This window comes from Lissotriton helveticus, chromosome 3_1 (genome assembly GCF_964261635.1).
Source record: "Lissotriton helveticus chromosome 3_1, aLisHel1.1, whole genome shotgun sequence".
NCBI classification, from domain to species: Eukaryota; Metazoa; Chordata; class Amphibia; order Caudata; family Salamandridae; genus Lissotriton; species Lissotriton helveticus.
In genome coordinates this window covers 916,155,043-916,227,131 of record NC_136061.1, presented here as the reverse complement: position 1 = coordinate 916,227,131, position 72,089 = coordinate 916,155,043, and the positions used below count along the sequence as shown (strand labels likewise).

General features: G+C 45.0%; 1 protein-coding gene across 1 annotated transcript; it reads left to right on the top strand.

Annotated features, from left to right (window-relative positions):
- Window positions 1-41,581: 41,581 nt before the first annotated feature.
- Window positions 41,582-61,025, top strand: LOC144823080 (fatty acid-binding protein 2, liver). The gene is made up of 4 exons (XM_078681252.1): window positions 41,582-41,738; window positions 51,579-51,751; window positions 58,452-58,541; window positions 60,876-61,025. Exons 1-4 carry the CDS (start codon window positions 41,672-41,674, stop codon window positions 60,924-60,926), a joined length of 381 nt encoding a protein of 126 aa, XP_078537378.1. The 5' UTR covers window positions 41,582-41,671; the 3' UTR covers window positions 60,927-61,025.
- Window positions 61,026-72,089: the final 11,064 nt, after the last annotated feature.

Genomic DNA, 72,089 nt, shown 5'->3' with positions numbered 1-72,089 from the left:
ATTTTTCACATTTTTGATAGGTCAAGACATTACTGCACATATTTAAACATCCCACCAGTTGGCAACCCTACTTGTAATGGGTCGGATTTTCCACACCCCAGAGTACCCCGATTACTTGTAACTCTGGGGTTGGGGAAAAGCTGGAACATTCCCTGGGCCACTTATCTTGAGGGCTTAAATGGATAAAAATAGGATTTAGTGGCCTGGATTGGAAGCTGGTAGAAGGGCTGGCAAATGTTTTCATGTTCTAAACTAATGATGGGTAGCAAGAATGCACAACTGTCACTTGGGTGAGTTAGGGTAGGCGGCCTTCTAAAATATTTTTTTTAATGGGGCCAGACAGTTTATTTTATAGCACAATCATCCAAATATATTGGCTTAAATGTGGTGGGTTTTAAAGGCATTTGGAAGAATAAGGTAGTGACCCACTCAAGTCTCCAGCCTAAGGAGGATCATTTTTCTACAGAAGCAAATCAAATATTGTACCATATTGTACCATAGTTTATATGTGTTCATTTTGTAAACAATGCTTAATAAAGCAGTTACATTTTTAAAATATCCACAATGCTCCTAGAAGTGCACGTGAAGCACTCTGACATGAAGGAGGGATGAGGGACCAAAAAGTAGATATTGGCTCTACTGAGAACGTTTATAGTTTTGGTGAGTACATTTCCAAATATCCATCAGGCCACTTGCCCCAGAGCTTTCAGAACCCATCAGGCTAAAAGTATCCTGTGAGCATGGCAGTGAAGCATAGTCTGCATATTGAAATGCCATAGTCGGCTTATTTGTACAGATTATCGCCAATGCATTCAAGATATAGGGAAGATGAAAACCGTGTTTCGGTCGAGTTGATGGAGAACCCAGGTGACAGAGGGTATGCTGAGTGGTCCCAATCTACCTCATAATTTGCTTCATGAATCATATACCAGGATGAACATTCCATTAAGGGGCATCTCACTGGCTCTAATCTATCAGGGATGTGTTTGATGGTGTTGCAACAGATTGTGTATTTGCAGTAGCAATGGGTTTTTACAATTTGAATTGAGTGAGTGAGTATTGCAACAGAGTTGGGATGATCAAATTTCTCTAGGACTACATATGGAAACTTAAAAGCATGGGTACTCACAAACATTGTTCCTTGGATCAAAAGTTTTAAACTGTGGTCTGTCCTATGGCCTCATTGATGCCAGCAATCCTAGGGGGACTATGTCTGATAAATGTAGAGATGAGAGCATGCCAGTGGTATCTCTGTACCTTAGAGGGGATCTCTTTCATGAAGGTTTGCATTTAAAGTTCATAAAGTTTGGTTTTGACAGCTGTCCACCAAATTTTTAATTTTTGGGTTTTTCAAAAAATTCAAAAGGAATGATCCCCCTACCCTGGGAGTGTTCTCGCATTGTGTCGATGTAATTATTTATTTTTCTGTCCTTCAGCACCAGGTTTTTCCTGGGGGTGACCGATAAGAAACAAAAGGGCTTTAGACTATGCACCCTAAACAAAGCAGTGGTTTAATGCCCTTCCTCTGACGTCCCCTATTCTGGTGGGCTGCAGGAGAAAGTTTTGTGCCAATAGTCAATAGTCGACAGAAAACTTAAGGTACGCCTGTCTCTAAGCGGGGCGGGCAAACCGAGGTTTACAGTACTCTGTCACATTTGCGATGGAGTACCATGTCTGCCAAACTCTAAATCAAGCCCTTTGTCTTAAATTCTGTCTACATTTTTTTACTTAAATGACTGAAAATCGTGTGGAAATAGGAAACCTTTAACACATCCTTACTAATGGAAAAAAGATGAAAGCAGTTATAAAATTGTGTTTTCTTTATAACAGACAATACAATTGTTCAAATTATTTCTGTTACAAGTCCCAAAGTGTCAATAACTCAGTTTGCCTAATGCTGAGGTTTATTGCAACTTAAAGATGGTTTAGTGTTTTCAGACTTCTTTACTGTAGGTGTTTACATTACTCCTTATTGGCATCTCTAAACATATTCCTAACGTTAAGCAGTAAGGGACACCTTCTGTGCTTTAGATTTTTAATCATTTTTATTGATTTCAAGAATAACACACTCTATTATACTGCTGTATTGTAGGTGTCCCCTCCCCCACAAAGCGTAATGAAATACGTTTGGATTTAGCATTGATTTTTAAGGGTGCGCATACATATATGTGACTATATATGTGAACACATCTAGGATGGCTGTATTGTTATAAATCTTTTGTTTCACAAACTATCCAATTGATAAAGTACTTAGAGATACAAGTATGTAATGGTATGAGTTATATTTTTAATAAATGATAGATTATTGCACCCTACTGTAACATAGTTGGGGCTCTGTTTTATATATAGACTGTTAGGGTTGCCAAATCTGGTGGTAATAAGGTGGTATGTGAATAAACATAACTAAATGAAAGACAATAACATGTTTGAGAGTATAGTGAGAGTTTGGGGGATCTTTTGGAGGATCTTGAAGTGAAGATTTGAGCCTCAGAAAGGGATAAGAATGAAATTGGGGCTTATTCAAGACTCGTTAATCCCAGATTGTGTTATTTTCTTTATTCTGAAGAGAGGTGTTCAGCTTGTTCCACACTTTTCCATCTCGAATGTTGAAGCACTACAGTGGTCTTACTGTGCAGGAGGTTTGCGCACCAGGTACTTCATGGGACTCACCATGAAAACAAATGCTTGGCCCTTCCCGTCGATGGCCATGCAAACTACAGTCCAGAATTACTGTATACCAGGGAACCCCATTAAAAGTCAGATGAATTCTACAATGAGTATCCCTCATGAAATGAGTCCTCCCCTATATAAATGAAGGGATGTGGAGGAAAGATTTACCATCTGTCAGGAAGGCGCCAAACTACAAGGAGACTTCTACACTTAGGCCAATACTCGTAATGTAGGCTAAAGTGACCTGAGGTGTGCTAGGCAGCTGGTATGCAACAGATACTTCCTCTATTTTAAGTGTTATGGTCCTTAAAAGCTGAATGGAGACACAACTGTTGTCATCATTAAAACTAAGACTTCTGCTTGTACAAAGACCCTTCTCTAAATCTTAATGAGTCCCAAAGAGCACATTCCTGGGACGAGCTGGACCAATCATTTCAAATGAGTGAACCTTCGAGTGGGATCAGGGTGCTATGAATTACACAATTACATGTTTGGTCTCATCCAAATTATTAATATTTTATTTTTACAATGTTAAGGTTGGAGACTGATCGTTTGTGCTCCTTGAACAAAAATTCATTTTTAAAGAGACCTTTTCTGAAGGAACTTTCTCCAGGAACGGCTTTCCGCAACATTTTTGAAAATGAGCAGCTTACCCATGATATGGAATCCGTCCAGGTGGTCTTCATGATGAGAACATTTCCTGTTGTCCTTTACGTTATAACCACAAATTGTTTGTTTCACTTTATCTGCGGCCGAACAACTTACTCAACTCTTCCCCGCCACTTCCTGTCTATGTCTTCATTGTAGTGTTTCTGGGGGTGGGGTAGCATCTCCACACTACTCCTTTCTCTTTTCATCTGTCTTCCTATACCCTGACTCGTTCATCCCCACCTTGTCTCTTAAGTAAATGTTTCTTTACTCCTGTCATCTACTCTGCCTATATTTAATGCAGGTAATATAGGTAATATGTAAATGTTGTTATGTTGTAAAGCACTCTAATACTACTTGGTGTAGCAGTGCTCTGTAGAAAGGGCAGAAGAAAATAGATAAATAAATAAATACTCCTTAACATACCTTAATGCACCCTTGCCTTTCTATACTGTTGTTTATCTGCTTCTATGTGAACCGTAGTGCCTTTATACCTACCTATAGCCTAGAATATCTTCCCCTACCAATATCCTAGTCCGTCTACATGTACCCGGATACACTGCCCCGATCCTGCTATCTAATACCTCTTCCTCCTTCACTCTCTCCATTACCCTTTCTTCCTTGTTTTCATCTGCAGTTGTGTAATCCTGTATCCCTTGTAAAAAAAACATATTCCTAAAGGTTTTCAAGGAAGATGTTTTTTCTTGTATTGATAATTCATCAAAATTAATGTTCACGATGGGGGGCGTGGCTTGCAGCCGATCAAGATGGCCACACTCTAGAGGAGCTCCGGGGAGTGCAGTGAAATCCCCGTAAAATCCGGCATGAATCCGTAACCAAAGTTAACCTCAGGAACACCCAAGGTAACCGGAACCCGAGGGGCACCGAATGCGCCGTTTGTCTATCCGGCAGGAGCTCCAGCCGGGCCCGTGATACAGAGGCCTGCATCCTAGAGTGAAGCTGGGGTCTGGCGTGGTACAAGTGCGGCCAGTGAAGAGGCGAGAAGAGCGGTAGATGCCTGAGCAGCACTCGGGGGCGGGACGCTTACCGCGCCTCCCGGACACCGTGGGACCCCCGCTGGGCTGAGAGTGCGCCGTGGAGGAGAGGAGGTGAGAGAACCACGCAGGACTCGGCGGGGAAGAAATTGGGGCCCCCTAATTACTGGCGCGGCGTGCACAGCTCATCCAACAGAAGTTCAAATGAAAGCAGAACGCTGAAGAAAAATTTAAAGGGCACCTGCAGGGCTACGGACCTCAGGGGCAATAATTGCACTGGAGACTACTCGGCAGGAGCTCAGGCGGGCCCAAAGCACAGCGGCCTTCACGTCAGTGTGAAACCAGGGACAGGCGTGGCACCGTGGCCGCTGGAGGCAAGTGCGGTCAGCGAGGAGGCGCGGCCTGAGGCAGGCACTTGAGCGGCATTCGGGGACGGGACACGTGTAGCGGCCCACTGACGCCGCGAGGGCCCCGGTGTGATGACCGGGCGCCTCCGAGGAGCTAAGGAGAGAGGCCTTGCGGGGCCCGGGCGGTGAAAGTACAGACCACTGGATGCTGAAGCGGCGCAACGGAACAGTAAAATGGCGGCAAGGGTGAGTGGGCACTGACATGTCAGTCGCCGACCGGGGTGGCTTAACGCTGCTCATTACTACTAAACAGTGCCCACTATTGACTGTTACGTGCAACCCACACCACGGCCAGCATAGCTATCGATTTGAACAGCTGGGAGACAGGGTCAGTGAATTGGGCCCTGGGCACAGGCGCACTGACACTGACGAATGGCCGTGTGTCCCCTGAAGGTGGTGGCCGGGTGGCGGTGTCCAGTTGGAGACACTGCAGCGCATTGGCCATTCTCAACAGTGACCAATTGGTGATGCGTTCAAGTCATACTGCTACCCATATTAAACACGACGACCCCATACCCAAGGGATTGCACTACGGTTACCAGCGGCTCCGGTGGCTGGTGGTCCCCGAGGGCTTAAAGAAGATACGCTGAGCAAAGACGATATTGCACTGCTGCGAGCGCATAAACTGCGGTCTGAGGCCTCAAAGGTCAGGAGGGAACAGCGCGGCGGGGAAACCGACAGGCTGCGCTTGGAGTGGGGTCCTGTGACAGGCGGCGGCGACGACCGACCGGAGCGGCGCTCCACTGTCAACGATGGGGAGCAGGGGCCCTCGCATTCAACCACAAGTCAAGTTAGACAAATACGCTTACAATAAAGACTTTCCTGTGCTACCCGAGCGCACAGGCACACCTGAACAAGACCCTGGACAGGAGGGGGCAGTGAAAGTGACGCTTGAAGATACTATGTCAGCCCTCAAGAAGGTGCAGTCGACGGTGGGGACCATCTCAACTGATGTATTATTCTTACGTGCGGATTTTTAAAAAATGACAGCTAGAGTCACGGAGGTTGAGCAAGTGACAAAATACTTGTCAAAAGACACCACCATGTTACTAAACAAGGTCAGCCGTCTAGAGGCCAAAAATAAACTCATAGCTGAAAAGCTGGATGACCAGGAAGGGCGGTCACGTCGGAACAACGTGAGAATCACAGGCAATCCTGAGAGTGAAGGGAACCCCGCCATGGACCTCTATGTTGAGGAACTTATTAAATCCAGACTTCAGCCCAGAAGTCTCTCTACCTTCTTCTCTGTGGAAAGAGCACACAGGGTCCCCGGGGGTAAGCTTAAACCAGGGGTGCCCCCCAGACCAGTCCTGGCCCGTATTTGTAACTTCCGCGACAGAGATGTTATATTGCAAACAGCAAGGGTGGCCCCACCACTCCGTATCCGCAACTCGTTGGTGTCCTTCTTTCCGGACTATACAGCAGCAGTATCTAAACGTCGCAAAAGTTTCCTTGAAGTTAAAAAAGAGCTTAGACGCAAGGAGCTTCCATACTCCATGACAGGAAGACCTGGTTTTTCGAGTCGCCGGAAGAAGCACACTACTGGCTCGAGGGTTGAGGCGAGTCGGAGGGTCAAAGAGGACGGAAGGAGGGAAGCCACAGCGACGAGAAACGGAAGTCTCCACGGACAGCAGACAGAGTCGTGAGGAGGCCGGCACACAGCAGGCGGACGACGAGGACTGACAAGTAGCATTACTATAACGAGGAGGTAATCTGTAGCCAAAAGGTGGCTATTTGGTTTGATCACATCAACGAGGAGCATTATGACAATGGTGGAGACCTGTGCGATGTACTCTTTGACCTTAGCGAGGGAATGCCCTGGAACAGAGCAATGAGACGGGACACTGAGTTACAGCGTATCATAGTTAATAGTTTGTTCCTGAGGAGGGGATAGCCTGCAGAGCTCTACGGACTTTCTCTTTTCCCCCGTACACGCAAGTACTGTTGATGGGGTTGAAGCACTCTAAGTTTGGGTGGCGGATGGTTGGGGATCCATCTGGCAGGGAGGGGGGAGGCAAGGGGGGTATTTTTGCTTTGTTAGTTTGTTGGGGTTTCATCTGTGCTTCCTGGTCTGCACACAGTGAGAAGTCAGATCGGACACTAACGGAGTGGTCGAGTATCGCCCCCTGTCTGCAATTAGATGTGTTACTCCGATGGCATCTGCCTCACGTAGACGGGGCCTGCTCTAAAACACACCAACAGCAACATCATGCTGAATCATACAGGAAACCAGGAAACAGATTCCACTACCGACTGAACCGGTCTTCTCCTGGTACCGCGGATTTTAATCAATGAAGCGCAGCCCACCTCAATAGCGCCCGATTCTGGGCTGCTTCCCCAGGCTATCAATTTCTTAGCCCTTGCCCGTGCCGATTGGGGTAACCTTTTTCCTTTCCACCCCCCCCGGCATTAGAGGCTTATAATGTTAAAGGCAAATATAAATGTCCTGATGATGGTCCCCATGACTAAGTAGTGGGACCGAAACGCCGTCAACTCATTGTACACCATATACAAATGCTTGATTTATATGTTATATGTAATGGTGTTTAACTGATATTTCTGTACACTCAATACAGAAACCGCTGCTTTTGCCTTGAAAAGGCCTGCTCTTTTCCTCTGTTTACCTTTTGTACTGAACTGACTGTGTTTGGGTACAGGCTTGTGCCCCACACTGGTGATTTGTTGAAGGTATTCCTGTGTATGAAATATTTCAATTGAGTAAAAAATTGAAGACCTCTGTCCGGCTGGACATGTCGCCCCAAATATAGAACTGATTCAGTCTATATTCATTGCTTTGCATATAATTCTTTTGCATGGACCATTGTTGTTTCACGAATCATACATAGAGGCACGACTCTACGGTCTGGAAGTTCTAGGTTGGGGAGGGTGGGTGGGTAGATGGGGAGGGTGGAATTGCTACTTTTCTATAGTGAAGGGGGTGCAGGTATGGGACGAAACGGAAGTTCTGTTTTTTCAACGATGTTCGCTCTTTGTATTATTATTCAGCAAAGTTTTTAGATGCGAGGCCTTATTCTTCTATTTCCAGCAATTGAGGTACACATTGTATTCCGTACTTTATCACACACGTATCATCCACCATGGCAGCACAGGTTCCAGCTACCCCTGATCCCGCAGGGCACCCTACAACTCAAGTGACTCCGATGTCTATGCTTATATGGAATGTTCACGGTCTGGGGGACAAAATAAAGAGGGGTTTAGTTCTGCAATGCCTGAAACTATATTCACCAACGGTGGCCCTGTTGCAGGAAACGCACCTTACTGGCGCAGCATGCAAGGCTATGGACAGATGGGGATTTAAAAAGGTAGTACACTCGGAGTTCTCATCTGGCTCAGTGGGAGTGGGTAATCTAATCAAAAAGCAATCCCCGTTGATAGTGCTTAACGCAAAAAGGATGATCCCGGCCGCTCTGCAGCCGTTATAGGTCAGTGGGAAGGACGGTCCCTAAACATAGTCTCTGTATACATTTCCCCGCCCTTCATGCAGTGACACTCCCAGCATTCAGTAGATTCCTGCTTGACCTTCCAGAAGGGGAGCTGCTGATCTGGGGGGACCTCAACGCAATTATGGACAACACCCTGGATCGCCACCCAGCAAAATCACATGCCCCTGGCGGGGCTCGTCTTGGGAGTTTCATGGAGGCAATAGGGCTCACGGATGTGTGGAGATGGCACCACCTCACGAAGCGGCAATTCACCTTTCACTCAGGGGCACATAACAGCCTATCCCGCATCGATTACTTTTTAGCTACAGCGGACTGCCTGCAAAACGTTGACAGTATAGAGATAAAACCCAGGGGTATCTCCGATCACTCCCCAGTGCTATTGACATACACACACTGTCGCAAGGCTAGGCGACGCATTTATCCCATTTACCCGGGCTACTTACAGGTCCCTAAAATTAAAAAGCGATTCTTGAGGCGACAAAGCATTATTTTCAGGAGAATGAGGCATCGGTTGATTCCCCAACTATTCTGTGGGAAGCATACAAAACGGTCCTTAGAGGGCAAGCCATTGTCTCAGTCACAGGGCATAGACGGGAGCAGCAGCACGACCTACGTGACCTGGAGCTGGAGCTGGCGCTGGTAGAAGCGGAGGCTCAACACACCAGTGACCCCACGCCGGCAACAACTCAGAAATTACGGCTTGCACAACAGCAGCATAGGAAATACTTAGAAGTGTGGACAAGGTTGCGTCTGATGGCTACTCAGCATAAGATTTACGAGATTGGGGATAAAGGCGGGAAGCTTCTGGCATGGCTAAACAAAAGGGAACAAAGGACCAAATGGATAGCGAGGATTGGGACGGTAGATGGGAAAATTACAACAGACCCGCAGATCATAGTGCAGACCCTAGCACATCATTTTCAGCAGGTATATACCTCGACCTCTGAGATGTCTGTAGAAGAAGCATTAACCTACATTCAGGATATTGACATGCCCGGGCTACCTCCGGAAGCGGCTCTAGCACTTGAGGCGGATCTTACGGTGGAGGAAATACAGGGGGCGATAGGCGCAATGCTGTCCGGCAAAGCGGCAGGCCCTAATGGCATCCCCATCGAACTCTATAAGAAAACGGCAGGAACTGTACCCCCTATCTGCAACATATGTACAATGACTGTTTTAAGAAGGGAGAGTTACCATTGGTTCAAAATACGGCCACAATAGTGGCAATACCCAAACCGGGCAAACCTGCAGATGAATGTACCTCATATCGCCCCATCTCACTGATTAATGCGGAGGCTAAAATCCTCGCAAAACTGTTGGCGATTAGACTAATGCCGTACCTAAAAACTCTGATACACCCAGACCAATCTGGCTTCATGCCGGGCAGAAGTACGGCACTAAATCTGAGACGTCTACAGGGTGTGATGGCACGTGTGCCCTATCTTCAGGAGCCGGCGGTCATACTCTCCCTGGACATGAGGATGGCGTTCAATTTGGTGGAGTGGCCATTCCTGTTTGCGGTGCTTCGTCACTTAGGCTTTGGTCCTAAATTCTGTACATGGGTCCATCTGCTTTACATCAAACCTATAGCTCATGTAATGGTAAATGGGCACATATCTGACGACTTCCCTTTGACACAGGGCACCTGCCAGGGTTGTCCCTTGTCCCCACTACTTTTCTAGCTGGTGACGAGCCCTTGGTGGCGTGGATTCGTTGGGAACCAATGATAAAGGGAATCAGATGGACAGAAGAGTGGGAAGACCGCATTTCATTATACGCAGACGACTTCCTATTATATCTGACCCTTCCAGGCGTTCCATACTGGTCCTCCTGAATGTCTGTGAACTCTTCGGGCAGGCATCGGGTTACACCATAAATTGGTCCAAATCTATACTATACGTGCTGCACGGCCCACCGCCGCAGCTCCCCCAAGACTGCCCGCTCATGATCGCAGATGGTATTTGGGGATCAATGTTACAGCCGACTCCGCAGACTTTTATAAACATAATCTGCAGCCCCCATTGGAGCACCTTAGACGTGACACATCACACAGGGGGGCGTTGACCTTACGCTGTTAGGGAAGGCGGCGCTCTTTAAAATGATGGCGCTTCCTTGTTTCTTGTATGTGCTGGAAAACACGCCATTCCCGGTGCACCCAAGCTACTTTAAGGCAATAGAGGCCCAGGTCTCCAACCTGCTCTGGGGACACAAGCCAGCGCGCATAGCACAGACTAAGTTAGTTCATAGCTGGTTCGATGGGGGGGTGCTCCTGAATATACAGTTGTATTACTGGGCGGCACAACTGAAAATAATCAATCAATGGATACATGCCCCTCTGGAGGACCTGGCGTTTAGGGCAGACAGGGTGGCTTTGGGTGGGGGTAATATACTGTCCCCTCTTTATGACAAAAAGCGCACCAAATCCCTCATTGGACCCACACAGCAGACAGTCACCATATGTCATGAGGCGCAGAAGAAACTGGGTTGGCAGGGGACTATAACCCAACTCACCGCTCTTTGGGACACGCCGCAGCTTGCTCAGCTCAGGAATAGCAAGCGTTTTGCCTAGTGGGATGCTATTGGAATCTCCACGGTGGGGGACATTTGGCGCAAGGGAAAGGTTGTGACATTTGAGCACCTTCAGCAGCAGTATGAGTTGGCGCCAGCTGAACTTTTTAGGTACACACAGATAAAACATGCTCTGTTGACGACCCTACCTCCAGATACTGAGGTCCAGGAAGCCTCGCCTCTGGAGGACAGACTAATAACGGACTATATGCAGAAGCGGCCTACTTCATTCACATACCGGAAGCTAGTTAACAATCTGCCAGACCCCGCGATAGGGCTCAGAGGGAAGTGGTCCCGCGATATAGGTGACTTTGATGACTCGGACTGGCAGGAGGCACTTGCCTCCCCGAAGGAGGTGGGCATACCCTCCCGACTTAGGCTGGTACAACTCAAGATATTGCACCGAGTCTACTTCCCTAGACTCACCCTACATAAAATATGTAGAACGTCACATCCATACTGTCTACGGGGATGTGGGGAGGAGGGAACTTTCTACCATACCAGACGGAAATGCCCGAAGATTATGGATTACTGGGTACAAATAATGAGAACAATATCACAGGTGGGGGGGTGTCACTTTTGCCCGAGCCCAGAAGATGTTTGTTGAATGTCTAGGAGCCAAATGACCTTAATCACCCTATGCAGGATTGGGCCTTCCTCGGGTTAATGGTTGCAAAGCATAATATTGCACAGAGATGGGGGGCGGTGAAGGTACCGAAGTTAACCGTATGGTGCATGGACATGGATATGGCAATAATTATAGAACGGACGGTGTTTGTTAATCGTGGTTGCCCGGGGAAATGGAACAAGATCTCGGGGGCTTGGAATGTGTTCAGGGGAAATATATGTGAAGCACCGAGGGTTTGGGTAGATGAGAGTTCGGATTAAGAGTTCTAGGAGGGAGGAGGCGTGGGATGGACGGGATGTTGGACACGATCGCGGTGCACTGCATACTGTTATACTATTGTACTGGAAATGTGTAGTGCTGGAATTTTTGATGATGTACGAGTATTGTCTGGAAGAAATGTACCTTCATAATGCTGATTATAATAAAAAGAGTTAAAAAAAAATAATGTTCACTAGCATGTTTATCAAGCTGGTATTGTCCATTATTGTTTTTCTCCAAAATGAGGTAGCATTGTAGTGGTTGATCATATCAGGGGTGGATCCTCCGTAATGGCAGAGAAGCATTGCCCCACTGAGTCAGTCAGCGAAAAATAAAATGATAATAAAACAATAGTATCCTTTTTTTTCTGCTAACTGACTGAGCCATGGAGTCTTGGGCAGAGCGGGGCCGGGCCGGCTCATGACAGGGAGGAGGAGTGGTAGGTGCATTGTAAAGTGCTTGTGTCCGTTTGGCTGGGCGTCTTAGGCCGGCCAAACAGGCATGCATACTTAGGTTTCTCCAACCCAGCTGAGTGGCACAGCTAGGTTAGAGAAACAGCACAGAATCCCAGGCAATGTCTAAGTGGCAAACTATGCCTCTCAGACCAATCCTGGCGCTGCTCTCATGCTATTGAGAGCAGCGTCGGTAATGGGTGGGGAGCCTGCACTCATGTCCCAGGAACTGCTGCCAATGTGGAATGCAGGGGGGAACAAAAGCATGACAGAGAGAGCAATGTGTAGCTGGGGATGAGAAGAACATAAATGAGAAAGCAACACAGCATTGAGCAAAGTACCTGAGAGAGCATCATTGTGAGGAGCAGGGGAGAAGTACAAGGGCCAGAGAGAGCAACTCAGTGAAGGAGGACGGAGGTCACACACTCTCTCTGTTTTTCCTTCAGGCACATTAACAGTCTATGGTGTCTTGCTTATATGCAGGTTACACACAAACACACAGTGGTCTTTATACCTGCCCCCTTCCGCCCAGCCCTGAGAAGGTCCTCTGCTCATGGGAGAAGGTTAGGCTACTCCCTCCTCTGCTCACCAGCCCCTGGACACTCTGAGGGGTTTTCCTTGCACTCACAATGATCCCATACATGCACTCCCTGCAAGCTGAACTGGTTGTGGTGGGTTGTACGCATGGCTCCTCTTGGCACCAAGCCTATGGTGATGTTGAAGAGGAGCTGCAGCATCCCAAGAGGGTGTACACGTATCCAAGAGCCACGTACACGGCAGCACAAAGTGGGTCTCTGCTGATGGAGCAAGGTTTCATACATAAAGAAACTTGCTTGGATTCAGTCCTCTAGAAATAACATATAACTTATTAACCAACATGTTTTGTAAGTACTAATAATTGCACCACATGACATTTCAGTATCTAGGGGAAGCTTTCCAATGTGCTTTACTAACAAGTGACCCGAGTGTCTTAATATGGCTGCCGAAAACGCGGGAACTCTTCTGCGCATGCGTCTACTGCATCTACGTAGTGTGACGTTCTTTGCTTTTGGTGGGAATTCTTTGCAGCTGCGCAGTAATGCTTAAAATGGCCACTTCGGACCTCACATGCTAATGCATATGCTCTTGCCTGAACTAAACCTTGTGTGTCTTGCTAATCTGCTAATGAAATAGTTAAAATAAAATAATGGGGTTACTGAGGTAATAAGTGGTATACAGTGCATTCATTTATTTTTGTATTCTAACGTGTCTTTCTTTGACTTTATTAATAGCTCGTATTTGGGCCGAAGGGTGTCTGTATTAACCCTGAGCGGACAACTACGCTACGCTCGTGTAGTTTGCGAAGTTTGCGCTACTTCGCACTACGTGAATTGCGCGTAGCACAGTGCGAACACGCATATCGGTCATTTTTTGCTTGCTTGCGGTCCTCGACGTCAAGTTGGCGACCGCTAGCGAGCAAAATGACAACCCAACGAGACTTTTTCCTCGTTCGCGATCAGCAACATCAAGTTGGCGATCGCGAGCATGGAAAATAAGGCTCCCGGTGAAATTTTCAATGAGGGTAGGTCAGATCTCTCATTGCGAGTGGTCGCGTATGCTTGCCACCGCTCGTGATGAGAAACTACCAGTCCACGTTGAGAAAGCTGCCGCTCGAGTAAAAATCTACTCGAGTGGCAGTAAAAGACAGCTTGCACTGTGCAAGATGCCGTTTTCAATGATTATACAGTGAGGAATAGCATCTGGCACTGTGCAATCATCGCAAACAGCGCACTACGTAGTTCGCGTAGCGCTAAGCGTAGTTCAAAGTGCACATTGCGTAGCTACACGTAGTGCTTCTTCTCGAACTACGCCCAGGGTTAGTCTGTAGTCTCCATCTTGGATTTGCAGTGCATGCACACTTGAACTTTAAGATCCTTGAATTCATGGCATTGACCTGTCACTGACCCAATGTATGCTGAAGAAGAATCGTGGGTGCCACAGACCTCAGAGGGCTGGTTGAGCACTCTGAAAGAAGAATCGGGAGAATGCTGAGGGAGAAGACTCTGTCATCTACAAGGGAACGAGGGTAGCTGCAGAGAGGGGTGTGACGCTGGTGTTGCACTTAGCGGAGGTTACCTGTCCTGTCTCGCACCTGTACTCTTGGCTCCTGATTTGTCAGGAGCCCTTTTTCCAAGCCCTTGGCCAGGGTTTGGTCCTTGTACCATTGTAGGTAAATTCAAATCTGTGTGGTATGTCTTTGTACCGTTTTCCTTTTCTCACCCTTCCCAAGTACCAATGTCTAAATGTTTTGCTAAGTCTCTAAAGATTTTTTCATTGATCATTATTTTTCTACTTGAAAAGTTATTACCAGATATGTACTGGTATATGACTCACAAAATATTGCACAGATAAAGTGTTTAAAACGTTCCAGAGTCTGTGGTTATTCCATGAGAAAAGTAAAATTGTTATTCCATACCTATTATTCTAACTTCCTGATCCATTAGACCTAAAGAATTAGAATATAAAAGTGACAATGAATTGGTAAGTTATGGTGTACATGTATTAAATTATAAACTCCTGATCGGCAGGAAAATAGATTACCGGTTTAAAGTGTGTATGTCATGGGCCCAGGTGAGTATGGTGTTTTAGAAATATCCTAAACTGGTAATCTCGCGCCATCACTGCCGAGCATCACACAGTGAGTGCAGCGTCATTCACTCAGGGGATTAGCATGTACCACAGACCCAATTCTAGCAGGAGGGCTACGTGGGTCTGGCCCACTGAAACATGGCCTTTGGCAAACACAAGGAGATATCGGAATGAGCACTGAACCTTTTCAGACACTCGCCCCCAGTCACAGATCTGGGTTGCATCCATCATCGTTCTTTAGCTCACTTTGCCACCCCAGTTCAGACCCAGCCATATGCCAATCTGTCTTTGCTCACTCTAAGTTGGCAGGGTATGCCCAGACGTGGGTCTCTTGCTCACTTTGCCACTGGATTCAAGCTAGCCTGCATGATGAGGGGTGTTACCCCAAAACCGGTCCAAGGCGCAGAATTGCGGCTCCCCCTCTATCTGCCTGAGTTCCAGTGGTAGGGAGTTCCATAATTTGTGGGGCAAGTGGGAAAAAGATCTTCCTCCCCATTTTCTGGATTGCCTGGATTGATCTTATCCCAGCGTCTTTTCATTACCACATTCTTCAATGTAATGTTTCTGTGCTCATTTCCTGACTTTCGTACCTTGAAAAGAATTAAATAATGGTCCGACCAAGGCACTGAAACAGGGGAGGCAACAGTGAGATCGGGGTCATTGAAGATTACCACATCCAGGGTGTGGCCTTTATTGTGTGTAGCTGTTTCTACCAGCTGAACCAGTTGTAGACTTTCTAGGTCTGATAGTAGTCTCTTTATACTTGGATTGTTTTTATCCTCAATGTGAAGATTCAGGACTCCAAGTATTGTAATGTGAGCTTTTTTGAGTACCAAATTGGCCATTGTGTTAGGTAGCTCTTCTAGGAACTCCCCATAAGGACTTGTTGGTCGATAGATTAATAGGCCTGATAGCGTAAAGGTTGGAGATAGATGTATTGAGAATAGGAGGCATTCACAGCCTTTCAGAGCAAACTGTTCTGGTGTACATTTGTGCTCCTTTTTCACAATAATGGCTAGTCCTCCTCCTATCTGGTCCATCCTATCCAGTCTGTGTAACTTATAGCCTGGTGGCACCGCCATTACTATATCAGTAGAGTAGTGCTCTTTGAGCCAGCTTTCTATTACAAAGAGGACAGCTTGTTTTGTGCCCCCTAGTAATATGCGTAATTCAATTGTGTGTTTAGGCATGGATCTGCTATTAATTAATCCACAGTCCCAGTTCTAATTTATTTCTGACCTCCTTGGTACCTTGTTTGTCTTCTCTATATTGTGAGGGGTAATCCATCTCAGTTTGCAACACTTGCAATAACTGGCTATGGGCATGCCTGTTGAAAAATCCCATCTAATTTCACGGTTATTTCCTTTGAGTACATTGTGTATATACAAATCTTCTGTAGAGTATCTAATCCTCGCAATTTTACAGGGGTCCTGGCCCCTGGTCCCGGATGGGCGCAGACGGGCGCAGACGGGCGCAGACGGGCGCGGACAGGCGCAGACGGGCTTGCCTTAGGAGCGCCTTTGGTGCGACAGGTGCGCATCCGGGCCATCATTGCGTAATATGGGGAAAGTAAAACAGATTTTTAAAACTTGAGACGACTTGTGCAAAATACGTGCTGGCGGCTGTGCAAATTAGCAATTTCAGTAGCAGCAATGTTTCCCTGCAACTCTCACAGGTTTCCAGGATTACTTTTGGAATAGTGTGTCAAATTCTGATATTCATAAATCTTCACCAAACTTTAAGTGCAGATTTACAAATGTCTTTATGAAGCAACCGATGAGGTTTTTTTATCCATCAAATTGGACTTTAGTGGACAAGGTCAATTGGATTACTGGGCCAAGGTCCTTTGGTGCTTTGAAATTGTCAATGCCTGTCACTCTCAGGCCTGAGTTCAAGGAACCATCTTGGTGCTTTCAGTGATTTCAGTGGCTGCAGACAGTGTCTGTTTGCAGTTATCATTTGACAAACACCTTCCTTGTGACTTTTATCATGCCAGTTCAGGGGAGCCATAGGGGCAAAGAGGGGCTACTAGGCCTCAGCCACTGGGGCTGGAGTCATTTGTCTTTGATGTCCTGGATTCTTCTCTACTATGGATCTGCAAACTGGGCCAAGCAGAACCCCTTTAGCACTTAACTCTCCGTAGGGATGTAATGTGAGAGTGCACAATCTTAGAACTCAATACCCACCCAGCAGCACAATAACTGATTATCCAACCCAGTACTTTCTTTAGAGAACTACACATGGAATACTAACTAGCACAACTAAAGGAACGGGTGCTATGGCTACTGCGCCTTATAATGTCACTCGTCCCTTCCCTTTACATGGGAGTTCCTCCCCTGGTAAGGATGAGCATGAACCCCCTAGGGTTAGAGTGTCCATGAAGCATAAAACAAGGCTCAGGTGCAGATTACCCATGTTCAGTGCAAGCAGTCCTCAGTTCAATACAGTCTCCTTTTAAGTCTCAGCAACTGCAGGTCTCCCATGTTGAAATCACAGCCGGTGGGGAACCAGCAACACATTTCATCACTAACTCCTGTTTTTGGGAGGAGACACCCTAATTTCAGAACAACCGGTGTCACTGTCAGTGAGGCCAAAATGGGAGAAGACAGCATGTGCCATCATTGTCATTGAAGCAAGCCACGGGTAACACTACCCCGCAACTCTAGAACTTGCATAGTCCTTACACACACCTGTGTCTTTCCCTTGCCATCCTATTTTACGTGGAATGGATGCGAGCCATAGGAACTAGTTGTGCTACTCTTAAATAAATCGTTGACTACTAGACACACACCCGTGACCCCATCCGTGGCTTTCATTGTGTTTTTAAAACACCACTGAACAAGATCAAATATACACTTGGTTGCATTCCTACTTACCTTGCGGTTCAGACCTGCCGGCTTGGAATTATCTTATGAATCAGTTGTGAGGGGGGGAGGGATCACTTGTCCTGCTAACCTGGATTTTACAGGTAGGTAGTATGTCCCTTGGTAAAAAACCCTCATGCACGTGAGTAGATGTTATGCTGGTAGCAGTATATCTTGGTTCTCCGCTTTTTTACTCTCGTGTCTCCATAATCATAGGGTTAGTGGGTATGCAGCCTCCACCAGGAGGTAGTAATCCAAGGTTAAGAGCAGTAGTGTCCAGTGATAAATGGTGATGGTGAGATTAAAAATAACTCGGACAGCCAGATTCTAATCTTTATTGTTCTGGATTCGAGTTAATGAGTTAATGAAAATATAAAGGATATCCGTGATGAGAATTGTTAAGATTCTCACGCTATCAATTTTCGTGATTAACACACTGTTTGATGATATCCCCACGTACCTCTGCACTGTTATTACGTGCTTCCTCAGGTACCAGGGAGTCTCTAGGAGGGGGGCCCTTTTCTAAAAACAAGGGTAATGTGTTAGTAAAAGAATTGGGTACTTATCTTTTAAGGCGCCGGTCTTTATTCCGACATCGCAAGTACTTGGAACTCCTCGCCTCCCGCGCTGCTTGTGCTGACTCTGTACCTGAGGAGAGGATTACATAAAATTATCAATGGAATTACTCAACAACAAATGATTTTATCCACACAGTTTAATTCACAGTGGGATAAAGTATATTTGATATACATCATGTCAAAAACAATCAACTGTATTGAACGTCATACAGTGCCCCAAGGAGGGAAAAGGGAACGTGGTAGTGAGGAGATCGTGCAGTGGTGGGATTAAGTGACAGTAAAATCAATCTTTAAAGCACTTATTCATGCTATCAACAAAGTAGCAACAACTTGCATGCCGCATAGTATTGTTATTCAAAGGAAGGCATACGACAAAAAGTACAGTGTATATACAATTTTTGGCGTGAAGTTGCCACAGTAAAAACAAACAGTCGACGTTTCGACCCTCTAGTGGTTGCAGGATCGATTAACCTTGCTGTAGGGTCTTCATCAGGACCATAGGGGGAAGGGTGGGGCAAAGGACCTATTGAGAATATAAATTGCGAATTAGAGGGTACTAAATAAGCCTCAGATTTAACATATAGGTAGAGACAAACTAGATTGAATCACAACATGAATAATTTTCATTTCAGCGTTACTGCCTGGTGCGAGTACTGACAATTACAATTACATTAAATGCCCATTGATGGGGACAATAGCCTTGAACAGGTGCCTTAGAGAACAGGGACTAGTACGCATGGCCCGGCAAGGACCTGCTGACGGCGGTACCAAAAAGAACGAAATAAAGCTTGGTGCGCTGCCAAAAAGATCATTGGGAGGAAGAGAAACTAAATTGGAGGAGACGCTAATGGCGAGGGCGTGCATCATGTTTACAACATCCGACCAAAAATAAATACAGTGCTACTACATTGAGGAAATTCGACTGGACACTGAGTGTGCTTAGGAAAGCTAAGGCTGTGCGCGCGGTCGTGGTTAATCAGGAAAAACAACATTGAGACTCGGGGTACTCGCGGTGTGCGCTGACGTGTACCAGTGGGTAACACGTCGGCCCTTAATTGAAACGGGTGCTACTACATTGGGGATCTACCAGGTGGTGAGCACAGTATAAGGATTAAAGAATTCCAGCAAATCACAACTTTGAGACTCGGGGTACTTGCGGGTTGCGCTGGCGTGTACCAGTGGGTACCTCGTCGGCCCTTAATAGAAAAGGGGCGCTACTACATTGGGGATCTACCGGATGGTGAGCACAGTATAAGGATTAAAGATTAATAAATGGTAATACATGGTAATACCGGACAATGAACCGGCAGGGCGGGCACACTGGGATCTCTTACCAAAAGTCCACGTGTAGTAGTTCTCTGGTCAGACCGGTGAATCAGGTAGAATCAGATAGCGTGGTGCTGTATCTGCGGGAATTAGCAGGCCACGAAACTCAGTGTTATGGAATTGAAGAATTACATTATGTCAAACATGGGGCGGGGGCCGCGTGGCTTACCGACTAATAGCATCGAGATGAACGATCAGTGCTTTCGACGGTTCATGACTTCTGGCATATTCCGGAATCGAGATGAGTCTGGCGGGATATAGCAATAGTAAGTTAAAAAATCAATGGGAGAGAATGCCGGTAAAATGAGTAACTGGCCGAGATATACTTACTCGATCCGAGTGACTCTCTAAACTCCGAGCGCGGGTTGCGATGTCAAAAGACGCGCTTCCTCGTTACAAGTGGTAGTCATGGTGATGGGACACGTGATTATCCCGAATGGTAATGGAGCTAGCAGAAAGACTGAGCGGTCAGGCAATTGCAATGGGACATGAGGGAGTAAGAGGAAATACTAAAACCTGAAATCATGGTTCTCACAAGACAATAGTAGGCATCTTTGGATAATACAATTATCATAATATTGTACAGTTGTAATTCTTTTAAAGAAAACCCTTATTAGAAGTGGAGATAAGAAATGTGCATATAATAAGAGCGTACCTCTTCAAACATGAGGGTAAAGGCTCAACAAGTATTGAATGACCAGCATAACCATAATGAGAACAACATGCTGGAACTAGGCATAATTATATATTTATCAGAAATACTGGAGCGTACCTCTCAAGCATGAAGGTAAAAGCTCCGCCAATTTGTACACAAGCAATTGTTCCAGGGAAGGCCACCCTAGGAGTGGGAACATCATGGAAAGGTTAAGGGGAGACCAACTGACAGATCAATTAGGGTAATATGGCCAGCTGAGAAAAAGAACTATCAGATTCATTAAGGCCGGTTTCAATTGAGTTGAAGAAATACATCCATTTTAGTTCTCGTATATTGAGAATATCCGAGATGTTACCGCCCCTTGGTCCAAGTGTTGCTCTTTCTATGACCAGCCAACGCAAGCTTTCCGGTGAGTGATTGTTCAGCTTGAAATGTTCTACAAGTGGTGCACCTTCCACATCACAGCGAATCCTGCTCATATGTTGCAGTATCCGTGCTTTGATTTTTTGCTGGGTCTGTCCAATGTAGATCTTGTGGCACGGGCATACAATGGCATAGATGACGTTGTTGGAGTTGCAGTTACTGAAAGGTTTGAGTTTGACAGTTAGATTGTGGTGTACGAAATCCTTAGTCTGTATGGCTGAGTCGCAAGCCTTGCACCGGCCACACTTTGAATGACCAGTGATGGGTGGTAGATTCCATAAGGTGTTGATCGTAAGCTGACATTCAGAGGATAAGAAAGAGTTGACCACATGGTCCCTAATACATTTGGCTTTCTTGAATGCGTGAAGTGGAGTCATGGGTTGTTTAATGTCATCTGATACCAAGTGCCAGTGTTTGTTAATGATTTTCTTGATGCTGTTGCTTTTGGTGTTAAAGGTCGTTACACACACTATGCGGCTCTGCTCCAGATCAGTTCTGTTTTTGGGCACCAATAGTTCTTCCCGGGGATAGAACCATGCCCGTTTGCGGGCCTTTTTGACCAAACGTCTTGGATAGCCACGGTTCAGCAAGCGATTAGACAGGTCCTGAGATTCAGAGAAATAGTCATCTTTGGTCGAACAATTACGCCGTATCCTGAGAAATTGCCCGAAGGGCAAATTATCTCGGAGGGCACGAGGATGATGGCTGTTGTAGGCCAATAAAGAATTTCTCTCAGCCGCTTTCCTGAATAGTTTGGTCTGGAGTCTCCCAGAATCATGATATATGGTGACATCCAAAAAGTCAATAGAATTGGTATCCGATGTGATAGTGAATTTGACCTGTTGGGATTGCTGGTTGAGCCAAGTGAAGAAGTTGTTAAGCTGATCTTGGTTGCCATTCCAGATCAAGAGAATGTCATCGATATACCTCATCCAGAGGCCAACTTGGTCTCTGAATGGGTTGAGTTGACTGAAAACCGTATCTTCTTCGAATGCTGCCATATACAAAATGGCTACGTCAGGAGCAAATGGAGCCCCCATCGCAACTCCAGACGTTTGTAAGTAGAAGTTGTTGTCAAATAAGAAGAAATTACTGGTCATTGCGATTTTCAGCAGGGCTACAATGAATTCAGTTGGTACTTGGACTGGTGCAGGACGTTTCTGAAGGCACCGAGCTATCACTGTTAATGCTTCATGTTGAGGGATACAGGTGTAAAGAGAAACAACGTCACAGGTAGCTAATATTTGGGTTGAAGGATCGTAGGGTATGCTTTCAGTTATGTTGATGGTGTGCATGGTATCTCGGAGGTAGGATGGGGTAGACTCTGCCAGAGGTTTAATGAAGAAGTCGATGTACTTTCCAAGCGGTTCCAAAATAGACCCACACCCAGAAACAATGGGATGTCCAGGTGGGTTTGTCATGCTCTTGTGGAGCTTGGGGAGGGTGTAGAGTGTTGCCAGCCGTGGGTGCTTGTTATTGAGAAAATGGAATTCATTCTCCGAGAGGAAACCTAAATCCAATCCCTCCTGTGTTATTTGAAGGATCTCTGTGGCAATGGATCTGGTGGGGTCAGATCTTAATAGTTGGTAGCAATTAGTATCCTGTAGTTGTCGTAGAATTTTGCATTTGTAAGCTGATTGATCCTGGATGACAATGGCACCACCTTTGTCAGCAGGTTTGATCACGACTTGGGTATTTTTTGCCAGTGATTGTAAGGCTGTTTTTTGGAGTTTGCTGATGTTGTACCGAACAAAAGTTTTGTCTAAAAGGACCCGTTGTACATCACGCCAGACAACCGCTTCATATGCTAAAATTTGGTTGGACATGCTGCTGGCATATGGAACAAATGTCGATGGTGGTCGTAGGCCTGTGACAGATGTTTTCAGCTGTGTGTCAGAGTTGCGGAAGAAATACTTTAGTCGGATTTTCCTGAAGAATTTGTATAGTTCAGTTCGTACCATGAAATTGTCTGGATTGTATGTGGGGACATATGATAGTCCCTTACTGAGTACTTGGATTTCAGTATTATTGAGTGGTTGACTGGAAATGTTAACAATAGGATTTAGGATTTCGACCGGTTCAGTTGGTTCTACCAACGGTAAGTCTTGTTGCGAGTCACCCTCTCGCCATGTGGTTCTGGTTGGAATTGAACTTGTTTGGGAGGTTGGCCTCGTCCTCCATTCCAGTTGGATTGATTCTGTTGGGGGCCACGTTGATTCTGCCCGCGGGGCCATGAATTGCCTCTTCCTCGTGGAGGTCGCCAAGATCCACGGCCTTGTCCTAAAAAAGGTGAAAATTGCTGGGGTGGATAGTTGTAGTCAAAATATTGATATTGATAGTTTTGGCCTGTTGAGTCCTGTTCTCCTTCCGAGCTGTACGACAAGTCGGAGAAGGTGGAATAATTACGTGCACACCATCAACATAACTGAAAGCATACCCTACGATCCTTCAACCCAAATATTAGCTACCTGTGACGTTGTTTCTCTTTACACCTGTATCCCTCAACATGAAGCATTAACAGTGATAGCTCGGTGCCTTCAGAAACGTCCTGCACCAGTCCAAGTACCAACTGAATTCATTGTAGCCCTGCTGAAAATCTCAATGACCAGTAATTTCTTCTTATTTGACAACAACTTCTACTTACAAACGTCTGGAGTTGCGATGGGGGCTCCATTTGCTCCTGACGTAGCCATTTTGTATATGGCAGCATTCGAAGAAGATACGGTTTTCAGTCAACTCAACCCATTCAGAGACCAAGTTGGCCTCTGGATGAGGTATATCGATGACATTCTCTTGATCTGGAATGGCAACCAAGATCAGCTTAACAACTTCTTCACTTGGCTCAACCAGCAATCCCAACAGGTCAAATTCACTATCACATCGGATACCAATTCTATTGACTTTTTGGATGTCACCATATATCATGATTCTGGGAGACTCCAGACCAAACTATTCAGGAAAGCGGCTGAGAGAAATTCTTTATTGGCCTACAACAGCCATCATCCTCGTGCCCTCCGAGATAATTTGCCCTTCGGGCAATTTCTCAGGATACGGCGTAATTGTTCGACCAAAGATGACTATTTCTCTGAATCTCAGGACCTGTCTAATCGCTTGCTGAACCGTGGCTATCCAAGACGTTTGGTCAAAAAGGCCCGCAAACGGGCATGGTTCTATCCCCGGGAAGAACTATTGGTGCCCAAAAACAGAACTGATCTGGAGCAGAGCCGCATAGTGTGTGTAACGACCTTTAACACCAAAAGCAACAGCATCAAGAAAATCATTAACAAACACTGGCACTTGGTATCAGATGACATTAAACAACCCATGACTCCACTTCACCCATTCAAGAAAGCCAAATGTATTAGGGACCATGTGGTCAACTCTTTCTTATCCTCTGAATGTCAGCCTACGATCAACACCTTATGGAATCTACCACCCATCACTGGTCATTCAAAGTGTGGCCGGTGCAAGGCTTGCGACTCAGCCATACAGACTAAGGATTTCGTACACCACAATCTAACTGTCAAACTCAAATCTTTCAGTAACTGCAACTCCAACAACGTCATCTATGCCATTGTATGCCCGTGCCACAAGATCTACATTGGACAGACCCAGCAAAAAATCAAAGCACGGATACTGCAACATATGAGCAGGATTCGCTGTGATGTGGAAGGTGCACCACTTGTAGAACATTTCAAGCTGAACAATCACTCACCGGAAAGCTTGCATTGGCTGGTCATAGAAAGAGCAACACTTGGACCAAGGGGCGGTAACATCTCGGATATTCTCAATATACGAGAACTAAAATGGATGTATTTCTTCAACTCAATTGAAACCGGCCTTAATGAATCTGATAGTTCTTTTTCTCAGCTGGCCATATTACCCTAATTGATCTGTCAGTTGGTCTCCCCTTAACCTTTCCATGATGTTCCCACTCCTAGGGTGGCCTTCCCTGGAACAATTGCTTGTGTACAAATTGGCGGAGCTTTTACCTTCATGCTTGAGAGGTACGCTCCAGTATTTCTGATAAATATATAATTATGCCTAGTTCCAGCATGTTGTTCTCATTATGGTTATGCTGGTCATTCAATACTTGTTGAGCCTTTACCCTCATGTTTGAAGAGGTACGCTCTTATTATATGCACATTTCTTATCTCCACTTCTAATAAGGGTTTTCTTTAAAAGAATTACAACTGTACAATATTATGATAATTGTATTATCCAAAGATGCCTACTATTGTCTTGTGAGAACCATGATTTCAGGTTTTAGTATTTCCTCTTACTCCCTCATGTCCCATTGCAATTGCCTGACCGCTCAGTCTTTCTGCTAGCTCCATTACCATTCGGGATAATCACGTGTCCCATCACCATGACTACCACTTGTAACGAGGAAGCGCGTCTTTTGACATCGCAACCCGCGCTCGGAGTTTAGAGAGTCACTCGGATCGAGTAAGTATATCTCGGCCAGTTACTCATTTTACCGGCATTCTCTCCCATTGATTTTTTAACTTACTATTGCTATATCCCGCCAGACTCATCTCGATTCCGGAATATGCCAGAAGTCATGAACCGTCGAAAGCACTGATCGTTCATCTCGATGCTATTAGTCGGTAAGCCACGCGGCCCCCGCCCCATGTTTGACATAATGTAATTCTTCAATTCCATAACACTGAGTTTCGTGGCCTGCTAATTCCCGCAGATACAGCACCACGCTATCTGATTCTACCTGATTCACCGGTCTGACCAGAGAACTACTACACGTGGACTTTTGGTAAGAGATCCCAGTGTGCCCGCCCTGCCGGTTCATTGTCCGGTATTACCATGTATTACCATTTATTAATCTTTAATCCTTATACTGTGCTCACCATCCGGTAGATCCCCAATGTAGTAGCGCCCCTTTTCTATTAAGGGCCGACGAGGTACCCACTGGTACACGCCAGCGCAACCCGCAAGTACCCCGAGTCTCAAAGTTGTGATTTGCTGGAATTCTTTAATCCTTATACTGTGCTCACCATCCGGTAGATCCCCAATGTAGTAGCGCCCCTTTTCTATTAAGGGCCGACGTGTTACCCACTGGTACACGTCAGCGCACACCGCGAGTACCCCGAGTCTCAATGTTGTTTTTCCTGATTAACCACGACCGCGCGCACAGCCTTAGCTTTCCTAAGCACACTCAGTGTCCAGTCGAATTTCCTCAATGTAGTAGCACTGTATTTATTTTTGGTCGGATGTTGTAAACATGATGCACGCCCTCGCCATTAGCGTCTCCTCCAATTTAGTTTCTCTTCCTCCCAATGATCTTTTTGGCAGCGCACCAAGCTTTATTTCGTTCTTTTTGGTACCGCCGTCAGCAGGTCCTTGCCGGGCCATGCGTACTAGTCCCTGTTCTCTAAGGCACCTGTTCAAGGCTATTGTCCCCATCAATGTGCATTTAATGTAATTGTAATTGTCAGTACTCGCACCAGGCAGTAACGCTGAAATGAAAATTATTCATGTTGTGATTCAATCTAGTTTGTCTCTACCTATGTGTTAAATCTGAGGCTTATTTAGTACCCTCTAATTCGCAATTTATATTCTCAATAGGTCCTTTGCCCCACCCTTCCCCCTATGGTCCTGATGAAGACCCTACAGCAAGGTTAATCGATCCTGCAACCACTAGAGGGTCGAAACGTCGACTGTTTGTTTTTACTGTGGCAACTTCACGCCAAAAATTGTATATACACTGTACTTTTTGTCGTATGCCTTCCTTTGAATAACAATACTATGCGGCATGCAAGTTGTTGCTACTTTGTTGATAGCATGAATAAGTGCTTTAAAGATTGATTTTACTGTCACTTAATCCCACCACTGCACGATCTCCTCACTACCACGTTCCCTTTTCCCTCCTTGGGGCACTGTATGACGTTCAATACAGTTGATTGTTTTTGACATGATGTATATCAAATATACTTTATCCCACTGTGAATTAAACTGTGTGGATAAAATCATTTGTTGTTGAGTAATTCCATTGATAATTTTATGTAATCATTCCCTCAACACACTGGGACCCTCTCCTCTCAGTATCTATTCAACCCAGGTCCCAGTGACATATATGGGTCAACCCCCCTTGTTCATATACTCTGTACCTGAGGAAGCACGTAATACAGTGCAGAGGTACGTTGGGATATCGTCAAACAGTGTGTTAATTTCCGTGGCATGCGTGTTTTTTTGCACTTTGGTTGGGGCCAATATACCTTTCTCCTTAGCAAACGCTTTCCATATTAAACTGTAAATCCTCCGTATAGCCATTTACGGTTTCTATGGAGTTCCTGGTCTGCATCAAAAGTGAAGCTTGGAACGCATACTGAGGTCAGAAGCGTTTATGGAAGGACGTAACGTGGCGGCCATATTTGTGAAGTTCCAAAGCGCTTCAGATGATTTACGAACTACCTGAAATTGATTTAAAAATGTAAGCGCATCACTTATCTTCTGTAAACTGCGGATACATTGATCCGCACACTTTAAGTTTCGTTATCTAATCCTGTTAATGGTGTAATACACACTTCTTCAGAGTTTGACTTTGCTAAGCGATTTACACAGTGCCCCAGCTGTTTTGTGCTTAAATTTAAAGGGCGATACACACGAGAGTGGTGTTTTAAAAGCAATTTATGAAGCATTGTCAGTACCGTATTTTCCGGTGTATAAGACGACTTTTTAACCCCTTAAAATGTTCTGGAAAGTCGGGGTCGTCTTATACGCCGGGTGCAAAATTTGAAGGTATGTTTTCATGCGTTTTATTGGCCACACTGGCTGGCGAGGGGCTGATCTTGTGTTCATCTTGTGTTTAAGCTGCACCATTTCCCGCCCACGCTTCGGACCCAGCCAGGGGCTCTAATCTGCCGTCCGTGCCCAGTGCCGGAGCTCCCCCTCCCCTCGCACCGCGGGGGCTGTGGGGGATATTGGTACGTCACTAGCGCAGGGGTCAATCATGCACTAAAAGGTTTATGCGATTTTATATAGCGCGGACTTTACCCGAAGGTGTCAGAGCGCTTTACAGTAGGAACAGTATTGATACAAGAGGAACAATTACAAATGAACAAATTACAAAAGCAAACGTTAAGTTACATGGATCAAAAGTGACAATAGTGAGCAACCAAAATACATGAGGTTGCAATCGGTACATTCCTGGAGAAAAAAGTGATAAGTGTGCAGGTTACAAAAGCGTACAAAGTACGAGCCAAAATAAAATAAAATAAATTCTCAAAATGGCTATGCAGGACTGTGTTGGACTGCGCTGGAAGTGGGGGTAGTCTTATACGGCGAGTATAGCACGAAACCTACATTTTATCAAGCAAAGTAGGGGGTCGTCTTATACGCCGGGTCGTCCTATACGCCGGAAAATACGGTACTCTGTTGCAAGGAAGTTTCAGCAAGAAGTCACTCAGTTGGTGCGTGTATAAAGTGCATGTTATTTAATACTACCTGCTGCAGTGATATTCACACTTGCTTATTTTTAAGTGCACATTACATCTTCTCTACAACTGTGATTTGCACACATAAAAAAAAAAGTAATTAATATATAAGATTGTTTGTTACAGTGATATGCACACTTTATTATATTAAGTGCATGTCACATCTAAATTACAGCTGTGATTTGCACACAAACAAGTTTATTTGATTTGTTTTTTCCTGCTACAGTGATATGCACACTTAATTGTCTTCTGCAATTGATAAGTTCCTACAACTAGTAGTTTTTGATTTATTTAAAGTTATTTTACTATGGCTTCTTCTCAAATTTGCAATCAACCTTCTATATTTCTTGAAATTCCTGGAAAACCTAAATTGCATTGGAATAAATGGCTGGAAACGTTTGAGAATTACATTGTTGCTATTGGTGCTAAAAAGTTTTCAGCGGAAAGGAAAAAAGCTATTCTTTTCAGTTTTCTGGGAACAGCTGCAAAAGAAATTTTTAAGGACCTTGTGCCTATAGCGCCACCAAGTGATGAGGGTGATGGATGGAATGTATTTAAAGAAGCTGTAGCTAGACTGGAAAAACAATTTGAAGATGAGCCAAATGTCATGATTGAAAGTCATGCCTTTCATAAGAGGAAACAGGCAGCTGATGAATCTGTTGAAGACTATGTGGCAGCTTTAAGAGTATTAGCTGCCAATTGTGAGTTTGGAGCTTATGTTGATCTTTCCATCAGGGATCAATTTGTATTTAATTGCGTATCTAAAGAAATTCAAGAAAGACTTTTAGCATGTCGTAATCCTACTTTAACAGAGGTAATAGATATTGCTAAAGGTATAGAGAGGTCAATTGAGTCTTCAAAAACTATTGCTGCTGAGGATGTTAAAGGTTCAAATAATTCTTCTATTTGTGCTGTTCAATCTCGCAGTAAGAATAGTTTTAAAACAGGTAAAGAGAGTAGTTTAAGTTGCTTTAGATGTGGTTCTAAATCACATTTGGCAAATTCTTTTGATTGCCCTGCTCTTAAAAAAAGATGTACCAAATGTGGAAAAATTGGTCATTTTTCTTCTGCCTGCAGACCTCCAAAGAAAAGTTTTAACACTCATTCTACTGTTAGTAGTGGGTCAAATGTTGAAAATGATATGCAAAAATTAATTATCACTATTTATGATGATGCATTTAATGATCATATTAACTGTGTCACTCTTCCTTTTAAAGCTCCTATAGGGACTGTCCATATTGGGAATGTTGCCTTTGAGGCTATGGCTGATTCTGGTTCACCAGTGACCATCTTATCGGATGTCTTCTCTTATCAAAAATGGGAGGGTGTCAAACTTACGGTTTCTGATATTAATCCTAAAGCTGTTGGCAACTTTGACATCAAAATGTTAGGTTTTTTTTAAGATTATTTGAAGTTTGAAACTTGCAAGATATTTACTAAAATGTATGTGGCTGTTGATGGGAAAAATATTGTGGGATGGTTTGATTTAGGTAAATTAGGAGTGAATTTGTGTCCAGGTTCTGACCATCCAATTCAGTTGAAAGATATTCCCATTAATAATGTTTCTTGGAGAATCCTTTGTCTTCCATTCTTCACAAGTATAAGAAAGTTTTTGAAGATGTAGTGGGAGAAGTCAAAGGATTTTCACATAGAATAAAACTCAAAAAGGGAGCTTTACCTGTACAGCATAAAGTTCGGATGTTACCTTTGGGAGTGAGAGATAAACTTAAATTACATCTGGATTACCTGTGCTCCAAGGTATCATAGAGCCTACTGACAGCTCTGAGTGGGTTTCGGCGATTGTTATCGCTCTTAAAAAGAACCAAGATATCAGATTATGTGTGGATCTTCGATCTCGTAACAAAAATATTGTAGTTGAAACCTATCTCTTGCCTAGAATCCAAGAAATGCTGGCGGCTGTCAATGGTGCAAAAAATGTTTCAGTTATCGATCTAAAATCTGCCTATCATCAGGTAACTCCTGAGGAAAATTCAAAAGATCTTACGGCGTTTATTACTCTGTTTGGTTTGTATAGATTTTTGAGGATGCCTTTTGGCCTGGCATCGGCTGCCAGTGTTTTTCAGAAGTTGATTGAGAGTTTATTTCATGGTTTCAAAGGTGTTCAGTCTTTTCAAGATGATATTTTGATCTTTGCTAAAACCATTGATGAGCATAATTCCATTTTGGAAAGAGTTTTGAACACTTTAAACAACAAAGGCATGACTGTTAGGAAAGAGCAGTGTAAATTCTTGGTCAATGAAATTAACTATTTAGGTCATAAAATCACCCCTGAAGGTATTTTTCCTAAAGACGATATCATTAGCAAACCTGGAAAGTGCTAGTAAGTCACAAGATAAGGATGCAGTACGCTCATTTCTTCGTTTAAGTGAGCATTATGCCAAGTTTGTCAAGGATTATGCTTTAGTTGTTGAGCCACTCAGACAACTACTCAAGAAAGGATCAAGGTTTGTGAGGACGGATGTTCATGATGAAGCTTTTGGAAATGTGATTAAACTCATTGCTAAGGCACCTGGGCTTAATACTTTTGATCTTGAAGGGAAATCATTTGTTACTGTAGACGCAAGTACTATTGGATTGGGTGCAGTTTTCACGCAAATAGTTGATGGAAAAGAAAGGGTAATTTATTTTATCTCTAGAGGTATTAGAAGGGCTGAAATTCACTATAGCACAATTGAGAAGGAGGCTCTGGCCTGTGTGTGGGCTGTAGAAAAGTTGAAGATTTTTTTTGGAGAAGACCTTTTGTCTTGGTGACGGACCATAAACCTCTTGTTTATATGATGAATGGTGTGAGAAGTGGTAAGGCCTCACCTAGATTGGTTAGGCTAATTGCTAGACTGCAGGAGTTTAATGGGGGAAACATTTTTACTGCAGACTGTTTGTCTAGATTACCTCCAGTCAATGATTCTTTTTTTTCTTTTTTTTATAAACATTTTTATTTGCATTTTTTCATAGTGCCGCGAAACAGACATGTCATCATTTGGCAATCTTCCCCGGCCCTCCTCCCTCCATCTCCCCAACCTCATCCAGAACAACAATACATCATGGCATTCCTCACCCCCTGTCACCAACTCCGTCAGTATCTCGATCTGTTGTGTCCCATCTAAGTGTCCCCTGAGCCCTCCTATCTCTGAATGTGTCTTCTTCCCATCTCCCTCACAGACCCCCATCCATGCCTCGATATTTCCTCCACTTACTCCAGACCCTGCCAAATTTCTTCGGGCAGCCCCGTGCTTTGTATGTGACCCTGTCAGCTGCCATATAGAGGTCTAGGCCTCACCGCCATTCCTCTATCTGCGGTGGCTCGGCTTCCCCCCAGTATTTAGCCACGTCTCTCTTAGCGACCACCAGGGCCAAGACCAGGAAGATCAATAACGGACGGGCGAGATCTACATCATTCGTCATGCCCGGAAGGACTAATTTGGGGTCTGTCGGCAAGGGGGCTTCCAGTACTTCGCCTAATTCTGTCAGAATTCCCACCCAGTATTCCTGAATCCTCGGACAGAGCCAGACTGTATGGTAGAAGTCCCCCCCTTCTTGGCCGCATCTTAGGCATTTTGTGTCTCCTATTTTCCCTATTCTATGTAGGCGCACCCTATCAAAATAAGTCCTGTGGAGGATGTTGAACTGTATAAGCCTCAGCCGAGATTTTATTGCTACCTCCCTTGGATGCATGAGAACAGTGTCCCAGTCTACTTCATCCATTTCCCCCACGTCATTCTCCCATTTAGCGCACAGGGTACCGATCCCGTCAGGCATGTTGTTCATAAGGGTCCTATACGTAAGGGACACTGCTCTCTCTGGGATTTGTTCCTGGAGGAGGCAGCCCTCCAGGGGTGAGTATTCAGGCAGCTCGTCTGCTGCGATCTCCTCCGCCATCCATGCATGTCTCAGTTGAACGTATCTGAAGTGTTGTGTGGGGAGGAGTGCAAGCTCCGCTCTCAGGGTTGGGAATGGCTTCAGCACCCCGTTCGCAATCACATCTCCCAGAGTCGAGATACCTATGTCGTCCCACTATTTGAACCCCTTCAATTTGTTCAGTTCGGTCAGCCATGTGCAGTTCCATATGGGCGTTTGCCTGGAAGTCTTTTTTTCCCACCCAATGGCCTTATTCGCACTATTCCAGAGCCCCAGCGTAAGCCTTGTAGCTGGCAGCAGCCGTCCTTTCCCTACACCCCCGTATAGATAATAGTTATATGGGCGGGTACCCATAGCGTACCGCTCCAATGCGTATGTGGGGTGGTTGGCCAGGGCATGAAACCAGTCATTGATAACCACCAGGTGTTCTGCCCAGTAGTAGGCCTCTGGGCTGGGAAGTGAGATCCCCCACTATATTGGTGTCGCTGTAGGGTCGTCAGTGCCACTCTAGGTTGTTTGCCGAGCCAAAGGTAAGTACGGATGTCCGAGTTTATTTCCTGAAACACCCTCTATGGGAGGGGGTAATATTCATTTTGGAATGCGTATAATAGCTTGGGCAGCGTCATCATTTTGAACAGAGCCGCACGACCTAGGAGCGTGAGGGGAAGGAGTCGCCACCTGTTCGCATCTTCTATAAAATTACATATAATTCGTCTGACATTCTTGTCGTACGAGATGGATCTATCTAGCGTCATAAAGATGCCGAGGTAGGTGAAGCCCACCGCTGTCGTTTGCAATCTTCCTGGAAGGGCCGTCCACTCGTCCCGTCCTCTGGGGTCATACAACACTGATTTATGCCAATTGATCCTGTAACCTGCATGTGCTCCATAGCGCTCTAATTCTGCGAAAAGCACCGGGATTGTCGTGTCTGGATGGGTAATGTATAGAGAACATCGTCCGCATAAAGGGATATCTTCTCCTCTGCGGCGTCCAATGGGCCCCTCCGAAAACCCCGCATATCCTGATGTTGCCGGACGGCCGCTGCCAGCACCTCTATCATTAGCGTGAAGAGCAGGGGGGACAGGGGGCATCCCTGCCTGGTACTTCGTCTAATTGGGAAGTCCCAGGACAGGATCCCGTTTACTTTGACCCTGGCTCTGGGATCTGTATACAGCAACTTCACCCACTTCCTGAAATTCGGTCCGAAGCCCAGCCTTACCATAACCCCCTCCAGAAAGGGGCAATGAACTGCGTCGAACGCCTTCTCGGCATCAAGCGACAGGAACCAGTGGGGGTCCCGTCTCCTGTACACCTCCTGTAGCCAGTTGTGCGACCGTCGAAGATTAAATCTAGTCGCCCTACCGGGGAGGAACCCCATCTGGTCCAGTTGGACCAGGTCTGGGATCACCTTCCGTAATCTGAGCGCCAGTACCGTCGCCAGGATTTTCACTTCAATGTTTAGTAGGGAGATTGGGCGGTAAGAGGAGCACTCCTCCGGTGGTTTACCTTCCTTAAAGATTGGAATGATCGTGGCCATGCGTAGGTCCGGAGGAAGTTCCCCGTCCTCCAATGCCCCTTCAAAGAGCCCCAGCAGGTGCCTGGCTAAGAGGTCTGCCGTCTTCTTAAAGAATTCTGCGGGGAACCCATTCGGGCCGGGGGACCTCCCTGCACGTAGCTTAGTCAGGATCTTCCTAAGTTCCTCCAGCGTTAGGGGCGCCTCCAGGTCTTTTATATCGATGTCCGTCAATAACGGGAGATCTAGATGCTCCATATACTGCATGGCCTCCGCTTGTGTACCCAGATCCCGTGCTTCATAGAACGCCTGATAGTGCTGAGCAAAGACGTCCACAATCCGTGCGTCCGAACTCGTTAAGTACCCTTGGGCATCACGCACTCGCTCCACCCACCTGGCGTCTCTCTCCCTCCTGCTTAGCCATGCAAGCAATTTGCCTGACTTGTCTCCTACATCATATAGCCGATGTAAAGTCGCCAGTGCCTGCGTTTTAGCCTCTCCCATTACTAATTCCCTGTATTGACTCTGAGTATCTAACAGGTTCCGTAGAGTCCCTGCCTCTTTAGTACCTTGGTATGCCTTTTCTAGCTCTGGTATCCGTACCTCCAGTAGCTCCACCTCTCTCCTGACAGCTCGGGTCGCCTCGGCCTGTCTATTTTGAGCCCTATCTCTCATGACAGCTTTGAAGGCCTCCCAAAGGACCACTTTGGACCTTACCGAGCCCTCGTTTTCTGCTATGCAGATTTTGACATCTGCCCTAATGCCTTTCACAATGCGGGAGGTCCTGTAAGTCCCACGCCGACAGGCTCCAGGTCCCTTGTCTGCGAGTACGTTTTCCTACCTTGACCATAAGCAGGGAGTGGTTTGATATCCCCCTTGCTCTATACTCTGCCGTGTCCTCCCTTGAGATGATGTGTCTGGCAAGGAATATATAGTCTATCCTTGAGTGGGCTCTATGCGCGTTTGAGAAGAAGGAATAGGCTCCGTCTTCTGGGTGCAGTCACCTCCAAATATCTAGTAGTCCTATGGCATTGATCGCGTTGGCTAGGGGTGTCGGGGTCGTATCTCTAGACCTATCACCTGTTCTGTCTAGGGTCGGTGTCATCACATCATTAAGGTCCCCCCAGTATCTGTACTGTGTCAGCTGTGCCAAGAAGGACCTCCATTACCCCTGACAGTGTAGCTGTTTGCAGTTTCGGGGGTGCATATACCGTATATTCCTTCCTTTTCCAGGTGCCCCTCACTCCCACGTATGTCCCCATTGTATCTACCCACGTCCGCGCCACCTTAAATGGTTGGTTCCGTCTAATCAGAATCGCCACCCCTCTTGAGCCTTTAGTAAAACCCGCGTGTGCCAGAACTTTATACTGCCCTCTCGCTAGGAAATTGCAGTTACTACCCATGAGATGTGTTTCTTGTAGCAGGACGATGTCTGGACCCACCCTTTTGATGTACGCGTTCACTAGACCCCTTTTAATCTTGCTACCTAGGCCATTTGCATTCCAAAATAATATCGAGAGCTCCTCTATGCCCTTAGTCTGTTCCCTGTGTCTATCTGTGGTCGTGCCATACTCTGCTGTGGTGTTGCTCTGTTCCCTCCCTGATGAGTTGTCTTGCGCCGCTGCAAATGTGTCCATTCTGACATGCCTGATCTCCCCCCTGCCCTAAACAGCCCCCCTCCCCAACTTAGTACCCAAAAACTCAACCCCATGAAACTGCAAGAAGCCCTCTCTCCTCCCCCCACCCCACCTCTCCCTCCCTCCAGCCCCTTATCTGTTGCCAACATTGTCCGGGACTCTCGGGTAGAGAAGGTCTATTGCCCACCCCAACAATCCTTTAACCCCTTCTCACCCGGACAGTAGTCCGAGAGCAAACAAATTGCCCTTTCACCCTGAAGAGCATATAAATGCACAACACAACATACAATTTGAACCAAAAAGTTTTGTAAAGGGGGGTGTAGTAACTTGCGTGTTTTCCATCTGAGCCAGAAACTGTATGTCCAAAAATGTCCCACAGTCATGAATGTGAGTCTTGGGTAACATCTGGTGAGGTCCCGTTCCCTCCAGCCGGATCCTGTTCCATCTCTCGAATCTCTGCAACTAACCGCTGTATAGACTGCTGGTCATTGTCTTCTTCCTCCGAGGTGTGTCCAACAGCGCCCTCTTCACCATCTGAGCGGGTAGATTTTTCCAGGCAGCGAAATCTGGAGCCATCATTCCCCCTGTCCTCTGGAGAAGGCGAGTGTCTCCGTAGGCAGGTGTCTTTAGTCAACTGCATATACGGGGTCGCCGGTATCTTCTTGCGTCTCCTCATTCCCTTCGGCCTCTGTGATTTTGGTAGTTCCCATGCGGTCTCCGCGGGTCTTGGTTTACCCGGCACCTCCCACCTTTCTGCCATCTGTCCTTGCCGCAAGGGCCGCTCCTCTAACCACTGCCACGCCTCATCAGGGTGCGTGAAGAACTACAATTTTTCTTTGTAGATGACCTTGAGCTTCGCAGGGAAGAGCAACATATATTGCATATTTAAGTCCCTCATTTTAGCCTTCACCATGTCGAAAGAGCGTCTCTGTTTCTGGACTTCTTGACTGTAGTCCGGGAAGATCATAATTGTTGCGTTCTCACACCATATTTCACCCATCTTCCGAGCTTCTCTTAGGATAATATCGCGATCTGCAAAGTTCAGGAATCGGGCTATGACCGGTCGAGGTCTCGCTCCCTCCGGGGGCTTCGCCAGTAGGTCCCTGTGCACCCTTCCCACAATAAAACAGTTGGAGAAGCGTGCTGTTGGGAGAGTCTCTTGTAGCCACTTGTGTAGGAAGGCCGGCATGTTGTTCCCGTCAATTCCTTCCCTAAATCCTACGAAGCATAGGTTGTTGCGGTGCGCCCTGTTTTCTGCGTCATCCACCTTCCACTGGAGCTGCTTGTGGGATACCTGAAGATCCGCCATGTCTCTCTTCAGTGTAGTGAGTGTATCTTCCGCCTCCCCCAGCCGTGTCTCTGCCATTGTCACCCTCTACGTTAAATTACGGAAGTCCTGTCTCAGGAGGGTAACTTCCGAACCAACTTCACCGATTTTTACTTCAAGGGCAGCCCTGGATGCCTGTATATCGTTTTGCGATGCCTGGATGGCACTCATCAGGAGCTCCGTATCCAAGCATTGTCCCTGAACCTCAGCCTCCGCAGCCGGAGGGGCCGTAGCATAGCGGTCTAGTGTACCTTGTCTCGGGGTTCGAGCGTCCGTCTCCTTCTTCCCCATGGTGGGGGGGAGAGGGGGACTCTTCAGAAGGCGCTTTGTGGGCCTGATGACGTTACTGTAACCCCCACCACCTGTTATGCTTGATACGAAGGGTCTCACCGGTCTCTGAGTCTTTGGTCTTGGGTCCCACTTCCATCGGGCTGGCTGATCTTCCCACGTCGCCTGACTGGGTAACCCCTCCGGTTCCCACGGACCCTCCTTCAGCGCGTTCCAACTATTAAGGTGCCCCGATGTGCACCGCAATCCCTTAGCGGCAGTTCCGGGGGCCATACACAGGGGGGGGGCACCCTACAGGCCCAGCGTGGTAGTCCCAGTCTCCCACCTCCATCGTCGTAGGAGCAGGCAGTCTCCTCATCAAGCTGTGCCTCCACACACCCACCCCCGGGTCTCAATTGCTCACTTTATATGATGCAACTTTAAGGGTGACTCTCCCGTAAGGCAAAAACTTATGGTTGAAAATGCTTGAGATAACTTTAGTTAATCACGGTTGCTCTGGGGATAGGATATTCCATCAGTAGTACACGCCTAGCTTTCAATGCCATTTAGCCTTGCAATTAGGTACACCTACTGATACTTTCTCCAATCTCATTTACTGAAGCGGATCACAAAAGAGATGTCAAGCCCACTATATTGTTGGGGATATTGACTGCATCACTTAACAGATGTGTATGGTATTTAAATTTGAAACAAGTACTGCTGGTCAACTGTGGAGCGGCACAGTGGAGCAGGGCTCCGTGGGTCTTCCGGCCGCGCCTTGGCTTACGCGGCGTGGTCCAGCCCCCTCCGACGGCCTCCGGTACCCAGGGTCTGCAGCGCGGGTCGGGGTAAGCAGCTTCACCCAGGTATCCCCGCAGTCCAGTGGCTTTCCTCCACCGCTCCTCTGTCTTTCACTCAGCCCCGAGGGGGGGCGGGGTCCTCCGGTACCGGCATCGGTCTTAGTTACCCCTCTCGGGGGATTGCGAGATGTGTCGGGGGGCGGATATCCTCGACGCCTCCTCACTCACCAGCTCTCCTCTCAGCGATCGCCCCCAGCGCCCCGATTCCTCCCGGCTCTCTCTCGGCGTCCGGCCTCAGGGCGCTGCCATCTTGCATCGCGGGTCTCAGGCAGTGTCTCCCAGGGCCGAGTTCAGGATCTTTGCAATCAGCGCCTCCGTTCCGATCCCAGCTTGTCACGATCGGTGCTCGGGGTGTTTAGGGACCCTAGAGATGTCCCTGACTTCCAAGTTCAGGGCTAGTAGCGGACTATTTCTTCGGATTTTGACTGGCTCAGCGGAGCTCCGGAGAAACACAACCTAGTCGGCCATTTGCTGGCCACACCCCCCCTCCAGTCAATGATTCTTATGAAGAAGTTGTGGATCAACATGAATGTGTGGTAGCTTCGATTGATGCAGTAGAGTCTTGCAATGTTGGTATTGATGAGAAAGAATGGAATGATCATGCCACCAAAGACAGTGTGTTGGCCAAAGTTACATTTTATGTTATCAATGGATGGCCTTCAGTAAAAAATTTAGAATTACCTCTGAGAAGTTTTGCACAGGGGGCTGAGGAACTTTCTATTGAAAATGAAATTTTATTAAGACAAGACTTGTTTGTTCCACCGGCCAGTCTTAGAGATAGGATCATTCGCTTGGCACATTCAGGATATCCAGGTGTATCTGGAACTAAGAAATTACTCGTGTCATTATTGGTGGCCTGGTTTGGACGCATCTGTCGAAAAGTTTGGTGATAATTGTTCGGTGTGTGTTAATTCAGATAAACACTGGAAAGTTTCTACTGAACCGTTGTGTATTGGAGATGGCCCTGCAGGTCCTTGGGAAAAGCTTTCTATTGATATTTTCAGGACCTTACGAGTGTCTTGGCAGAAAAAAAGATTTTTAATTGTTCTTATTGATGATTTTTCTAAGTGGTCATACTATTCTTTTGTTGAACATCCTACTACTGATGAGGTCATAAGTTTTCTGGATACAATTTTCAGGATCGAAGGGGCACCTATCTCCATTATGTCTGATAATGGCGTTCAGTTCATTTCCAGTAAGATGCAACATTTTTGAAAAAATTTGGTGTATCTGCAAAAAGGGCTCCTCTTTATAGTCCTCGCTCTAATGGTCAAATTGAGAGAGAAAACAGGTTTTTCAAAGAAGGTATTTAAGCTGCTTTGGAAAGCAAACTTGATGTGTTTGAATTTCTTAAAGAAAAAATATGGAGTTATCATTTAACTCCTAACTCCTGTAAAGGAGTTTCTCCTTATTTTTTCAATGAGAGGCAGACAAGCGAGATCTTTGTTTATGCCTCTATTGAGTAAAGAAAAGAGTTTTAGAGATAATTTTGAAACTTCTGTTATCAAAGCCAGAAACAACATAGCTACTGCTCGCATGTCTGGAAAGACTTACCATGATGATTCTCACCATTGTAAAAACAAAAGTATAAAAGTTGGTGATTGGGTGAGAATTATTAAACATTCTTTTACACCCAAAGGTATGTCAATATTTACTGTACCTTTTCAAGTTGAGGATGTCACTGAGTCCACTGTTCTGCTTAAGGGCAAAGGGTGGTGGAGCAAAAGTTCGGTGGTTATCCTCAAACCAGGTCAAGAACGTTTTTTTGGAAAAACGGAAGATGGTGATGATATTTGGTTTGATGATGTATTCTGTGGTCCATTACAGACTGGGCAGTTTGCTCCTTAAAGTAATGATCTTGGAAATGCTTTTCATTCAAATATTGACCCTGATTTGGATTCTTCTGTTTCTGATTGTAATGTTAATGCAAGTTCATCTGTACATGATTCGCATGATTCGCATAAAAGAAGTGTAAGGTTGCCCAAGAAGTTGGATTATTATATTGTAGGTTAACTTTGTTTTGTTGTGAAAAGATACATGTGGTAAATGTGTTTCTTTTATTTTCATTGTAGTTCATTGTAGTTCTTTCTCATTTTAGGATTAATATGTACAGCATATTGGGAATAGCATTGTTTTACATCACACAGAATGTTATGCATGTAATATGGAACGTGTTTGTGGGGAGCTCAGGTTTGATTGTCAGAAAAGCGGTTGGAGCTGTTCTGACAAGACGCCTGAGCTTGTACACCTGTGGGTCCTTTTATACTTACCTAATAAATAGTATTTTAACATAATCAGCCTCCCCTGCTCTTTACACAATAGTGATCTTATATATATATATATATATATATATATATATATATATATATATATATATATATATATATATATATATATATATATATATATATATATACACACTAATGTCTGTTTGCCCAGGATTTGACTTCATTACTTTGTTGTAGGATGTATCCTACATGCATATTGGGGTTATTGGGGTATCCCCTACCTGGTTAGCACCGTACTCACTTGATCTTCTTCTTAACACGTACGCAAATATAGCTGAGCGCCACTACTTCCTACTCACTGAAAACCCTCCCTCTTGACTGCATTCTTTTTCCCCAGTGTCTAGGTCTCCACTTTCAACTTCAGGAATATCAGCAATACACTTCCATTGTGTGGGAAAACAACTTCACCTAGATCTTGTGCATAAGAACAGGCATGGGGCATCCTAAATGGATACCACTGATCTCAATTACTCTGGCTCACATACGCACAATACATTTTTTACAAAGGTTACATACAGAAACATGCACAACATACTCTTAAGATGTTAGTGCTAGGATTTGGGTTAGAGCATAGAAGTGGAACTTGACAGAAGTGGGAACTATGTCATAAACTCTCAGTTGAACGATCAGGACTGGGGAACTTGACTGCACACCATGCATGGGACATTACTGCACAACCTCTTTCAGTTAGACTTTCATTGTCTACTACACAGCAGTTTGCTTTGTTTCTTAAGATTTTGCTAATTCTTTATGGCGGTGCACTGGTTGCACCTACTGGATGTTTAGGTCTGGCTTGATTGCACAGCTCTATGCGAAACTTATTATTAGAAACGCTTTAATATATAATTAGGTCCTGCCTATGTGTTAGGTGGAACAGAATTTCGGTGTAGAATTCCAGTCACCCCTATCACAACTACCAGAGTATTCCCACACTCTTATCTCACACGAGGGAACACCAGACCCAATTTTACAGGCCAGTAATTCCAGCCAGTAAAATTGCTTGAGGTTTTTGCTACAAAAACAGCCAGGAATCTACCCCCGTGCCCACCCTACCTCTTTCTAGGGGAAGTTGGAACCAGCACTCCCCGATAAGCCGGCCCTACTTCCATTTATCCCCTGCTGCTCAAGGACAGGTTAGGAGTTACCTGTGTTTTGCGATGGACGTGTTAGAGACTCCTGGTCAATGTATTGAGCCACATTCAAATTAACATTCAAGGCAAAAAGTCACGGGGACCAAAAAGGTCTTATTTGGCGTAGGCCCTCATAAAAACGCCTCTCTGCGAGGGCAGATGATGCATGCACTGTCAATCTGAACTATAGAAATAGAAATGTGAAATATAAATGTTAAATCATTGTCCTGCCTTATTGGCAACTGAGAGTACGTGTTAAGTGTAGATGGTCCGTACATGTAGCCCACCAAATAAATGGCGTATCGGTCTGTTTTGTCCTCGGTAGCAGGCAATTTGCCTGAACTGAAAAATATATAGATTGACTAATACACAGAACTCTCCGCGCGCTACTACCGCACGAGCCCTAGTCACATGTTCCGAGACTAGTGACGTAGGTAATGACGTAACAAAAGACTGCGCTAGCAGAACCCATTGGGAAGCCGGAGAGGCTACAGCCACGTCCAGCTTTTGAGCATCGAGTGAAAAACCTCTAACAAATGCCAAAAAAGACAGATGTCAGTGACTTTTGGGTCATTCCCCTCAGGTCAACAAATTGTTAATGATTAAAAATGTAATGGTTAATAATTTGGCCACTACTCGGACCCCAGTGCCTCGTCCTACCCCAGTGTCAGCATAAAAAGCCTCCTGCCCGGTAATTCTTCCCACTTCTTGCCCTAAAGTCGCCCAGAGGTACCTAGCAGCCCTCGCCCGCACCTACCATGGACTTCAACGGAACTTGGCAGGTGTACTCCCAGGAGAACTACGAGGCCTTCTTGAGGGCTGTAGGTAAGTACGTACGTTTAATTGCCATTTCTGGGACCACCACGTGTCTCTTCATGATGTCTGAAAAGGGCAAATTAACTAAATTGCCACTTTGGCACATAACACTTTAGGTCTTCATTTATGATTTATCCTAATTGTAATCACTCCCGATTTGGTCGTTATGGGAACAGAGTCACAGGGAGTGGCTTGGTACAGGTCCAGGACCTGGTAATAGGGCTGTAATATTACTGTTATTGCGCTATTCTCGCATCTGCGACGGGTATTTACGACATTTCACATCTAAAATTCCGAATAGCATGCAGGAATCGGGGTTTCCCTGCAGATTCTGACTTGGCATTTCTCCTTTTAGATGGATTTCACCTGAGTAGTTTTCACTCATTTTCAGCAGGTAACATGGCCATCAGTATTATAGTCCTAATTCAGATGGTTACTCCGACCAGGTCAGGACCACCAGCCGACTCGTGATTTGGCCACAAATTTGGTTTGGCCAAGGTGACACAATGTGTTAAGTGGTAAATTGGGATTTTGATGGTAGGTCGTCTGGTCCTCAGCGCACAATTTACCCACTGCTTGGCATATGTAAAGTTTGGCACAATACAAGATGCCGATTCTGCAAAACTGTACACTCCCCTCCCCAGCTCTGTCTTTGCATTACACTGTGATCACTCTTGTCTTTATCCTACCTTCTATTTAAATACTATCTCGGAATTTGTCACTACTACTGCCTCTACTCGAGGGCCCATGGTATGAGGAGGGCAGTATATGTTCATGCACTTCTATGGACATAAGACCATTCATATAAATATATAGCCGCTCTGTATGCACGCGGTGCAGGAGGAGTTTGTGACTCGAAGACTCCCGGCCTCACTTTAAGTACCGGCAAAAATAGGTGCAAAAACAAGCCGACGTAAATGCAATTTTTACTCGGCATTGAAGGGCGGAGGGTGGGGGAGTAATGGGTGCTGTCAGTTTTTGCACCTGATACCGAGTTTTCGCTTTTGCAGTCTGAAGTACCAGTGCTTAGTTTGTAAAAGAATAAGTGTGGGAGCCCAAAATTATTCTCAGAAGTCTTTCGCCGGCACTGCCGAATGTCAGGGCTGCAGTATTTTTATTTCTTTTTTCCAATCAAAAGAACAACATCAGGTTGCACACATTAAAGATATAGATATATATATGTTCCATCGCACATATGTGACATAGCAGGACCAACTTTGTCTGGACCCAGCATGCCTTTTGACACAGGTTTACTCCGAGCAGTTGGTAAATGTGTGCAGAAACCCCCCATTGAATGGTGTGTCCCCTTTGTTTTTCTGGCATGAAAAGTTGGTCACACACAGAAATTCCCAATTCGGTGGGGCTCAAAACTGTACTGAGGCAATTTTACCATACAGAAATGGTGATATCACATGTGATTTTGCAGTCTCTCCCGGTACAATACAACTTGGAAATAGGACCATGAAGAGGTAAAATCAGGCTTTTCAAGCTTCAGACTTCAGCTGTAACTAGGAATGGGTGAAGTTGCATGTGCTCTACCTTGCAACTTTGCGTGTGTTTACGTGGTGCCACTCAAGAGATAGCGTGGAAACAGACTCCGCTTCAGCCTAACATCCTCTTGGTGCAGGATGGGACATCTGGCTAAATGAAGTGTAGAGTGAGCAAAGTGAAAATACACCAGCCTCGGGCAAATTCAGGGAACTACATATATTTTTGTAGAAAGTGGCTGGTGACCCGGCCCTACTGCCTTTAGGTAGCTGAGCGATACAAAAGGGGATGATGGACGGAGCATTTGAGCAAATCAAACACTCACCCCCAGTCAACTGATCTGGGTTTAATCCATCACCATTCTTTAGCTCACTCGGCCACCCCAGTTCAGACATGGCTATATGCAAATTAGTCTGACCCTGTGCCTCATGGGAACAGTCCAGCCCGAACTGCCAAGCCATGTCTTCCCTGGACCGGAAACAAGCATCCTGGGACCGGTTTCGGATTCATAATCCTCATCAGCCAGGATAGCTTGACTCCAGTGGACAAGTGAGCAAGGGACTCACGTCTGAGCATACCCTGCCACACTTAGGGCGAACAAAGCGATACAAAAGGTAGCTGAAGCATGAATATTCTATGAAATTTCAAAAAGTATATTTTTTGTGTAAATTTTAACTCTTTCATTATCCTCGAACCGATATGATTTTAGACAAGTTCTTTAGGTCAAAGTGCATGTTTACAACTCAGTGGGCTTACAACCTGCTCACAACATACCATTAGTTTTTTTCATTGTCACTCTCATTTGCAATCTTTCAATTGCTTATCTCCCCTAGACTTCCCTTGCTTTCTTGTGTTAGCTCCTTCTCCTTCCTGGAGCATGGACCAAGTGCATGTTCTTCCTCGTCTGTTTGCAATGCTCACATTTTTTTGAATTTTATAAGCATTTTGGTATTATTCCTGGACATGCAATGTGCTTTCCTATTTTTAACACAGACATACAGCTTAATGTTTATATTTCTTTCACTTTATCTGAGGCTTTAGTTACTTACACTCACAACTGTACAATCTATGTAACTCTACTCTATGCTACTCTGCCATATACACCACTTTAAATCACTCAGATCTACTGCAAGCCATTCCATTCTACACCACTCCACTATATGCCACTTTACTCTATGCCACTCTACTCTACGTCACTCCAATCTACTCTACACCCTCTACTCTACCCACTCCTTGCCACTCTTCCTTCCCCATTCCATACCACTGTACTCAATGCCACTTTACTCTATACCACTCAACTCTATGCAACTCCATCCCACTCTACGCCACTCTTTTCCTCCACATTCCACTCTAGGCCAATCGATGTCATTCCAATCCACTCTACGCCATTTTACTCCACTCTACGCCACTTTATTCTACTCTACACCAATCTGCTCTATTCCGTCCCACTCTACGCCACCCCTACCAATCTACTCTATGCTACTCTATGCCACTTCACTCTTCTCTACACCACACTGCTCCACTCCACCCAACTCTATGCCACTCCACTCTACGCCACACAATGCCACTCCATGGGACTCTACTTTACTTAACTCCACTCCTTTCACACCACACCACCCCATTCCACACAATGCCACTCCACAGCACTCTATGCAACTCCACTCTATGCCACTCTACGCCACTCCAATCCACTTTACGCCAGTCTACTCTTTGTGACTCCACTCCAGTCGACTCCACTCTATGTCACTCCACTCTATGCCACTCTACTCCACACCACTCTACTCCACTCCATTCCACTCTTTGCCACCACACTCTATGCTACTCTTCCCTAAGCACAATACTCTACTCCTTGCATCTACTCTACACCACTCCATTACACGCAATGCCACTCTATGCCACTCTACTTTATGCCACTCTACTTTGCTCCAGTCTATGTCACTCTACTCTACTCTATGTAAAAAAAAATCCATATTTGTAAAGCACAAACTACTCACCCTTATGGGTCTTAAGGCGCTGGGGGCCATGATGGAAATTAAGTGAGCTATTGCCCAGAGTCACATGGTGCTGAGCTGAGCTGCCTCCGGGGATCAAACCGCGAACTCTGTGATTCGAAGTCAGCTGCCCTGGCAGCTGCACCACACCTCTTCGCTCTATGCCGCTATATTCTATGCTGCACTCCACTTTTCTCCACGGTACTCTACTCCACTTTACCCTACTCTATCCCACTCTAGTACAGGACACTATACTCTATGCCACTGCATTCTATACCAATCTACTCCACGCCACTCTACTCTACACCACTCTATGCCACTCTACTCTACTCCACTCCATTCTTCGCCACTCCATACAATGCCACTCTACACTCCTCTATGCCACTCTAATCCACTCCACTCCATTCTACTACATTCCACACCCCTCCACACAATGCAGTCTACAGCACTCAACACCACTCCATTCTATGCCATACTTCTCTACACCACTCTACATTACACCATTCTACACCACTCTACAGTACACTGCCCTACACCACTCTACTTTATGCCACTGTACTCTATGCCACTCCAATCTATGCTACTGCACCCTATTCCACTCCACTCCACACCATTTCACTCCACACCCCTCCACTACTCCACTCTTTTGTATGTCATTCTTCTCTATGCCACTCTCATCTACACCACTCTACTCTACGCAACACTATGCACAAACGTTTAGCCACACTGTTGTACAACATGGCTAAAAGACATTGGTAAAGCCAATATCTCTCACATAGCCAATGCGTGTTCTTCCTGTTGTTAACCACAGTACAATGGTGTAGCAAGGGTTCAATGAACCCTGAGGCCAGCAGGCCCACGATAAAGTAGTGAATAACAGTCATACCTGGGCTACAGTGAGCCCTTCACAAACAGGAAACCCTGGGCCACACAATGTTCTGCATTAATTATACCTACGTCTTCATCACTGTGTATGTGCAAGACCCAAACATAGGTTGCTAAAAGAAGATAGTTATGGGTTAACATTTTTGTGATTTAATTTGCTATGAAACAACCTAAGAAGCTCAAGAGATGCACTGTAGATGCTAACAGTAATAGGCATTTGGGTCCCCTGCTACGAAGACGTAGCTGTGAAGATGAATTTCAACACGTGCATTGACAGTACTAAGAGGCATCTTACCACCACAATCTCCTTTGTGTCCTTGACAACGCGCCAGCCTCGGAAAGACCGGGCAGCAGTCAACTGTCAGCAAAATCTGACCACAACACTAGCTCATGGTAATCTGCCCTTAGGCCAATGCTGAATGTCAGAGTGTCACCTGACCTTTTCAGGGAAAAAGTCATATAATGCCTTACCTAAACATTTAGTAGCCATTCTATGCATTTGGGGGTCTTACATAAATTTCAAGTCCGTGCCATTTATAAATTATTGATTTTATCGCAACCAGCTAGAAAAATGCTCATTTTAGGAGTACATTTTTTCTTGACAAAAATAGAAGTTATTATTCAGGTTTAGTGGGGGGAAGTGCCCCTAATCCTTTGATATTTTAAGTCAACAAAGCAAGGGGCATAGCAGCCTTTCGGATTTGTAAAGTTTTGTTCTGGGTACTTGAACTAGAAGGACATACTCTGGGAGAAGGTCAAGTGAATCAAAATGGCAGCTCGTCGATTTAAGAATGCTTTTGAAGCGGAGCAACTGGAAGTAATATTTCCTGGTTCGATTTCTGTTTTCGTATCTAAACTTCGAAATGGCTATAAAGAGCAAAGAAAGAGATATCTGCACACGCATAACAAGGTCCAATAGGTGAATCGAGTGAGAACCAATTACCCCTCCAGATAGAACTGGAGGAATTTGGTATTTTCCGCTAGACAGAAAACCACCAAGCCCTCAATATTCAGTGTATGAAACAACAGGCTCGACTGTATTTTACGCAGAGTCAACATTTTTACCTTTGTCAGGAATGGAATTTACACACAACGTTTGTGGGTATATCTGTAAATATAAGTCTTCAAACATGTTTGGCAGATACAAAAAAAATCTACTTAACGATGTTTTAATATAAAATTCTGCACACATAATAGATTCTGGGATACACATTACATATAATTAATTTCCGATCATTAATTAATTTCGATGTATTGCTTGGAGTTCACATTTCATTTACATATTTTTTTTTAAGTAACATAAATAAAATGTGAGCGCTTACAAATAAATGGTATGTTATGTCATGTTATGTTATTTTATCTTATGTTATGCTACAAGAGGGAGTGGGATGGTATAGCATATGTTATCACATGGCTCGGGATGGTATGGTATGTCACCATATTTGAATGTTTCTCATAAGGCATCAAAATGGCTTTGGAGTTTGGCCGCCCTTTTACCCCGGCTCTGGGGTTTCACGGTGACTAGGATCATCATGGCCTTGTTGCAGTGTTTGGTCAATTGTGTATGTATTTTGTAGTGATGGTCCTTGGTGGGTTGGTTCAATGAGCAGGATGTGTTCGATCCTCCAAAGGCGGCGTGCTTTGTGCAATTTATTTATGTTATTTAAAAAAAATATGTAAATAAAATTTGAACTCCAAGGAATACAACGAAATTAATTAATGATTTGAAATCAATTATATGGAATGTGTATCCCAGAATCTATCATGAGTGCAGAATTTTATATAAAAAAAATCGTTAAGTAGATTTTTTGTATTTGCTAAACATTTCTGAAGACTTATATTTACAGATATACCCACAAACTTTTTGTGTAAATACAATTCCTGACAAAGGTAACAAGCATTTACAATGCAACGGTCTCGCCTTTGCAAAAGTAAGAGCTATTGGCATTGTAAATGACAATTTTTATTTATATGTTGGTTTTGAAAACAGATAAATAAATGGCATTGTCATTTACAATGCCAATAGCTTAATCTCTTGCAAATGCCACACACAAACACACAGACCCACACCCACACACACAGAGACCCCCCCCCCACACACACACACAGAGCCACACACACAGAGTAGTATGGTTTCTTGAAATCATACAAATCTATCACAAAAAGCTGGACTATTAATGGAAGATTTACCTAATATAAATATCAGTGTCTGAAATTAAAAAGTCTGGAAATATCATACACAAGTCTGCTCGTATTGCGGATTAGGGTTTTTTGATTGCACTCAAAGATTCCCATTGAAGACCCAGTGCAGATCAACTCTACCTTACCATGGCCAAGTCTCTAGTGGTACCACTACTCAAAGTGTTCCAGGGCACTGCAAAAGGGACCAACATTCAACATGTTCAGGCAAGTGTGTTTGTGTGTTCGCAAGCGTGCAACAGGTTCTCTCAATAAGTGAGAAGATGTGCCGATGCCATCAAGCTTAAAAAAACAAACAGACAATGACTGGGGAATTGCTTCCCCTCCCGCAAATTACAAAACGAGATTACAGCCCCAGTCACTATGCTAAGAAGTTGCTTGAATATTTCCTGGTCACACTTACCGCACGCACAAGCAGAGCTGGAAGCCAACAACCCAGTTCTCATCATTCAAAAGGGTCGTTATGTCACATTTACATTTTGCTTAATGAAATCGCGATCTCTGCAACATTCACCCTGAAAATTGCTCCACAACCACTAATACACCCCGCAACCTAGGAAGAAGGTGTCTGCATGGACAGTGAACAGCGCCAACTCCTTTTCGTATAGATTCCAGTGGTAAATACGAAGTACAAGCTCTCTCTAACCCATGCAATGGAATGGCCCTTGCGCTGAAAAGTGGCACTCTGGTGCCTTGTTAATATAGCGCTCTGGCAGGAGCAGTTTCTTTCCACCGGACCAAGCCCATTCCACCAGTCTCCCCTCATAATGGATTAGTATGGAATTTAAGAACCCCATCCCCCCCCATCCCTCAAAGGGGATACAAAGCAGCAGCCTGCCCCGCAGACTGGCATTGCCGGTGAAAGTGCACCTTATTTATTTATTTTATTTATAAAGTTTTATATACTCACTAGCTCCCCCACCATGAACACCAGGTAAAGCCCAGCCGCCGCCACCAGTCTATGTTCTAGCTGTTCTGTGTGAGAAATGCTTGCACTGTCACTTTTGTGCCGCGCCTCAAGTGCCTAAATTGAAAAGAATAAGTGTAGGTGCCCCAAATGTTCTTCTGGCGCATGTGCTTCACCTCTGTGAGTACTCCACATGGTACACCACTGTGTGTGAGGGCTGCCCACTTCCGGTGCCTGTGCTGCATGGTCTGCACCTCTGTGTTTGAGGGTTGTTCCCTTCTGGTGCCTGTGCTGCACCTCTGTGTGAGGGCTGCTCACTTCCGGTGCATGTGCTACACCTGTGTATGAGAGTTGTTCCCTTCCGGTGCCTGTGCTGCACCTCTGTCATTGTGTGTGAGGGCTGCTCACTCCCGCTGCCTGTGATGTATGTACCCTTTCTATGTATGAAAGACGTTAGAACGGTGGCTGCGCATGCTGTAACCCATGTGCTGCATCGGCCCAATAGCATCTGCCATGGCAGAGAGGGGGGCTCAGAATGTCTGCTGTGTGGTTAACCCCTGGGGGTAACAACTGCCAAGGCCCAGACCCCGCTTCAGTCCCTGTCACAAGAAACGGAGTACCAGTGCCACAGTCGGGGCCTTCCTTCTGCTATAACGTGCTCTCCATTCCTAGACCCTCTCCTCACAACCTTTTAAGCAGAAATGTCTAGCTTGCTCCCATCCCTAGCCAGGATCCAGATTCTCATGTTGGATTTGGCGTTTTGGATTCATATGTAAACACAAGAATATCCCAGCGTCTTCGTTAATTGGAGCAGAACAAATGAGAATGCATAATTTAAACAAGCGTCTCTAAATGGAATCAGGCACTCGATAACGAGGTTCCTGCTGACCTGGAGTCATTTGGCACCTTAGAGTTTATTAAAAGTCGTAAAATCATTCCCTTGGTGCTGGGACCATTTGTGCGACATCCTTACTGTGGGATCGAACCCGCCCCTCTTCCATTAATAGCGTCGGACAGCGCCGAACGCGTAGAGCCATTAGTGCTTTCGCAAGATACATGTATGTTGGCCCAACACGGCATTCCTCTCACAGTCATCCCTAAACATTGCATTGCGTCAAAATTGACCCCTGCTCCCTGCTTTGAAGTCATTGTGGGTGTATGACATTACAGCGCAACGTCCCGTGCAGTGACATTACAGCGCATCGTCCCGTGCAGTAACAGAGGTCTAAATTGCTGGGACGTGCCGATATTTTGGTAGCTTTGGATACAATTGACCCGACTCGGGTATCGGAGTGCTTAACATTCCTAGAGGGCACCTTTATTTTTGTCGGGCACGGGGATATTAAGTGAAATGCCCAAAATCACGTGAAGTTCAGCGTCCTCGCCAAGACTCGAACCCACTTCACCCGCCTCGAAGTCGGACGCCCTGGCCGTTAGGCCAACACCCCGCCACAAACAAGTGCGGGCCCACGTGCAGCCATCTCAAGAAGGGGCGCAAAGCCAGACCTTCGCTCTCAACTGCCCGAAGCATGCCCCATATCTCAGCTAAGGAGAACGCTGGGCCTGCGGTCCGACAACGGAACGGGTTCCTGTAACAATGTCGGCCAGCACGCGCCTCCCCCCCCCCCCCCGAGAGCATCAACAACGTTACGGGCTCCTTGGAAACCCACCTCAGGGCCCAAGAGCCTCATAGACCCCGGGGTCCTTTTCCCCTGTGTCTGGGCGTCGGCAGGGAGACCGACCTGTATGGGCTTCCCGGCGACCGAGTGTGACGGCGTCTACTGGCAAAGAATACATGGGTAGAGGGAAGGGGGGTCTAGAGCGGGACAAAGGAGAGCTGTGGGCGGAGGGAAGGGGTGCACAAACAGGGAGTCAGAGGCAAAAAACAACGGCACAAACAGGGAGGCAGGAAAAACGGCACAAACAGGGGGGCAGAAGCTTACCTCATGTCCTCGGTAGACGCTGCTCGGAAAAGCACAGCGCGCCCTGTAGGGATTCGGGGGCGTGTTTTTCGTGCTCTCCCCTTCCCATTGGCTGGAAGGTAAAATTCCAGCCAATGGGAAGAGGAGAGGGCGGGACTTAAAAAAAGCCATGGAAACGCCCCCGAATCGCGTTGTGACGGGGGAAAGAGTAATTGACAACCATCTCTTCCAATGGCTAGCCTCCATTTATGGAGCTAGCCAATGGAACAGAAGGCGGGACAAAGCCCCACACTGTAGGATCATAAAATTTCGCCTGCGCGAGCACTGCTGCGCAGTGCTACGGCCAGGCGAAACCTCAAAATGTTGAAAAGTTTTGCTTGTAGTAGATTTTGCCTTTTGTTCCCGAATTTGCAGTTCATTTACGGCATGGATTGTGACCTTTCTTTGCCGTCTGTAGGATTACCAGAAGATGTTGTCAAGGTGGCTAAAGACATTCACCCAGTCATCGAAATCCATCAGAACGGAGACAACTTTGTCGTCACGTCCAAAACGCCCAAGCAGTCGGTCACCAACTCCTTCACCATCGGGAAAGAGGCGGAGATCACAACCATGAATGGCAAAAAGATCAAGGTAGGTTTTCAGCACCTCGGTCCCCTGCTGAGATGGAAGATCTCACCTTCACTCTTCTAAGCTGTACCTTCATCTCAACCGCTGTCAAAATGGCAGTGATGTCACGGCCATTACATGGTGCGGGAGGGGGCTGGAGGGGGTAAAAGGTGGCATTATGCCCCTGACCCCTCACTTTTGCAGGGTCTCGCACATCTGCTTCAAAATATATTTCTAGATTTACACAGCCAGCCTGTCATTTTATTATTATTAATGTTATTAATGAAGAGACAGCTAACACAGATATGAAATTGGGTGGTGTCATATACGCTACAAAAATTAGGGCCCGCCGTTCTCTTTCACTAGAGGACATTTTAAAATATTTTGGGGCTTATTTACAAGCCTCTTGCTCCACTTTTGCGTCAGTTTTAACATGGGAAAAATGACGCAAAAGTGGCCCAAGGGGCTTGTAAATCTGCCCCTTTGACTCCCGTGCCAGCATGTGTGGTTTTTCACTCGGGCTCCCTAAAAAATTCGGAAGTGCTTGATGAATGTATACGTCAGCTTTTTATAATGCAGCTCTTGCTGGGGCTCAGTCAAGTCTGCGGCATTATTTCGAATCTCTATTAACACTTTAATGGCCTCGTTTATGGGGTTTTGCCGTAGGGCAGCACCGCATGCCTTCCTGCTGTGCTGCCCTAAGCAAAAGAAAAGGGCAGGAAAGAGCTGTATCTATCATATAAGGCATATTCCTGTCCTTTCCCTGTGACGGCGCACAATGGGCTGATTATTTTTGTGCAGGAAAAGAAACCTTCCTGCACAAAAACAATCACAAGAGGCTTTTTCCTCTTTCTATGTGTGCTGCAGAATGCTGCACATATAGAAAAAGGAAAAACGAGGAGAAATAAAGATCTTTCTTAACCCCTTTAAAGCGTTGTAAATAGACCTCCCCAGTGCTGCGCTGTCCATTGGAACTAGTGCTGAATGGACGTCCAACGGTCGTGCGCAGCACTGGGGAGGTAGTGGCCGTGACGACCGTTGGCCGACGGCAGCAATTAAGGGGTTAAAGATATTCTCCTCGTTGTGTCTCCTTTACGCCTCCCCAGGTGGGGTGGGGGGGGCGGCGTTGGTTTTTGGCGCTGCCTCAGATTTACGATTTCTTGTAAACCTGGGGCAGTGTCAAAGAGCCATGGATGTTGCTGGGAACGCCCCCAGCAACACCCATTGCATGGCCCTTTAACGCAGAAAACTGTGTTAAAGGAAACAATATTTACGAGGTAGCATTAAGCCCAAAAAAGTGGCTTAGTGCTTCTTCGTAAATATGGAGTAGGCTCCTGCTCCACCGGAGCATTGCAAAAAGTGACGCACCGGTGGCACAAGGGGCTTATAAATAAGGCTCTGAGGGCCTCATTTACGAGGTTTTGAAGTAGGGCAGGCCATAAGGAATCTTGCTGTGCTGCCCTACGTTAAAACAAAAGGGCAGGAATGTCCCATTTCTATGTGATACAGCGCATTCCTGTCCTTGGTGCAAAAGTGCCGGTAGGGCCTTGTATGTGATGCCTTAAGTTTCCAAGACACAGTGTCACAAGGAAAGATATCTATAATGAAACTGCCTTCCTATGCTCAGCTCTTATATGCGTTTCTCTACCACTTGGTGGCATTTCTTTTGTAATGTCAGGAGGGACATACCAACTGAACACTCAGTACCAGTTTACTTCCACCACTCCTGTCCATATGCATTGCCAGCGTCTCTGCCGAGCCTCCTGCCTGCCTCTGTTTTCCCCTTTTGTTTTAAGGGTATGGTCCAGAACCAGAACAGGAAGTTAGTGCCTCAGTGCCCTGAACTCAATGGAGATTAAGATTGATGGGGAATTTGTTGCAGTTTAGGAATCTTCAGCAGTGCCATTTGGCAAGTGTTCTAATAGAAGGATGGTTAGGATTGGGAGATGTATATCTTTAGAGGGTGAGATCATATTCCAAGGTACATAGGCCTACAGAGGTCAAACTAGACAGTTATAGGAACCTATAAGTAGAGTACAGAATTTCCAGGTGTGTAAACATGCTGGTGGAAAGTAATTTACTAAGCACTTTTACTGCCCTAAAGAATAGGTAGACTTCACCTCCTAGCCCATCAGATGTTACTTCTTGCTCAAGAAATTGGAGATCGTTTACAAAACAGAAGACAACCTACATAAAGAAAAATGCTTAAAAAAAAAAAGATTAAAAGTAGCATTCATCTGAAATTGGCGGCAACTGGAGATAAGCCTTTGTCTAAAAGGACAGACAAAGCTGATGAAAAGCCTTCTGAGTGATATACATATATCGAAATTAAGCTTGACTCATTGGCATGTGTGTAAGGAGTGGAAGCAATATCTGTACTGAGAATGACACAGGAATTCGCATTCTGCAAATGACACATTCTCATAAATCAGGGGAGGGGTAGAAACTCAATACATGGGAACTGCGGAATGAGAGGGTGGCTTGAAAGATTAGAGTTGACACAGAACTCTATTAGTTCTGTGTAATAAAGACTTGGGGGCATATTATCAAGACAGGCGATAAAATTATCGCCGTTTAAGCAGCAGAAAACTGCAGCTAAAATGGCGATAATGGGCTTGATAATATGCTCTATGGAATTCCAATTGAAGTACATGTTAAATGTGAAGGACAGTTTTCTGCCGCTAAAATGGCGATAATTTTATCACCTGTCTTGATAATATGCCCCCAGGTGTCCTCGGCAGTCACATTATGGAAGACCTATAAAACGGTTTTGCGGAATAGAGCTCAAAACATAACAGCACACAAGAAAAAGAGAAAATCCAAGGGACATTGAAGAGTTAGAAAATAGATTGGTGCAGTTAGAAGGACACAGACCTCCCTGTGCTTTACTCATTTGCAATACTCTTCAGAGAGTATCAGGCACTAGCACACCAAAAGGCTAAAGTCACCATCCTAGCCAAGCACAGACATTTCTACGTCTCCGGTGATTAAGCTGTGAGACTTCTGGCTTGGATGACCAGGCGAGAGGCAGATGTGATGTAGGTAGATGCCATAACAGGTGAAAACAGTGACACATATGTCACTGCTGGGGAAATCGCAAATTAGTCTGCTTTTTAGAGGGCCCACCCGCTAGCAGATATCCCCCGATAGACACCTACCTGGAGGGGGTGCTCATCCCCTCCCTCACGGTGCATGATTGCCATGCCTTGGAAGCAGACATTGCACTTGAGGAAGTGCAGATGGCCATTAGAAACCTAAAACCCAGGAAGACCCCAGGCCCTAACAGCATACCGGTGGAACTTCTCAAGAGGAATACCAAGAGTCCTCACCTCCTTGAAATGTACACAAAAACAAAAGCAAGGGACCCCTTCACACGATCTTCAGAATGTAACGATAGTAGTGATACATAAACCTGGAAGGACTAAGACAGAATCCAGTTTCTACCCCCCCACCCCCGATTTCTCTCCTGAACATTAAGACCAAAATTTTTGCCGCAATCCTTGAAACAAGACTTTGAAAGTTTATCATCGCCCTAATTTACCACAACCAGTCGGATTTTATCTCCAAGAGGCCGATGAGGTTCAACCTCCATAGGCTATATAATTAGCTTGAGACAATACACAGCAGGGAAGACCCTCACATGCTACTATCCTTAAACGCTGAGAAGGCATTTCATGCCGACATTTAGCCATTCCTAAGACAAGTCCTAGTGAAATATGGTTCGGTTCAAAACATTCCGGGCTTGGGTAACGCTGCTATATACAGACACGGTGGCACAAGTATGGGTGAATAGAGAACTACCCTCAGAATTCACTACTGAGAGGGGCAAGCACCAGGGATGCCCTCTGACCCCGCTGTGATTTGCCCTCGTGCTGGAACCACTAGCATGCATTATATTTACCCACCCAAGTCTTACAGGCTTTCGGGAGAAGGAGGACGGCCTGGGAGATGAACAAATCTACCTATGTGCCGGTGACATCTTGCTTTATGTCACAAACTCACAACAGACGCTCTAAGGGCTCTTCCACATATTCCACACATATGGGGCATATTCAGGCTTCAAGATCAACTGGGACAAATCTAGCTTATACCCAGGGAATAGACACTTTGACCCACAAAAGTGTCCCGGGGCAGTTATGGGTGGATATATGGGGGTCCGCTACCTCAGTATATATGTGACCATAAATAAGGATGATAGCTTAGAACATAATGTCTGCAGGGACTTGACAAAATTCCATGACAAAGTAGAAAGGTGGAGATCATTGCCACTGATCCTTTTGGGCAAGGCCGCAATGTACATGATGATAACACTTCTGAAACTCCTGTATATACTTCTACTAGCGTAACGAAACTTGAGGGGCTACCCTGCAAGCTACATGGAGCCCCCCTTTCTAAATTGAGTCAGGAGCTGTCACACCAGGGTACTGTGCTGAGGGAGCCCCCTGGAGCATTGGGCCCACCGCACTACGGGCCTTTGTTATGTAAATGTATACTTCAACATTTCAAAACTACTCCTATATACACTATCTCTATGGCGGGATAGGGGTTAAGAAGCTCCTGCCAGCAACATATGTAGCTATAGATGCCTGAAAAGGGGTAGAAAGATGAAGAAAATGGAACGCACAACTTATACAAGAAATCCCCCTCCGGGAGAGCACACTCCTGAAGGAATTCAGAAAATTGCAGGGCTTCAGGGCCTGGGATAACCTGGGGTTCTCCAAACTAGGGTACATTATAGAAGGTGGTGCCCTAATCCCTTTTAGCTCCTTCCAAAGCGACTATCAATTCAGCATGACTCAACACTATAAATACCTCCAGCTTCACCATGCCTGGGTGACCGACGGACTTAGCATTGAAAATATACAGGCACATGCACCTCTAGAAGGGAGATTGCTTATAGGGGAAATTCCAGAAAAAGCAGTGTCATGGACTTATAAAACAATCACCAATAATAGGCCCGACTACTTAATGAAACTAATAGCATACTAGGAAAATGAGGCGGGAGAGTTTGACGGCCTGGACTGGGACACAGCCCTAATGCACCTCAGGAAAGTCGCAATTATAGAAAGACTTTGACTGATCCAATTCAAAGTCCTATATAGAGTTTATTATGACAGGGCCCGGTTGCATTGGGATCGGGAGAGCTGATTCCGCTATTTGCCATCATTGTGGGGCAGAGAGAGGGCCGTTCATACACACTCTATGAAAATGCCCTAACATCCAGTGGCACAGGACTGACATTGTGGAGGAACAAGATAATGAGAGAAACAATCTCGATGGACCCTAAAACATATTGTTGAGTATCCCCAAAGATGTAGATCTCCCCAGAGCCAAGCTCCTGCTTAGTAACGTAGGCATAGCAGTGGCTAAGTGAGATGTAGCCAAACACTGGGGCACGCCTGGTCCCCCCACGCTCCGGGACTGGAAAGCTGGGCTGGACCTCTATATGGCTGACTGACAAGTTACATACAAGGCCAGAGGGTGCCTGAGGAAATTTACCAAGATATGACATCCCTTGTTGTGCCACTATGGCTTTGGCCTGGGGAGAGCTACAGAGCAGGTCAGACACACACAACCTTTTATTGAGTGACAAATATTGTACCGTTTTAGCTACCTGTTGCTTGTTCATTGTATGTTTGAGGCCATGAAATGTTTTGACATATGATATGATCGACTGTGAAATGTCTGTCCTGTACCTATGGTATCTTTGGCAGTTCGAATTTCGTAGCGGGCCCTGCATCTCAAAATGTGATGCAGGGTGTGCTACGAAATTCGTTTTATTTATTAAATTGTTTACTTACCTTCAATTATCCATACTCCGGTTTTTAGCACCCCCCACCCTGCCCCTCCCCCGCCCGCCTCTCTGCCCCACCGAAACTCCCTCCACGGGCCGTGGCTGATCTTTGGTACATCTATTTGTTTGATGTGTTGACCGCAGAAAACTCTAATTAAAAAAAAACAACATCATTCAGGCTCACTGCAGTGGGTTGGCATTTAATCAGCACAGACTAATTTACACCACAAGTAAGCTTATCGTACCACCAGTCTATACAGTTTTTCAGAAACAGTACTTTGCCACAAAGTGTCAGAGTACCCTTTCTACCAAACTGAGAGTCAACCTGCTCTATTTAGAGTTGGGAATACCGTCATGTTCCTGCCTGTAGTAACCCCAATGGCTCTTCGAGCGGAAACCTTACACTGACTGCCTTTTGGACCGGCAGCTGTTGGTGTAAGTACATCAAGCCCCCCACCCCTTTTAGTGCAGACACCCTGATGTACTTTCTTTCTTTTAGGGACAACCATGGAAAGACTAGCGGTCCCAACATAAAAAAAGAAATGCTCACTCCCTAATAGATAACTCCCAGGGTGGCAGGGTCATCAATATTCTGTTTTACAAGAACAAACTCCAGCTATAGGGATATGTTTTTGTCAAACAAAATAAGTTTGCTGAGTGGCTACATGAAACATAGTTATCTCTCAGCAAATAATGAATATCTTCAGAAGAGCTGTTGTGGCTTCATTGAAGGCACAGAGATCTCTGCCAGGCCAGTAGAACCCTCAAACTGTGGTGGGCAGTAGTTTGCCAGGGCGGCAGAGGTAATTGGATCCTCCAGCCTGGCGGATGGTGGCCGCCTGCCAAACTCTAACTAATGGCCTATATCCCCACTATAACATCAAAATCACACTCCTAGTTACAATAATGTCTCGTTCTATCTTCTTTCAGTGCACAGTTGTCTATGAAGGCGGGAAGCTTGTGTCGAAGACTGACCAGTTTACTCATATCCAAGAAATCAAAGGGAATGAAATGGTGGAGGTGAGTGATATATAGGGTCTATGTCAGGGTTGCTCAGTGGTGGTCCATGCGTGTCGGAACACTGTTAGAATTTCATGAAAAACACCAACTATGTAATTGATTACCATTTAAATAAGGGTGTCTAACACAGGATGAAGCGGGTCAGTCCATTTCAAATTTTAAGGATAATCACATGAGATACATTAAGATATAATTAATCCAAATGAAACTCATTTACATAGTGGTAAAGATTTGATATAAATTAAGGCATTTTAGACCAACATTAGACTCCCATTTATTTTTTCAGTAATTGCATATCGCTGTTCAGACCCTTCTGAGCGCTAATTTATACTTTATTCTCAGACCACTGGAATTATGAGGTAATGGAGGACCAAATTATATGGCATGCTTGACTAAATTAAGTGGCACAAGAAGATACATTTTGTGGCACAATGCGGTGCATTCTGTGCCAATATTTGACTATTTTACTTTAACACACATCAATACTGTCTAGCCAAACGTTCTGCCCCATTAGTACAAATGTAATCCTGAACACAGGAATCAGCAACTGAGAAGTGACCGGTTATCCTTCGCAAAGGGTCTGGCACTATGCAGCACCACGTTTTTATAGTAACTGTTGATACTCTTGAACTAGAAACACGTTAATTGTTGAAATGTGCAAATTTTGCAAAAGATGTTTGATTGTGCTGCAAGTGGGAAGAATCCATAATTATGCAGAAAACACAGCAGCTTCAAATTGCATAACTCCATTGGACCTGTCTGTGGTTAATCCCAGGCAGAGTGTCCTACATAAAAATGTATGGGTTCTATCACAGGCCGACCTTCTGCTTTACTGTCACTGCTCACGCTCCAATTGGTCTTTAGTGACTAGCTCGGTCTATCAGTTTTCTCTGTTTTCCAGCACCAACATGCTATGGTGAGAAAGCAGGTTTTGGAAAGCTGTTTGTAATTGCTGTCATAAAAGACCGATCTAATTCGTGTAGAACTCATTTTTGTTTCAACTTTTTTTGAGCACGTTCCAGTCCTTGTTGGTCGATAATGGCCCGCAACCAATCAGGCTGCAGGCAGATGATTAATTATGGCTAATACAAATATTACGAATATGAGCCAACAGGTCAGGGCACAAATGAATAAAAGTTTGCCTCTGTAGCACTCACCATATTATATATGATACAGTGCTAGCCCAACCCCCTGCTCTTCTGTCCGATCCAAGATATATAGGCCCAATTACTAACCTGCTGGTAAATCCCGGTTACTGACAGACATCACTAATGTGTTTAGAGAAACTTATTCATTTTTTGGAATAATTAGCAGTGACATTGTTACTGTTAGCCATTCTGGCATCCTCACTGCAGCAGCTATTAGTTGGCGGAAACATTTCGAGGCATTATTACCAGGACGTGTGTCCTATTATACCGTCAGATCACCAAGCAATTTCTGGAAAATGTATTGAGGTGAATTATCATTTCAGAATTACTCCCTTACAGAAAAGCATAAATCCGATTTCTCGCATGCTCCAAACAACATAAACTGTTAATGCGACCCACACACATAAAACAGTGTATGCATCACCAGAGGAAAACATTCATCCCTTATATAGCTCTTGGTGAGGTCGGCCAAATATAGACTCTGTTATATTCTTTAGAAAGTTTCCCCCAATGTACCTCACCTGAATACTGAAAGTCAAGGAGCTACATGACTTAAGAGCAACCCAAGGAGGTAGGTCGAACAGGTGAATGTATGACGGTATTCCGCAGGCATTTATCACGCATGCCTTGGGAATGCCGTCATTAGAATGAAAGCGTCTTTAGCCTGCATTAGTTCCGCAGGCAAGACTATAGTTGGAATAGTTTAATTTACTATTCCAACTACAGTCTGGGCAACAGCAGGGAAGGTGTTGGACTTTAATTTTAACATCATTCCACAAATGGGCCCACCTAAAGCAAGTCGTTATAATGACTTGCGTGCAGAACGTATGCTTGCTTAAGACGAGTTTGTTCTATTGCTGGCGCTGTGAGGGCACAGAGTGATTGGAGCTTCGTCCTAAAGGAAGTTTCCCCTAATAGGTCTTTCACAGGTGTTTTTACAAAGTTGCATATTAATCACCATCCAAAATTTGAGGGTTTGAAAGATGTTTTTTGCCTGTTTTGTTGTACATGGGAGTATTTTGAGTCTCTGAAAGTCGTAAACTTCCGTCCAATACAAATCAACCGGTAAAAAACAATTGGCCAAATAACCATCGCCAGCTTCATAACCTCAACTTCAAGCACAATTCCTTTTGCACAGAAGGTGCTCTGCAGCCCAAAGTGAACATATCTCATGTTTGTCTTTCAGACTCTGACTGTTGGCTCAGCAACACTAGTGCGAAGAAGCAGGAAAGTTTAAACCGGAAGAAGACCCATTTTCGACCAGGAGAACTGATATCACTCCTAACTCTTTTTTTACTGCTAAATGATAAGAAAAAATAAAGAAATAAGCAACACATGTTTCTTTTTGACTCAAATATTTCATGCACCTTAGCAGATAAAAAATATAGTAAAAACAATCCCTGGGTACAAGACAGGACATGTGCAGTCCCTCAGCGGTCTTCTCATGTCACAGAAAGCAGGTTTAATCCTCTTCTGATGTTCCTTAGGGCAGGTGTATTCTGTAGTGGGTGCAAAAAGGTGCCTGGCACAAGCTAGTGGGTAGGAATAACTTCTGCCCACGCTCTAACCAATCGGGTAAAAGTTCCAGGGGCCAACCCTTTCCACTTTTGGCATTTTCAAGATGGCGGAAGTCTACAGTCACATTAAACTTAGGTTCTGAGGGCTGGGGAGTGGGCGGGTTAGTGTACTATGCTAACCCTACTGTCCTACTCATTCTAACAATAAAATCCAGTTTGGGGTAGTCACTGTACTTCCACTAAACCCAGAGGCAGAGGTCTAGTGGAATATAGCAGGGCTTTCCAGCAACCAGGCAGTGGATGCACAAAAATAGTTTTGGCATCTTATTTCCCGGCCTTTCAAGATCCCCAATATTATATGTAAACATCAGCAGACCTGTCAAGCAGGATTTGACATTCCAGCAGGATTTGACACTGTAATGTCAAAAAGATCATAGTGATTGGAACCAGCCAGGCTGGGTGGTACAATGGAAGAGCCCGGCCCAGGTGCCAACTAACATTTGCCTGTGACCGGGGAGGCCTCTTTGAACTTAATGCAGTTTCTGAGTCCAACCCCATTGATCATCCTGTCAAGGGAACAAAAAAACCTGCCCAAACCCAGGCCTTTGTTCTCTGCTCTTGTAGCAGTTTTCACACCTCTTCAAATGCTAATTACAGGCAGCAGAAGTGGGAGACCAAATGCAAAGTTAGTTTCCAGGAACTTCAGGCAGGGAAAAGGTAACTTTCTAAAAGTTACTTTTCCTTAGTGTTTTTTAAAATCCGACTTCGCCATTGAATTGGAATTTTTAATAACTATGAAAAATAATCACTTGTTATTTTTCTAGATAGTCCCATTCCCGAGATACAGTATTTGGATTTTTAGTCTGTACTCTGGTTTTCTAAATAGGACAGCTCAGCCTGGAACAGTAAAAAATTGCTTTTGGATTCCAGCCACTGTAAGGACAGGTTAACATTACATTTCTACATGTCCTACTTTCAAATACCATGCACCCTGCCTTGTAGGCAACAAGGCCTACATGGGGTGATATTAATATTTTGTTTTCACCAGTCAACATTTTTATTTTTTTATTTTTTTTAGAGTTTTAGAGAGTGCGAACTAGACCTGAGACATTGGGTATCAGAGCTCTTTACATGAGCACTAGGTTTGTTACGGATGAACATATTCTTTTTTGTTGGGTACAGGGAGATTAAGTGATTTGCGCAGAATCACAGGATGTTGAGCGTCATTGTCGAGAATCGAACTCGGTTCCCCAGCTTCGAGGTCGACCACTCTAGCTGTAAGGCAGGTCAAATTCGACAGGTCAAATTGCAACTTTTACATGGTTGCAATCATGCTACACAGGTTAGGTCTGAAGTCCTGTTTGCACTAGAATTTTGTTGGATGATACAATAGGTGCTGCAGTCTACAAATTACATTTAACTTTCAGGCCCTGGGTACACCTTGTACTATATACTAATGATTATAGGTAAGTTAAATAAACTAATTGGGAATATGTCAAGTCGATTATGTTTTAAGGGGGAACACAGGCACTTTACTACCGGTTAGAAGGTGTAAAGTGCATTGAGCTCTAACATAAACAAAATTATAGGGTCCAGTAAAAGGCAAAAAATACTGGGTGCCCATGCAGAAAAAATTGATTTCCTACACTGCTGTATAAATAACATATTAAGCAAAAGGTTAATTTTGTTTGTTGTATCTTTAAATAGCCAATGATGTTATTATTGTTTATGCACATGCAAACAAAATACTAAACACGTTATTACTGTTTCCTTGAAAATGAAAAGGCCTAAGAGTAACACAAACCTACACTTTGGCAGCTCTGTACTTATAGAAGTTTTTAAGTAAAAACAAGATCTCCCTCAAGAGGCTTCCATAGATTGCATTGCATTTAAAAGATGATTTATAACTTTGGAGTTTCAGGGGTATTCTTAAACTGTCAGGCGTCCTGGTTTTTTATTAACTTCAGTCTCTCACAAAGTTCAGTTGCTGTGCTAACATTGGGATGGATCCCATTGGCTACTGGGTGTTTCAGTTTTGGTCTCAGAATGCCCATTCTAGGATGCATGAATCTGATTTTGTGCTCCTTACCAACAAGATTCCTTCCAAGTTTTGCTGAAAACATACTGGCAAATAGCATGGGAATCCCTTCTTGGGCACGAACAGGAGTTTGCACCTGAAACTGTTTTATCGCCATAGAGTTGAAATTGCCATATAAAAGGATGAAACAGATATGACTTCACGGGCTGCATAAGGAATTATATTAGGGCATTACAATTCTGTGCCCTAATAGAAATATACTAAAAGATTAACAGATCTTTTCCAGTCAAAGGAAGTTTCAGACAAGAAGGAAACCAAAGAGCCAACATACAACAACAAGTCCATATATCAGAAAAGCAAAACCAGCTAAGCCATCTCGGCATATTTTGCCACCCTAGGTTAGATACATAACACCACACAATAAGAATCCAAGCCAGGTTAGAACAATAGAACTTAATAAATAAAACAAGACCAAAACAAAAAAAATCCAATCAACAGAACTCGAGATATGATTTTTTAAAGGAAAAACTATAACATAGGTTTTAGAAGCAATAAGGGCCAGGACAAAGTCAAAAATGTAGGCTGACCGAGATGAAGCATGGACCGGATTCAGGGACCCAGTGAGGCCTGCTGAACAAAAGTACCTTGATCCTGGCTGAGTCAAAGTCGAGGATGCAGGCCAAAGCGATGCATTGGTGTCTCCCAGTGGGGGTGATGCACCAGTCCTGAACCAAGCAGCGGCAAAGATGCGTCAGCTGCGAAGAGCTGTAATGCAGAGATTTGGTGTCATTTTCGAGGATGCGGTCAACAGAGACTCAGAGACCTTGCGCCGTGGCGAGTCTGAAGGCGATGTGTTGGGCCGATCCACGCAGCAAAGTTGACGTGCTGGTACTGGTCACGGAGCAGGAGCAATGTGCTGGTTCCAATCAATGCACCAGGAGTGATGCACCGGTTCTGATCCACACAATGACACTGATGTGCTGGTTCGACAAAGGGTGCATGAGTTTTGCTGAAACAAGCACCTTGGGCCTCACTTCCAAGAGTCCAGGACTGGGGCACGCCACTTGGCAGGGAAGACTCATAGATGGTAGAGTCCAGCTGCAGAAGGAGGTATGTTGGAAGTCTTTTATGTCCCAGTGACATCAGATCAGGAGGCCAGCCAGTTAGCCCTTGGAGTCACTCTGGGTTCAAGTGATGCAAGTCCAGTCCTTCTCATCGAGGCAGGGGAACAGCAGGCCGCAGGGCAGCACAGCAAAGTGGCAGTCCTTCAGCACCACTGGCAGAGTCCTCACAGGTCAAGTAGTGTACTGACATGGGGGGGGTCAGGGGTCCAATACTTATACCTAATTGTGCCTTTGAAATGAGGGAGACTTCAAAGATAGGTCTTTGAAGTACACAGAGGACCTCCCTTCCTGCCCTAGCTCCAAACTTACTACATGAGGTTATGCAGGCCTTTGTGTAGGCACAGGACACAGCCTATTCAGTTGTAAGTGAGGATGGGTCCAGCTCCTCCCTCCCCTCCTGCCAGGAGGGCCCATCAAGTAGCACCTAAGCTCCCCATTGTGTGTGGCTGTCTAGGAGGAATACACAAACACCAACTGACAACTACACCCAGTAATGTGTCCCAGAGGCAGGCCAGGCTGCAAGCACCAAATGGCGAAGTTAAGAAAATGGCAACATTTTAAAAGTGACATTTTCAAAATTTTAATTTAGAATCCAACTTCCCCGTAAGTTAGGTTTGATCATTGCAATTCCAGAGACACCAAACACGAACTGATTACCTGTTCCCATTTTGAAATTACACTTATAAAATGTAATAAGGTAACTCCAATGTTATCCAATGGGAGAGGGAGACCTTGCAGTAGTGAAGAACAAATGTAAGACTTTTTCGCTATCAGGACATGCAAAACTTAAAAGTACATCTTACTTTTTAAATACATTGCAAGCTGCCCTTGGGATTTCCAGGGTCTACCCTAGGGGTGACTTATATGTATCAAAAAGGAAAGCCTGGGCCTGGCAAATAGTTTACTTTGCCTGGTCGAAATGGCAGTTTAAAACTACACTCACACGGGCTGCAATGGCAGCCTGAGACATATTTAAAGTGCTACTTAAGTGAGTAGCACAATCCAGGCCCACTAATAGCATTTAATTTACAGGTTCTGGGCACAGGTAGTGCACTTTTCAAGGTGCTTACAAGTAAATTAAATATGTCAATTGGGTATAAGCCAATCTAACATGTTTTTAAGAGAGAGCACACACACTTTAGCATTGGTTAGCAGTGGTAACATTTGCACACTCCTAAAGCCAGGAAAAATAAAAGTTAGCAAAACAGGAGGCCTGAAGGTAAAAAGTAAGGGGGCAGACATGCCAAGGGTGCCAGGTCTAACAGTCTTTCTTCTATTACTTGCCCAATCTGCCCTTCAACCAATGATCCTGCTGTCCCTCTAGTAGACATCTCTTACTGTCCTTTTTCCACAAGACACTGCTAATTTATTTTCACTCTTCCTGGCTTAAATTTGTCTTCAGTCTGTGTCAGGCCTTCCAAGACGGTGACCGGTCATCTCTACACAATCTGTGCCCTGAGAACCAAGAAATACCAACTAAAGGGAGAACCTTGTGCTCTGAATCGCCGCTGGAGTTCTGCAGTTCATGAGTGGAATTCCAAGATGGCCGCCAACCCGGGTGAAGAGTCGGCGGTCTAGTTGCTGTCTCTACCCTCAGGTGCTAGCGGTTAGATAAAGCCCGTGATCCCATCATACTGCGGACTTCACCTGAGGCAAAAAGAGAATTCGCACCTAGTTTTCAGAGCTCCGTTTATCTCTCATTTTTCCCCTGTCTGTTTGTTACGTTTTTCTTTCCATTTAGTTAAGTCTCCTAGGACTTTCTTTCCTTCCTCCCCCTAGTATCTTTTTCCCCTGATCTTTTAATTGTCACTGAGTGCATTTCAACTTGAGTGCAGAGTTTCACGGAGAAGTCCGCGTAGTGTCTTCACTTACCTCATGCTTCAGTTGATTCGCAGGAAGAAGTTCGATGGCTCCCGTATCTGCAAAGACAAAGAGACAGATAAGTGGGCGCAGAGTTTCTTTGAAGACAATTGCTTGTTTCAAGAAGAAGTTCATAGAGAAAATATCGAGTAATAGAGAGACTATATTTAGAACAGTAAACCTTGAATCATAGAAGTCAAGAAAGGAAGTACAGGAACTATAGAGATTTTGAGTCATAATACTTACCAGTGAAATTGTAGATAATTCTCTTCACACAAGGAGTGCCTGTAAAGTAAGAGAAGAGTTGCTGAGTACCAGGAATAGAGATAGGATTACAAGAAAGAAAATCATTAATACAACTAACAGCCAGAACAAGGGTACGAATAGAGAGTAGGGAAGTTAATAGTCACATAGAGAATACACAAAGGCTAGAAACTAATGTACATGTACTTGCAGATAACCAACTACCGGAATTAACACACAGAAAAGAATAGAAACTAGACGAGCAGCACTAGCCTCTGGAAGATTAGGTAAGAGTTAGAGTGAATATCTTAAGGGACAACAGAGTAGGAAGAAAAGTGTCTAATAATTATTCTTTTGGTTGTATTAGAATTTCTACAGCTTAGCCAACCAACGGGCAGAAATACAAGAAGCTGGAGGAACATTCCAGAGCAGTCTCTTCTCTGTTTGTTATTTTATCCAAATTCCCCTTTCCCCCTTTGGGGTCCTTGAGGGTCTAGTTTTATACAACAGACTCTGAGTATCCTAGAGGTGGAGTTGGGAAAAAGGCAACGATTTTTCCTGTTTCCTGTTCCTGTGCAAGTCGTGGTAAGAGTTCACTGTAAACCTTGACAGAGTGAAGTGCCCACGTTAATATTGCACCCGAACAGGATGGTGGAAGGTATTAACCTAAAAACCCTGGGAACGGTTTTAGATGCCATTCAAAAAGAATTGATAGCTGTTAGAGAGGAAAATCAAGCAGAGTTAGCGCAAAGAATGGGACAACCTTTTAGTGCAGGAAGAGAGAGCTTAGGGACTACCGCTGAAGGTTCCAATCGACTAACCACGCAGGTTATTCATTCCCTGTCTCTGGTTATTCCGCTGCCCCCCCCCCCCCTGAGTGATTAAGTGGCGACCCACAAAAGGCACAAGTATTCCTCACACAATGTTCTCTTCACTTTATGTGTCGCCCTTCAATTTTCCCAGATGCGCAGTCTAGAGTGGCCTTTGCCCTATCATATCTGAGTGGTGACGCAACATCCTGGTCTATGCCCTTAGTTTCCAGAGATGATCCAATCTTGCAAAATTATGATGAGTTTAAGAAAGAATTCCTCCGAATATTCTACAGACGAAGAATATCCCAAGCCGTAGACAATTAATTCCTTGAATTACGACAAGGCAACCGAGATCTTGTGGCTTATCTTGCCCAATTTAATAAGCTGGTATGTTTATGTTTATGTTTATTGGTTTATATAGCGCTGAATCACCCATGAGGGTATCTCGGCACTTGGAACTTTGACAGCATAACAGGACCATGAGTTAGAAGAGATAAGTTTTTAACATCTTTCTGAATTGGGTCAAACTGGTACAAGCCTGTAAATGTAACGGCAAGTGATTCCAAAACCCCGGAGCCAAGTAGGAGAATGCTTTGCCACCACTGCGCGCCTTTTTTATCCTAGGGATGGTGATCAGAAGCTCCGAACTGGATCAGAGTGATCGCGTGGTGGAGTAAGGGGTCAGTTTACAAGTCAGATACATAGGCCCTTGCCCTCTGAGAGCTTTATGAATCATACAGCCTATTTTGAATGTTATTCTTTTTAGTATGGGGAGCCAGTGAAGTTGATTCAGGAGAGGTTCTGAGGGTGTTCTGGCAGGGGCGTCGACAGTGAGGCGGGCGGCAGTTTTCTGGACTACCTGTAGTCTCTTTATGGAAACACTGTTGGCTGAAAACATGAGGGCATTACAGTAGTCTAGTCTACTGAGAACTAAGGCCTGCATTCGCGTTTTCTTGGTGGAGATGGAAAGGAGGGGGAAAATCATGCGCAGAAGGCCAAGTATGTAAAAGCAAGTTCCCGCCGTGGTGTTAGCATGCGTCTCAAGAGTCAATTTGCGGTCGGTTGATTCTGATATCAAGATTTTTGACCGCTTCTTTAGGGGTGGGAGCAGTGCCTAGTTCGTCCAGCCACCATGTGAGTGTCCAGCAGATTTCAGCTCCTCCAAACAGCATGATTTCTGATTTGCCTGCGTTAAGTTGCAGGAAGTTGACCTGCATCCAGGTGGCAATAGATTTCATGCCTTCAGAGAATCTGAGTTTGATGTCGGGATTGTTTTTGTCAAATGTCAGGAGGAGCTGAGTGTCGGCTGCGTACGAAATCGGGGTGAATCCTAATGATCTCATCAGTCTGGCCAACGGGGAAACATAAATATTAAAAAGGGTTGGACCGAGGCAGGACCCCCTTGCTGACTTTTGTCGTGGCAGATTTAAAAGTGCCCATAGTGACCGTCTGTGTCCTATCCGTCAGGAAGCTGGTGACCCATTGGTAGTGGAAACCAACTGGCCAGAGAGTAAACGGGCAGCAGTCTTTTATCGAGGATTATGGGATGAACTCAAGGATGTGTTGGCATAAATACCAAATCGACCAACTGAAATTTCGAAGCTTGTAGATCTAGTACCAGAAATCGACTTCCATCAAGGAGAAAAGAGGAAGGATTTTAAACCAGCAGTGCCCAGATTTGATAGAGCTCGATCAGATGTGAACCGTGTTGTGGAAGGACAATCCAATACTGAACCTAAGCAAATTGGAACTATAAGAGGTCCATTGACAAAGGAAGAAAAGGAAAAAAGAAGAACTGGAAATGTATGCATGTACTGTGGCTCCAACTGACATTTTGTGAGAGGTTGCCCAAAGACACCCAAACCTCTATCAAACCGAAGGAAAACTTGCAGCACCACCAGTAGGAGGAGTTGGACTGGTGGATGCTAATCTAGAATCAACTCCGAAGGAACCTCAACTGGCAAATACACTGCAGTCTTCCTCACCTCATTTGGTTCAGTCTATGACGATCACGTTTCGAGACATAACTCTAACTGATGTTTAGGTGATGGTGGATTCCGGGGCCACTGGAACTTTCTGTGATCTAAAATTTGCTCCAAAGGTAGGGTTAATAGCCATCCAAAAACCTAAAAGTGAACCAGTGAGAGCAGTGGATGGTACAAATCTTTCGTCTGGACCAATAGTGAGCCATACCGAACCCTTGCAGATGAAATCCAGTTACGGGCACGAAGAAGTCATCTAGTTCAACTTAATTGACGCACCTCAATTTCAACTCATTTTAGGACTACCATGGCTGACAGAACACAATCCCACAATAGATTGGAGCACCAGAACTATCACAATGAATTCCAGCTACTGTAAGGAGAATTGTTTTGGAAGCCAAGAAAAGGATTACAAGAACAACCCTTCCCATTCACTATGTATGACTGAAGAGACGGTTTGCGTTATCAACTCACAAGAAATACCTCCAGAATATCGAGATTTTTAAGATGTTTTCAATGAAAAAGAAGCAGAACAATTACCTCCGCATCAAACCTACGATTGCACTATAGAATTGGAACCGGGGGCTAATCTACCCTGCAGTTGAGTCTATGCATTAACTGAGAGGGAACACCAACACCTGAAGGAATACTTAGATAAGTATTTGGCAAATGGATTCATCCGACCGTCTAAATCCCCGGTCTCTTCGCCTCTGTTTTTTGTTCCAAAAAAGGAGGGTGATCTAAGACTCTACATAGACTACCGCGCCATCAATAAGATTACCAAGAAGAATCGTTACCCCTTCCCCTCATTTCAGTTTTGTTAGACCAGGTCAAGAGTGCTCAGATATACACCAAACTGGATCTGAGGGGAGCTTATCATTTGATCAGGATGAAGGAGGGAGACGAATGGAAGACTGCCTTCAGGACAAGATTTGGATTATTTGAGTACCAGGTAATGCCTTACGGATTATGTAATGCACCAGCCGCCTTCCAACACTTTATCAACGACATTCTGAGAGAATACATCGATCAATGTGTAATTGTTTATATCAATGATATCTTGATATATTCAGAAGACACATGCAAACACCAAGAGCAAGTGAGAAAAGTTTTACAGAAACTCAGAGAGAACAGGCTGTTTGTAAAACTGGAAAAATGTGCTTTCAACGTTTCTAAGGTGGATTTTTTTGGATTTATTCTCTCCCCCACTGGGATGAATATAGATGAACGCAAGATCCAAGCAGTTGTTGATTGGAAATCTCCCACCTGTGTGAAGGAAGTACAGAGTTTTATTGGTTTTGCAAATTTCTATAGGAGATTCATTGGGGAATTTTCTAAGAAGATTCTCCTTCTTACCAAATTGCTCCACAAGGGTGTTCGTTTTGAATGGACCAAAGAAGCTGAAGAGGACTTTAATTCATTAAAAGACAGTTTTACTTCTGCTCCAGTGCTGTTGCATGCTGACTCGTCTGAACCATTTTATGTGGAGACGGATGCTTCTGACCAAGCGATAGGTGGCGTACTGTCCCAGAGACATAAAGAAACTGGCCAACTGCATCCGGTAGCTTACAGGTCAAGGAAGTTAACATCTGCAGAACAAAATTATACAATTACGGAAAAAGAATTGTTGGCCATCAAGGAAGCTTTCAAGGAGTGGCGCCACTACCTTATGGGGGCCAGGCATCAAGTAACGGTCTTTACAGATCATCGAAATTAAAATAATTTGAAATCTGCCAAAACCTTAATGCCCAGACAACTCAGATGGTTGCTGTATTTTGTCGAATTTGACTTCATAATCACATACCGACCAGGGGCACAAATGGAAAGGCAGATGCCTTATCTAGAATCGGAACCGAGGAGCAGAGTTCGCAGGAGAAGAGTCAAACCATTATACCCAACTCAAAAATAGTCTGCACCATCAAGCCTGTTAGTTTTGGAGAACAGATTGCTCAAGTCATGAGTCCGAGTGATATGCAAGGGTGGGTCAAGGAAGGAGCGGACCGAGAAATCCAAGATCAACTGCCCTATTATAAGGGATTCTTGTATGTGCCAACCAAAGAATTACAAGATCAGGTGCTATTTGAATGCCATGATCACCTATTGGCTGGGCATAAGGGAGAAACTAAGACAAAAGAATTAGTGAAAAGACATTACTGGTGGCCGCATATGATCTCAGATATCGAAAATTATGTGAAAACTTGCAAGATCTGCGCTCTGGGAAAATCTGAACGGCAGGCCCCAAAAGGTCTGTTACAACCCATTCCCACTCCTCCTGGTCCATGGCACACAATCACTATGGATCTAATTGTTGACTTGCCATCCAGCCAGGGTTACAATACAATATGGGTGGTGGTGGACGCATTCACTAAGATGGCGCACTTTTTGGCCTTAAAAGGGGTTCCAACTTCCAAACAGTTAGCTAGTCATTTCGGTACTCAAGTCGTCAAGATTCATGGCATTCCTAAGATTGTCATTTCAGACCGTGGTTTTCAGTTTTTGTCCCATTTTTGGAGAGCCTTTCTAAGGGGCTTGGGAATAGAGGCTAGGTATTCCACCAGCTATCACCCAGAGACTGACGGGCAAACAGAGAGAGTTAACCAAGAGTTAGAGCAATACTTGAGGTTATTCCTGCTACAACAGGGTGGAGAATGCCGGATTACTTGTGAGTGGCGGAGTTTGCACACAACAATGCCAAGAATGTGTCAACAGGTTACTCCCCATTCTATCTCAATTATGGCAGACACCCAAATTCCACAGTAAAACACACCAAAATCTCGGTCCCAGAGTATAAAGATTTAATCGCTGAACTACAACAATTTCAACA

Bases quoted from the DNA above. Each gene is read 5' to 3' on its own strand.
- LOC144823080 (XM_078681252.1), top strand. From the start codon at position 41,672: ATGGACTTCAACGGAACTTGGCAGGTGTACTCCCAGGAGAACTACGAG. The intron at 41,739-51,578 runs GTAAGTACGTAC...TGCCGTCTGTAG, and splicing joins GGCCTTCTTGAGGGCTGTAG to GATTACCAGAAGATGTTGTC. The intron at 51,752-58,451 runs GTAGGTTTTCAG...ATCTTCTTTCAG, and splicing joins TGAATGGCAAAAAGATCAAG to TGCACAGTTGTCTATGAAGG.